The sequence below is a fragment of the Gymnoscopelus braueri genome (assembly GCF_963280865.1).
Source record: "Gymnoscopelus braueri genome assembly, chromosome: 1".
Lineage (NCBI taxonomy): Eukaryota > Metazoa > Chordata > Actinopteri > Myctophiformes > Myctophidae > Gymnoscopelus > Gymnoscopelus braueri.
This window is the reverse complement of record NC_137603.1, coordinates 13,495,745-13,567,833: the sequence shown is the minus strand read 5'-3', so window position 1 is coordinate 13,567,833 and position 72,089 is coordinate 13,495,745. Positions and strand designations below refer to the sequence as shown.

The following is a 72,089-nucleotide window of genomic DNA, read 5'->3' as shown; positions in this document are numbered from 1 at the left end:
CCCGGCTGACTGTACCACTTTCTCCTCTGTCTCTTTCTTGTCAATATGTAGACACCAGTGTCTCCTTCTTGTCAATATGTAGACACCAGTGTCTCCTTCTTGTCAATATGTAGACACCAGTGTCTCTTTCTTGTCAATATGTAGACACCAGTGTCTCTTTCTTGTCAATATGTAGACACCAGTGTCTCTTTCTTGTCAATATGTAGACACCAGTGTCTCTTTCTTGTCAATATGTAGACACCAGTGTCTCTTTCTTGTCAATATGTAGACACCAGTGTCTCTTTCTTGTCAATATGTAGACACCAGTGTCTCTTTCTTGTCAATACATTCTCATCCCAACTCATCCCATGTAGTACATTAGAAACTGTACGTTCTTTATCTTTGAAGAACTGTAATTTTTATGTTTTTTTTATGAAATAATGTTGCTTTTAAGACTAAAAGCAAATACTGGGGCTCAAAACATGAGCTTCTGGCTACAAAGCCATATGCAAAACCTTATAGCCTAGTTGAAACACAGTGCTTTAAAGCTGTTTCTTAATTTAATTACTTTAATTTAATTTCTTTTTTAAAACTGAAAATTTCCTTCAGGCATGTTTATAGACATGAGAGTAACTAGTCGGATTCTATTACCTAACAAACAGAATGGACAACAAAACCAGTGTCATAAAAAAGACAAACACAAGAATAAGAATAATAAGATAAGAATATCCTATAGGTACTACTTTTAAGACATGTATTTCTATTTTTCATTTTGACTGAATACCCAAAGTCTATTGTTTGTTGCAATACACTACACATACATACAATTCTTTACATATATTAGTTTTATTAAACACTTGTTTTTAATGGTGACAGAAACCAGATAGGATTGACTCTAGTAAAGTAATATAAACTGGTTATTTACAAAGAAACACTTGTTGTATATTACCTCTCTTAGACAACGTAAAGACAAGTCTAACCAATGTGATTGACAGGAGAGATGATCAGAGGACCACTGTTTTTACCACCATAGATAGGACCAAAATCGATGAATGGATAGAGTTTCTCAGTGAAGGTGCAACCAATGAAAGAGTAGAGATGAACTCTGGTCTTCACATCATAAAAGGAGACCAGACCCTCCTCATAATCCACAAACACTCCCACTTTCTGGACCTTCTGTTTTACAGAGAGGAGGACAGCAGGGTCAGCAAGAGCCTGATACTCATTTCCATTCCTCAACCCTATAGTCCAGTAACCCTCGTCAGGGCCCAGTGTGCTACCTCCTTTCCTGTTGATGGACTCTCTGGCCACTCCTAAATCCCACTCAGTCTTCCCTTTAACCTGAACCTCATAGTAAAACCTCCCTGAGTAGCTTTGTTTTCCTAAGACAGAGTGATATTCAGAGAATCTCTTTCTGTTTTCTGGGAGATTCTTCTTTACATTTCCATGATTCACTTTTTTACCATTCTCAGAGAGGATGAGGTTGGGATGTGCTGTATCAGGGTCCAGAGTTACATCCACTGCATATATCTGGATCCTCCTCAGCTCAGCATCACACAGCTTCTCAATCTCTTTACTGAGTGTCTTCTCCATCTCTTTACTGAGTGTGTTCTCCATCTGAGACAGAGCTGTCCTCACAGTCCCCATATATGAAGACTGATGGACATTGATGTTTGTCCAGTCCTTGGTGGGTGGAGGGGTGTTGATGGATGGGAAGTTCTGGAGGAGGTGGAGGTGGTCTTCAGTGTGTGAGAGCTGCTTCAGTTCAGAGCTTTTCTTCTTTAACTCAGTGATTTCCTGTTGCAGATCTTTAATGAAGCCTTCAGCCTGTTTCTCTGTTGTTTTCAGCTTCTCTTCAATCACTTCAATGACCTCAGCCTGGCTTCTCTCAATACAGCTGATCAGAGCGGTGAAGACCTGCACACTGTCTGCTATCTCACTGTCTGCATCTTTCTTGCTGAGCTGTACTGAGTGTTTGACCTCCTGAATCTTCACTTGTCTCACCTGGATCATCTGCTGAACTTCAGCCTCGGTCTTTCCCAGCTCAGCCTTCTTCCCTTCACATGCCTCTTCCAGAGATACAATTTGATGTAACCTGTGGTCTGACTCGGTGCAGAACTGACAAACACACATGTGGTCAGTCTTACAGAACAGCTCCAGAGGTCTGTCATGTTTCTTACACAGAATGTCTTCCAGGTTCTTTACAGGGTCGATTAGTTTGTGTCGTTTTAACCCTGAGAGTCTGTGGTGAGGCTCCAGGTGAGTCTCACAGTAGGAGGTCAGACACACCAGGCAGGACTTCAGGGCTTTGAGCTTGGTCTCAGTACAGACGTCGCAGGAGACTTCATCTGGTTCAGCAGGTTCTTGGTTTGTGCTGGACGTTTTCTTCAGCTGTTTGGATTTTCTGAACTGATCAGCCATCTCAGAAATAAAAGTATTGACGAAGACGTCTGGTCTCTTACAGAAGATTGTTTTACATAGTGGACACTGACACACATCACTAGTGTCCCAGTAATGTGTGATACAGGTTTTGCAGTAGTTGTGTCCACACGGTGTGGCGATTGGATTGGTGAACACATCCAGACAGATAGAACACAGGAACTGGTCTTCAGACAGGAGACTGCTGGCAGACGCCATTTCTACCCTCTGAAAATTAATAAAAAGAATAATCACTTTTCACAGAATAATAGTAATAGATCTGGAACAGAGCCCAATGATGTTGACACAGATACATAGTATAGTAACCTATAGTCTATAGCACACATGGGCAACATATGGCCTGGGGGCCGGACCCGGCCCTTTGACCATCTCAAGTCCTCAAAGAAAACGAAATGACCCCCCCAAAAAAATCTATATTCTAAAAGGCTGCCATATGTTAATGGCATTTAACACGACTCCAATTGATAGTAATTATTATTTACCATTTGAGTACATACCTGCATTCTTCCATCCATAAACTCAAATGTTTTATGTTTATAATGTGAACAGTGAAACAGTCTGCCTTGAGTCCATATTTATAACATAATGCAATGTGTTTTATCAGTGACCTTTGGAGTGGCGCATGTGTCAGTTAAAGGTAGGGTAAGTGATATTTTTTGGTTAAAACAAAAAGTATTTAGTTAAAAAGTTAAAATACTATATTCTGATAGTAATCATTGCTATATAGAGTGTTTTTTCAGTAACAGATGTCTCCCCGTCTCTCCAGCTCTTTAATAAACAGAAAATACATTTTTCGGTAGGTGTCAAAATCTCAGCCAATCAGGAGAAAGTACCCATTTTTAAGCTTCATTTGTATAGTGTTGCAGTTCCAATTTTGTCTGCTCATTTCTTAGTGTCATCACTTCCAATTTCACTTGTTTAATCTATATCCTGATTGAGTTCTCTGTCCTGGTTGGATAAAATTGGAAATGAAACTGAAACTGAAACAAAAATGCATTTTCTGTTTAATAAAGAGGTGGAGAGACAAGGAGACTCCTTTTACTGAACAAACACTCTATAGCAATGAGTACTATCAGAATATAGAGCTATTTAACACTTATTTTAACCAAAGCAAATCACTTACCCTACCTTTAAGATAAGATACTGTCTACATTTATAGACTAATTTAAAAGTTGGTACGGCATTGTCGTGGATTGTTGTATAAGTAATCTTTTCATTGTAACCTCGTACAGAGTACAGAGTGATACAGTACAGTGCAGCTGTAAAAAAAAAAAAAAAAAAAAAAAAAAGATCATTTTGTAACTGAAAATTGTTGTTGTGAAAGCAAGGACCTTGTCTACCAAATGCATGCAGTTTTAACATAATTCAGCTCTATGTGTTATAATTTATGTAATTCAATCTATGTAATTCAATTGTACAATCTGTGGCCCTTCACTCACTTTATCGAAGTCAGTATGGCCCTCGGAAATAAATGCTGCCCACCCCTGGTATATAAGCCACTGTACTGTCGCAATTGGCTATCGCACGCCACGCACGCACGCACGCACGCGCACACACACACACACACACACACACACACACACACACACACAAACACACCACACTCACACACACTCAGGCACATGCACACGCACACGCACGCACACGCGCGCACACACACACACACACACACACACACACACACACACACACACACACACACACTCACTCACTCACTCACTCACTCACTCCTCACTCACTCACTCACTCACTCACACACACACACACACACACACACACACACACACACACACTCACTCACTCACTCACTCACTCACTCACTCACTCACTCACTCACTCACTCACTCACTCTCACACACACACACACACACACACACACACACACACACACACACACACAACAAACATTCACGCCCGTATAGGCTACTTCATAGAAACTGAAACATTAGATTGGAGAATTTGAGTCGATACAGTTTAATATAACTTAATATATCTATCTCTGTTACAGAATAATAAGTCCTTATCTGATGTAGGCCTACTCACCTTTCCACTGTGTTCTTAAAGGTTGTGTTGAATGAGTGTTTTGTAGAGCTTGTGTGCGCTGCCAGTGCCTCCTTCAAAGTAATTTCTGAGTGTTTATTAACTTTCATTTCACAAGATCAGCGTCACTGAGGAACTCCTATTTGTAGTTGTTAACCCTTCACATCCTCTACTTAGCGTTGCCAGGTCTGCTTATTATAAGTGACTTTGGGCTTATTTTCTGTAAAGTTGCTTGTAAATATTGGTAGTTGTGGGTTGCGTTTTTTTGGGCTTGTTTCTAAAGTGTAACTTTGCTTAGTTGCGCTTCCTTCACAATTTCTTAATCATGGTTTGGTTCTCAAATATTTTCATGTCATGGAGCCTCAAAATTAATATGTATTTGTCCCCTAATGGCCAATCTGATAATGTTTCCAAATATTCCACATTTTATTTCAAGATTTTTTAATACAATACAATGGTATAATTTGTATAATTTATTTGTATGTGATTTCTTTAGCTTTTCTATTCTGCTGAATGAATTAAATATCCTAATCCTGTCATATGTAGCTGCCTGTGGTGTAATCAATTAATTAGTGTTGTGTATCTTCATTTTGCAACTCATTTACTTTACTCATCCATCAGTAATAGTATAGTTGTGAAGTACTGCTTGAATATGGAAAAAAAGGATGGGCCAAGACTCAAAACCCTGATGTTTGAACATGACATTATGTCAGATCCCATTGATTCAATAGAATATTCTATTAGCTGCTTCATAAAGTAGGCTTCATAGATTAGACACACATTCCAAAATACTTAAAGTATGGCAATCTGAATCGGCCCATTACATTTTGAGATATTGTAGTGCAATTCAAAACTTTGGCCAGAAGGTGGCCCTATAGATGATATGCCATTGGGTCAGGAAAATCATTAGGGGAAGCATGATTGTACATGGCTAATTCCATGGCAATACAGCCAACCCTTTTCAAGATGCAGGGACGTGCACAGATAGACTCTAGGTGGTGCTAGAGCACCTGCCCTTGCCCTCTTGACCAGAAATGCCCTAAAAAAAAAAAAAAAAAATCTTTAATTATTTTTTTTACAGTATTTAGCCCATGGTGACATTGATCAATTCTGGATTAAAAGCTTTTAATATATTAACAATTCCCCAAAATGTGCATTGCAATTTTCTTCTATAAATCTCACACTACTAGGGCAGCCGGCGGTTCCGCGCGCCGCGCAAGGTGCCCTTATTTTTTTACTTGAGTTTTTTTCACTTGAGCACCTGCCCCGCAAAATGTCTGTGCACGCCACTGTCAAGATGTCTACTGTTACAGTATGTCTGTTTGAAGTGAATTGTGTGTGGAGGTTTTGGCATAATGGTGGAAAGGTCACTCACATGAGTAGAGGTCGATCCGGCAATCTGGCTATTCGATTATGAGACATTATCTTGTGTGAAAACAATGTCATTTTGGCCTGAGGGTTGTGCTAGAGAAAGGGTCATGGGGTTACTCTATTGGTAAGAGTTCATCCTGCTAATGGAGCACACTCGGTCGGGAGGCATGGCAAGATGGCAAAATCTGGTTTCAAACCATCCTGGCGTGTCTACAACAGAGATATTTATATATCAACCTTTACACCTCTTACCTTATGGCAGCTGTTTTCTATAAGGGCAGTGATGCTACCGAAACCCAGTGTTGGTCTGATTGATCTATCTGTCTGTGTGTTTGTCTGTGCGTCTGTATGGCCGGCAAACTTCTGGACCCATTAGTACCAAACATTGTATACACACTGCCAGTAAGCCAAAGAAGTACCAGTCCAGCACTAATTCTTTTTTTTTCTTCCCACATACAGTATGTTTTATATTTTACCATGAAAGTCACCGGAGCTCTGATGGGGCTGAAACCTGGCCCTGGAGTCCTACGTCGTAGATTATACCATAGATGACGTCATAGATTACTCATGCTACAAGCTGGCCACATGAAGTCTGAGATCCACATTGGAGCCATGCCATTCTCATGTGGATCTCAGGATCCACATAGATTTTCTTTGGATGGCAGTCAAGACAACTTGAGCTCATACGCCCTGCCATGTGTTTGGCTGAGCCAGCCGTAAGGGAGTGCTCGTTTTGTGTAACATAACATAAGCTATTTTGTCCTCCTCAGTTTGACGATACTTAGTAGGCAACCCGTCCGAGGTAAGCTCTATTCGGACGGCGTGCTTATCAATGTGCGAGGTCATGTACCCCCTCATATATCCAGGCGAGCCCAGGCGAACCTCACAAGTCTCAAGGCCTGGGCTTACCTACCTCATTTTGAATAGACATAAAAAGCAATGTGCATTTGTTGTAAAACCTTGCACATTAGCAGGGTTAGGGTTCTTCCAGGTGTACCGCAGCTCCTTCAATTATTTGAGACAAAAGTCAAATATTTTTTTGACATACTGTATATGATCACATACTGTATAATCAAGATCAACGTCACACATCTATAAAGTCTAACATCAGTTTATTTATTATAGAAGAGAATATGAGGAGAGGTTCAAGTATCTGCTTTACCAATATCAATCCAAACATCAACGAGTGAGTTTAATAACATAACATAACATAACATAACATAACATAACATAACATAACATAACATAACATAACATAACATAACATAACATAACATAACATAACATAACATAACATAACATAACATAACATAACATAACATTACATTATAAGCATCCTATAATACAATTCGCAAAACTGCGCATGTGTCGCGTGCCTCTGCATGCAGTTTGCTTGCAAGCAGGTCGTGTGTAATCGCAAAACTGCTTGCACGCAAAACTGCGCATGCGTGGACATTGTCTGTGCCGTTCATCCGTTTGCCGAGCGAAACCGAAACCAACACCACCGCAGCCGCTATTGAAATCTCCCCACAACAACAACACACGCGACGCGACCACTTCGCTTCAACCCCCGCTGTTGCTTTCACTTTGCTCATGTCTCTCTATCACACCACACTCAGGCTAATATGTCATGCACATCCCACACAAAACATTAAAACACGCCAGTGTCTCAATCCCACACAAAACATTAAAACATGCCAGTGTCTCAAAGCAGCCGCTAACAACAAGTGCGGCAGTCTGGGTTGCCACGTTGGGGGGGCAGACAAGCAGACAGGTTAGTGTTGCCAGATGTGTGCCAGAAACAAGCAATCACCTTCATGAAAGAAAAAAAACCCAGCCGAAGGGGTCCCCCATGTATTTTTTATTTTATTTTTATTTTTATTAAATCATTTTTTTAAACTTTCTTTTGGGAAATTTTAATCCCACGATTTTGCCCTGGGCCTTCTTGCCCTGGCATTTTGGCCTTTGGTGCCCTCAAAAAATGGACAACAGCAAAGGCCATGTGGCCTTACCCCTAAAAATTACCAAATTCCAGGCCTGCTTGTGGCAATTGTGCCCAGTGTAGTAACACGCAAAAGACCTCATGTTTTAATCATCTTCATACGGGCAAGAAGGTCAAGAAGAAGATTAACAGTATAATCACTTGTGTTTCCAACCACGTTGGGTATATGATTAGATGTCCATGAGGTTTGGCATACATTGGCAAAACCTCTGGACAGTTAAAACAGAGAATGAATGAACATAAGAGCTCTATTCATAGAAATGACCGTGACTATCCTGTTGCTATTCACTTTAATGACCTTAAACATGACATCGCCAATATCCGCTTTATTGGCATAAAACAAGTCAGCCTACCCAGAAGAGGTGGTAATCAATAATCATGACCGTCTACTAAAACAACGGGAAGCTTACTGGATCCATAAAAACCCTTTACCAAAAAGGGCCTAACGATGAACTACTACTCAACGTAATGCTATAATGACATTCCAAAATACTGATTGTCAATGGGCCACTTGTGCCCTTCCATTTTTCTCCTTGAACTTAAGCATATGATAATTAAACTAGAAAAAGTGCTCCTCGGAGCACAGGTCTCCGCCAGGTCAGGTACGTTATTGTGGCCTCCTGGTGGCGCTATAATAGACCAATGTGAAAAGGATGCCATTTATTCCTAGGCCTTTCACGGCAAGCGGACACTGCATTCATGATTTGGGGCATTTTGTTCCAAAAATGTGTTTTGCTACATTAGACCTGCTGGTGGCGCTATAACAGGCCATTGTGAAAAGGGTGGCATCTCTTCCTCTGCCTAGTGGGATTATGCGTGTGAAATTTCACGGAAATTGCAAGCTGCGTGCATAATTTGAGGCCTTTTGTTCAAAACGGACCAATCCTGCAAACTTTGGAAGCCAACCTTAGCCAATCAGGATGGAATATGGGAAATCGGAAAAAGCTGTGTTGATCACATGACTGTAGAGATGCTGTGAACCAATTTGTTTGGATAAAATCTGTAGGAGTAATATAAAAAAATGGACCATGGCCCATGTGAAAAATTTGGGGCAGAGGTTCTGAATTGGCATCCAGGGAGTGTGTGTGCACAGTTTCGCAGCGACCGGGCCAACGGTGCCGGAGATTAGCTGCTAAACGGACAGATGGACGGACGGACGGACGGACGGACGGACACACACACGGACGGACACACACACGGACACACACACGGACGGACGGACACACACACGGACGGACACACACACGGACGGACGGACGGACGGACGGACGGACGGACGGACGGACGGACGGACAGACGGACAGGGGTAAAACATACTCTCTCGCCATGCCTTTCGGCCTGGCGGAGACAAAAATGTGTATTCACTGGTTTTCATTTTATTTTCCACTCTGACATTATGTTGGGAATAGGACATAGTGACGCTGTCTCTTAAAGGTTCTATGACATTCATTTTCACTCTTTTTATTTTTTATGTTTTTTGGGGGGTTTTATGACCTCAATTACACCCAGAAAATCTGAACTTTGAACATTCAGTGGATTTTCTGTGGTCTGGGGTTTTCTGAATAATTAGGCTGAAAAGTAATCTGAGCTTGGCCCTTCGGCAGTGAAGTCACAGCCCATTAATCCCGCCCACTCTCCTCCTAGCCCCTCCCCTCCCCTATCCTTTCCTTTGGGGGGGGGCGGAGCAGAGGCGATGATTGACAGGCAAAATTCCTCAACAGCGACACCCGCAGGCAAAGATTATTTTTTTCATTGCAGTTGAAAAGGCTTTAGAAATGTGAGAGAAAAACACCTGCCATGGATCAATGGAGTGGATTTTTTTTTGTTAAAACTTTTTATACACGTTTGAAGGACCATGACAAAGACTTTTAATGTGTGGTAAAACTGAACGTCATGAAACCTTTAACAAAAGTATTTTTATTGTTTTATTGTTTTATTGTTTAGTGTTGTACTGCTAATGATAAATTAGGATATTCAGAGGCGCTCGTGTTCTGTACCTTTAAGGTCATGTGACCATTGTCGGCACAACAAGCTGTTTCCTGTTTTGATGATCACACATTGGTTCTAATTGGTTGTCTGTACCTGCCCGTAACATATTAAGTGTTGTCAGCCTGTTTGAATCAAACCTGAAACGTTGTTTCTGTAATAAACTTCTCTTAAACAGGCAGATTCACCTCACTTACTGTTTTTGTCGCCTACGCACCTGCTTGTAAAGGAACTGGGTTTGCGGAAGTCGTCTTTTTGATGATACTATGATAGTTTACGTCCAACATCTCTTGGAAGGCCATAATATCAAGAATTATAATTCAGTCTACTGACCAAAAGCTCTAAAGTCTAAATGACCAGGATCCACCATATTTAGCAGACGTTTTACATAGTGTACATCCCATTAAGCAACGGTTCCAGAGCCACATCGACTGTACAGTATATAAACATTCAGTTCTCTACACCTATCTGAGACGTCCTCTCAACTGTGGGTGTTCCTGGCCCATCATTATGGTACACTCTTCCTCCCCTTTAACACCTACTGTACGACTGATGAGTTACTTTGTAGTCACTTTTCTATAAATGTTCATTTCTTTTGATTGCCATGTGTCCATACTTCATTGATCTAACATGATTTTATTATGGATGTTTCATTTGTAGGCAAGTGGTGTTTTATGTTTTTTTCATTTTGTTAATTATACCCTTGAGCTCTGAAAAGGCACTACACAAATCAAACTTACCTGATCTTAATAATCAAAACAATTCTGAGACATTCTAGAGATTATTACCGTACCTAAGTCTAATAGGTAGCTGAACATCCATCACTCCAGCTGAGTTTTGACTTCTACAGCTATTTCTGAAGCAAAAAAAGAGAGAGAAAGAAAAAAAGAAAAAGAAAAGGTAATAAATCAAAGTACACCCAAAAGGCTTTGTGGGGACATCACCTTGAGTGGCAATGGTTGATTGGGCCAACTCAGAAAATGCCCTCTGAAATGTTCTCTTCCTTGGCTAATATCCAGTAGCGACAATGACACTTTTATACTCAATTATGTTTATCAAGGACTTGTCTACAAAGTGCTAAGAACATCTGGGTGTTTTATACATTGCAGTGAAAAAGGATGTAAGCACCCTTTACTGCTTTAACATGTGTTAAAAGCAATATAGGGATGTTTCAGTCCAAGATTTTGGGGACACTCTTTTGGTAAACACAGAGATATATCTCTTTACCAAAAGTCCCCAAAATATTAGAAATATGGGCAATATATCAATATCAATATTATATTGATATTGTGTAATGAGTGCAGATCATCTCATATTTTGGATATCATAACATGATATGGCATCATAAATGTTGTCTTTTCCTGCTTTCAGAGGCTGCATTACAGTATAATAGTGATATCATTTTCTGAACTGACTGTGCCAGCTGTTTTATGATTCCTTTACCCCCTTATTATGTAGCCATTATTACTGGTGAGTATTTATCAAAATGTTCATTGTGTAACTATTGTAGAAGCACAATTAGTCATCCCCACAATATCACCTCAATATTCATATCAATGTATTATTTGTCAACAATATTTGTTTTTTTCCATATCACGAGCTCTAATTCAAACCAATGTTAGTCAATTGGTTCAAAAGACATCATAGCAAAGGCAACTGGCTACAGGTGGTGTAAAGTATGACTCACTACAGTATAGGATTCAAAATTATTACCTACCTATAGGTTCAGAAAACAGCACATTGTTATTTCCCTTGGAGAGGTTTTAGATATTCTTGTCCTGGCAAAGAAACACTCTATATCATTTTTGTCCCAGGTAACACTAAAAGTGATTCAACAGCCTACCAACTTCCCATGTAAGTAGTTGCTTTAGTAATTCCTTACTAGTCTAATTCTCACATTCATGTTGATGTTTTACAGTTTCCTTTTTATACCTGCATGTGCCACAAGGTTTTTGATTGATTGAATATTTTATTAGACAGAAATGCAGACAGCATGAGTATAGTCATACACATGGTCTAAAAGGATAACCCAAAAAAGGTACTGAGGACTTGTTTCCATTGAGGTCCTATGTATTCAATTCATCAACATAGCATAAAATAATCACACCCAGTGTGAAGTGGGCGGTGTGGTCATCACAGTGATGGAAGCCCACTTAAAAAAAAGTGTTTTTTTTAAAGTGCATAGTCCTATTTATGGGTTATTAATTTCATCATGTGTCTCGCTAGCCAATCACAGTGCTGAATAGAGTCAGCCAATAGAGTCAACCAATCACAGTATCAGGCTTGGGGTGTACTAATGCTAGGGGTGTACTAATTATGAGCCAATCACAGTACAGCGAAGGGTGTACTAATGAGTTGTCCCAACCCCACTTATAGGGGCGGCTACACCGCCCAAAAATAACACCAAAATACCACATCATCAACAAATATAAAACACCATAATGTACAGAGTAAAACGGGGGAAGAGGGGTGTGGAGGCAGTGAGTGTCATCAGTGCAGTGAGTGAGTGTCATCACCTTTCAGTAGGAGAAGAGATATTTACCTCCCCCTCTTGCCTCATTAAAGGTGGATTTTCAGGCCTGTTTTGAAGGAAGCCAGTGAACCACATTTTTAAGGGATGGTGTCAGGGCATTCCACACAGTGCTGTAGAAAGATCATTTATCCATGTCTGTTCTATAGGTGGGTGGTACCAGATCATTGTTGTCGCTCCCTGTAGTATTGTGGCTGTGGGTGTCGCTCACTTTTGTGAGGTGTTTTGTGAGGCTGTTTAACCCTTTGTGACATCTGTCCTGTTCTTTGCTCATTGATTGATTGATTGATTGATGCCCCTCACTTCTTGATCCCATTCACTTTGCAACTCGTTTTGCCCTTTTGGCGTGCTTTTGCTCTCTGCTTTAATCTCAATATTTATCCGATCCATTTGATTAGCTTATTTTTTGCAGTTATATCTGCCTATTTCTTCCTTGTAAATAATGTAATCCATCCCACAGCTCCTCCAGCTTTCTCCCCTCTGCTCTGTCCGTCTTCACTGCTTCTGCGTTTTTGTTTTCAAGTCTCCCCCCTCTGGACATCCACTAATTATCCATCCTCCACATGCTGCAGCATGATTACCTCCACAAACAATTATTCTTTCTTCTTTGCCACTGGCATTTAGAACACTTGAGAGGATTATAAGTCGTTTTTAATTTAAAAAAAAACCTGCAGATTTAATTTACTTTTGGATTTACTACAACCAGCACCTTTGATCTGTTTCATGTGTGCATTTAGAACACTGTAGGAAACAAGGAGATGCAGTTCATGTTGATGGCAGATTAAGCTTATAGCTGATGCAGAAGGGGCATGCTGTCTGTCTCCTCTAATGAGTCCTATACGTGACAGCATTCACTCTTTCCCACATTCACCTCACTCTACTTCTCCTCCTCCTCACAGCCTAGGCATGCTGCAATGACAGCGACACCCAACTGAGTTATACTTGAATAAAGCCAGCTATGTAGAGGATAAGCTTGTAAAGAAAACAATCCACCAAAAACAAATTCTATATCCTTGAAACAACTGTGAACAGCCTCACAGTAAAAAGAAAATCACTTTTTCTGTGCAGAGGTTGTCAACTAGAACCCAAAGCAGTGTTATTGCCTGGACATACTGGAAACTATATCACTTCCTTACTGGAAACTATAGCTGCTGTGTTTGGAATGTGAACCGACAAAGAATTCCTGTAAAGACCGGTTAGGGAGCGAGATCGAGGCAAGCGGGCGCGGTCCCGTGAAATCCTCGCCCTCGTGCATGCTCGTTTCATGCACACGCCCGCAGGGGCGACAAGAGCTGGACTGTGGTCAGCTTTCACTCCACGCTACGCGCTGGACAACATCAAGCGAGGACGCCCGTGTCAGTGGTCACCCGTCTGAAACGGCCTTTTCACTGACTGGGAGTGGTGGAAAAAGTACTCAAATTCTTTACTTAAGTAAAAGTACCAATACTGCAATATAGAAATACTCTGTTACAAGTTCAAGTCCAGAACCAAAAACTTACTTGAGTAAAAGTACAAAAGTGTTGGCATCAAAAATGTACTTAAAGTACCAAAAGTAAAAGTACTAAAATATTTGAAAATAGCAGATCTACAAGCTCACAACGCGTCGCGATGCGACACGTTGTGAGCTTGTAGATCGGCTGTTTTCAAATAGCCTAGGTATAAAATAGGGCTAAAGTGGTTAATGTGTGTTTCATAATATCATAATTTATATCTGAAAAGTAACTAGTAACTAAAGTTTTCAAATAATTGTAGTGGAGTAAAAGTACAATATTTGCCTCTGAGATGTAGTGGAGTAGAAGTAAAAGTGTTGGAAATTGGAAATACTCAAGTAAAGTACAAATACCTCAAAATAAATACCATGTACTTAAGTTCAGTACTTAAGTAAATGTACTTAGTTACTTTACACCACTGCTGAAAACCGAAGGCGGTTGTGTGTGTGTGTGTGTGTGTGTGTGTGTGTGTGTGTGATTTTGATTGTATTGCTGTATTGTTGTATTATGCTTTCTGCTTTGGCAATGTAAACGTATGTTTTCTCATGCCAATAAAGCCCTTTGAATTGAAAATTGAATTGTGTTTGTGTGTGTGTGTGTGTGTGTGTGTGTGTGTGTGTGTGTGCGTGCGTGCGTGCGTGCGTGCGTGTGTAAGAAATGCAGAATCAGTCGAGGCCTTTAATCCATTTAGGCCTAAGGCCAATTCTACAAATGCCCTCAAAAAAAAAAAAATGTATTTATATTTGTATAATTTATATATAAAAAAAAACAGTTTTCTGAAAAATCCTATGTTGTCGTTGCTGTCGTCGGGCAGAAACCGTCTTATGGTCCATATTCAAACTTTTTGTGTTCTTCGTAAATGAACGCCCAACTTGACCATACTACTACAAAACTACTATCAAAAGACTCTATTGTAATTGGCTCTGGACTAAGAGCGTCTGCTAAATGCCTGAATTGTAAAATGTCATTACGTAGTCAGTGTTGCATTGCTGAATTGGAACGTGGTTGCACTCTATTTTAATGAGGTGCCGCGCACGTCGCTCAACACCTACACTACAGGTCACACAATGGACAATTGTTATGCATCTATAGGCTCATTCATATAAAAAAAAATCGCCTGGTGTCAGTCGGGAGCCTTTGTAAACTTTGCTGAGGTGTGAACTTAAAGTTGTTTTAATGCATAGAGCTCCTGTTCAAAAAGGTTGTTGCGCGGCGTGTCAGGACGCCCCATGAGCAATGCAACCCTGTACGTAGTTCTACGCCACGACATCTCAGGCAAATAATTGTACTTTTTTATTCACTCCACTACAATTATTTGAAAACTTGAGTTACAAGTGACTTTGTGGATTTAGATCTGTATTAACAAAACACGCACGCACGCACGCACGCACGCACGCACGCACGCACGCACGCACGCACGCACGCACGCACGCACGCACGCACGCACGCACGCACGCACGCACGCACACACACACACACACACACACACACACACACACACACACACACACACACACACACACACACACACACACACACACACACACACACACACACACACACACACACACACACACACCAACCGCATCATTCCAAACATGCACTGCACAAGGTGCGGCCATAGTTGAATGATTAGAGAGCCCGCCTTGGAACCCAGAGGTCTCAGGTTCAATTCCAGGCCCCAGCAAGTGTCCCTGAGCAAGACACTTGACCCCCAACTACTCCCCGAGACACTGCCCCTTAGGGTTAAATGCAGATACTGTTTTCCAATATATACAGTGACACATACCACAAATGCGTGTGGACTGCATTATTACGGGGCCAGAGCTCAGCTCTGGACCTGTTTTAATATTGCCTGTATTCTGTTTCTTCTGCCACTTTTCGCAGTTCTGGCTGAACCGTGCTGTCGCTTTTTACGAAACTTGGCCATATGGTAGATGGTCATGAAAAACTATCAAGAAATAAATCTCACAATCTTTCGTCAAAAGGTGGCGCTATAGCACTCAATTGAAAATGCCAACTTTGAACAGGTACAACTCATGCCCTGTTTAACCTACAGCCATAAAACTTCAATACACACATGCGTCTACTCATGATGAACAACTTTAACCCTCTGACTTTTGACCTCTGACCTTTAGATCTCCCACCATTTTGAATTATATGAAAAACAGTTCTCCTCCTGGGATTTTTGAGTAATCTGCACGAAACGTTTTACACATGAACTTTGGACCTATGCCGACAAACAAGCAGCAAAGATTTTCCATAAGTGAAAAAATGAAGCTTTAATGAGCCAATGAATATTGCAGTTTTATGACAATTATTCATCTGCCCCTAACACATACATGCAGACTCACATTTCTTTGAAACTTTGCGTTAATGTTGAGGGTCATTCCAAATATTACTGAAACCAATCTTACTCCAATTGGTCAAAGGGGGGCGCTATAGCGATTTTTTGAAAGTGCAAACTTTAAACAGGCAAAAGTCATGCCTCGTTTGGCCGACAGCCATTAAACCTGCTTACACATGTGCCTTGACTCATGAGGAACACATGTATCACGTTGACCAGTAAGCTCCGCCCTTAGATTGTCCGCAATTTTGAGCAGTTTGCGTGAAACTGTATCATCTGTTTGATCTCCTTTTTCACAGGTTCTTGTCCGTTGGTCCAATGGCTTCTCCCTTAAACGTGTGCCTCACAACCTGAAGGTTGCCAGTTCAAGCCTCACTTGATGCGGACTTCATTAAAGTTGCATTGCACACAACATGATTGTGTCAATTAATACATGTGCAATTGTTAAACACTAGAAGTGTTACGCGGGCAGAACTTTTCTAGTACCCCCCCCCCCTACCCCCCCCAAAGAAAATGTCGTTTGGGGGTACAAAATCATGGGATAAAAAAAAAAAAAAAAAAAACCCAGAGGGTCTCCCCCCCCCCCCTTAGGGGTCCCTGGAGACCCTGGGGTCTCCAGGCCGTGACCTACAGACACTGCGAAGGAAAACTGTGAAGCCACAGCCACGCATGCAAGATGTTGCACATGAATTCTGCAGCCGCACTGAGGCGCTCCAACACAAACACTCTGACATTAAGCTTCACACAACAAACATCAGCAGCACACACAAACATTCACCACAATGACAAACAAATTACGTCCGCGCAAAAATGAGCAAGGGCTCGCTTATTTTGGGGTTCAAAAATCGTGGGCTAAAAATTTCCCCCAAAAAAGTTTTTAAATTTTTAACAGCGCATCGCCTCCTGCCGTCCTTTCTCTCTCTCCATCTCCGTGTCTCTCTCTCTCTCTCTCCCCTCTGGCCCTCTCTCTCTCCCTGTCTTCCTCTCTCTCCCTCCCTCGTTCCCTCTCTCTCTCTTTCCCTCCCTCCATCTCTTCCTCTCTCTCTCTCTCCCTCTATGTCTCTCTGTCTCTCTCTGTCCGTCAGCGAATAAATGAAGGCACTCGCACCCTGACTCGCACAAAACAATGGCTGCCGTTCGTTTTTTGTCGGCTGCACTCGGAGCCATTCGGGCTCACTCGAACTCGCCACCTGATTGGCCAGCTTTTGCTGTCAATCACAGAACGATGAGCGACGTTGCCATGTCCAGGTTTTGTAAGCGTGAAGTGGGTGTAAATTGGTTAGAGAAAGTGCGTCGACGCATGCGCAGTGGGCAGCTTTGTGTGTTAGGTTGCTTGTTGCTCGCTTAGGTTGCTTGTTGCTCGCGCACGATCTGGCAACAGCGGGTTTTTTGGTCGTGACTTTCAGCCAACAATCGGATTGTAAGGTAGATAACCTGAAATACTTATTTGAGAGGGTATGTTTTTGCTTCATTCTGAAAATAGCCGATCTACAATCTCAAAACTTTTCAGATAGCAACGTGTTTCTGAGCTTGTAGATCGGCTGCTTTCACTGGTTCACTTTTATCTTCAACAGACAACCTCAGCCTGGACAAAGCTATAGCACTATAGGTAATGTTGCAGCCCGTCAATCCGAAGGTTGAGGGTACGATTCCTGTTAATGGCAATAGGTTGACACGTCCAAGTCAATCCATTCTGCTTCCATCCTTCTCTCTCTTCAATCTATTGTTTCCATGTCTCTCTCTCTTCAATCTATTCCGTTTCCATGTCTCTCTCTCCGCCCTTAGATTGTCCGCAATTTTGAGCAGTTTGAAAAACACTTAAACCCAGGATTTTTCAGTTATTTGCGTGAAATTGTATCATCTGTCTGACCTCCGTTTTCACTGTATCAGGTCTGTTGTCCAATGGCTTCCCGCTTAAGTGAATGTTTCACAACATCAAGGTTGTCAGTTCAAGCCTCACTTGGTGGAGACTTCATTTAAAGTGCATTGCAAACAACAAGACTGTATTAATGAATACATATGCAATTGATAAAGATAACATGAAATGCTTATCTGAGAAGGTCAGTTTTTGCAATGTATGACATACTTCATTCTGAAAATAGCCGATCTACAATCTCAAAACTTTTCAGATAGCAACGTGTTTCTGAGCTTGTAGATCGGCTGCTTTCACTGGTTCAGTTTTATCTTCAACAGACAACCTCAGCCTGGTCAATGCTATAGCACTATAGGTAGTGTTGCAGCCTGTCAATCCAAAGGTTGAGGGTTCGATTTCTGTTAATGGCAATAGGTTCAGATGTCCAATCAATCCATTCTGCCTCTCTCTCTCTCTCTCTCTCTCTCTCTCTCTCTCTCTCTCTCTCTCTCTCTCTCTCTCTCTCTCTCTCTCTCTCTCTCTCTCTCTCTCTCTCTCTCTCTCTCTCTCTCTCTCTCTCTCTCTCTCTCTCTCTCTCTCTCTCTCTCTCTCTCTCTCTCATCTCTCCTCTCTCTCTCTCTCTCTCTCTCTCTCTCTCATTCACCAGGTCAGGTCTGTTGTTCCAATGGCTCCTCGCTTAAGTGTGTGCCTTAAAACCTCAAGGTTGCCAGTTCAAGCCTCACTTGATGCAGACTTCGTTTAAGTTGCATTGCACACAACATGATTGTTGCGAAAGCGGAAGGAGGCCTCCGACCAAGTGGAGCTTACTATATCACCGTGCTTGGGTTGTGTGTGTGTGTGTGTCTGTCCCTTATTTATGGTCTTTCCGTGTGTGTTCACACTCTCATTGGCTCGCGCCCCCATGTGACTCGAAACTCCGTGCTGAAATGCCAGCAGCTGCACTGCCTGTATACAGCGTGTGTTCACGCTCTCATTGGCTCGCGCCCCCATGTGACTCGAAACTCCGTGCTGAAATGCCAGCAGCTGCACTGCCTGTATACAGCCGGCAGAGTGCGGCAGAGTGCACTACTACAGTGTGGTTGAAATATAGCAGCCTCAGTCAATCTGCGTTCGCTTCCAGCGTTCGCGCGTCTTACTTGTGTCAATTAATGCAAGTGCAATTGTTAAAGATAACCTGAAATGCTTATTTGAGAGTATGTCTTTTCAATGTATGACATACTTCATTCTGAAAATAGCCGATCTACAATCTCAAAACTTTTCAGATAGCAACGTGTTTCTGAGCTTGTAGATCGGCTGCTTTCACTGGTTAAATTTTATCTTCAACAGACAACCTCAGCCTAGACAAAGCTATAGCACTATAGGTAGTGTTGCAGCTGTCAATCCGAAGGTTGAGGGATCGATTCCTGTTAATGGCAATAGGTTGAGACGTCCAATCAATCCATTCTGCTTCCATCTTTCTCTCTCTTCAATCTATTATGTTTCCATGTCTCTCTCTCTTCAATCTATTCCCTTTTCCATGTCTCTCTCTCCGCCCTTAGATTGTCCGCAATTTTGAGCAGTTTGAAAAACACTTAAAACCAGGATTCTTCAGTTATTTGCGTGAAATGGTATCATCTGTTTGACCTCCGTTTTCACTGGATCAGGTCTGTTGGTCCAATGGCTCCCCGCTTAAGTGAATGTTTCACAACATCAAGGTTGCCGGTTCAAGCCTCACTTGGTGGAGACTTCATTTAAAGTGCATTGCAAACAACAAGACTGTATTAATGAATACATATGCAATTGATAAAGATAACATGAAATGCTTATCTGAGAAGGTATGTTTTTGCAATGTATGACATACTTAATTCTGAAAATAGCCGATCTACAATCTCAAAACTTTTCAGATAGCAACGTGTTTCTGAACTTGTAGATCGGCTGCTTTCACTGGTTCACTTTTATCTTCAACAGACAACCTTAGCCTGGACAAAGCTATAGCACTATAGGTAGTGTTGCAGCCTGTCAATCCGAAGGTTGAGGGTTCGATTCCTGTTAATGGCAATAGGTTGAGATGTCCAATCAATCCATTCTGCTTCCATCTCTCTCTCTCTCTTCAATCTATTATGTTTCCATGTCTCTCTCTCTCTTCAATCTATTCTGTTTCCATGTCTCTCTCTCTCTCTCTCTTCAATCTATTCCGTTTCCAAGTCTCCCTCTTCAATCTATTCCGTTTCCATGTGTCTCTCTCTCTCTCTCTCTCTCTCTCTCTCTCTCTCTTGAGGGGCGGCCATAGCTGAGTGGTTACTGAGCCAGCCTAGGGAGCCAGAGGCCCTAGTTGCCCCAGGTACGATTCCAGGCCAGGCCAGCAAATGAAATTTGTCCCTGAGCAAAACTCTTAACCCCTAATTGCTCACAGGCCCTCATTGGAAACAAGACCGCAAGGACTTTCATGAACGGACCTGTTAAAGGAATTATCTTCAATCTATTCCGTTTCCATGTCTCTCTCTCTCTCTCTCCGACCTGGGTTTAGCCTGGACAAAGCTATAGCACTATAGGTAGTGTTGCAGCCTGTCAATCCGAAGGTTGAGGGTTCGATTCCTGTTAAAGGCAATAGGTTGAGATGTCCATTCAATCCGTTCTGCTTCCATCTCTCTCTCTCTTCAGTCTATTATGTTTCCATGTCTCTCTCTCTCTCTTCAATCTATTACGTTTCCATGTCTCTCTCGCTCTCTCTCTCTTCAATGTATTCCGTTTCCAAGTCTCTCTCTCTTCAATGTATTCCGTTTCCAAGTCTCTCGCTCTCTCTCTTCAATCTATTCCGTTTCCAAGTCTCTCTCTCTCTTTCTCTTCAATCTATTCAGTTTCTCTCTCTCTCTCTTTCTCTTCAATCTATTCCGTTTCTCTCTCTCTCTCTCTTTCTCTCTTTCTCTTCAATCTATTCCGTTTCTCTCTCTCTCTCTTTCTCTTCAATCTATTCCGTTTCTCTCTCTCTCTCTCTTTCTCTTCAATCTATTCCGTTTCTCTCTCTCTCTCTCTTTCTCTTCAATCTATTCCGTTTCTCTCTCTCTCTCTTTCTCTTCAATCTATTCCGTTTCTCTCTCTCTCTCTTTCTCTTCAATCTATTCCGCTTCTCTCTCTCTCTCTTTCTCTTCAATCTATTCCGTTTATCTCTCTTTCTCTTCAATCTATTCCGTTTATCTCTCTCTCTCTTCAATCTATTCCGTCTCTCTCTCTCTCTTCAATCTATTCCGTCTCTCTCTCTCTCTTCAATCTATTCCGTCTCTCTCTCTCTCTTCAATATATTCCGTCTCTCTCTCTCTCTCTCTTCAATCTATTCTGTCTCTCTCTCTCTCTCTCTCTCTCTCTCTCTCTTCTCTCTCTCTCTCTCTCTCTCTCTCTCTCTCTCCTCTCTCTCTCTCTCTCTCTCATAATTATGTTTTTTTAGAAAGTGAGCAACAGCAACAGTCCACCAGGCCTATTCCCATGGATTGGATCTACCCACCTCACCTGCTGTCATTCCCTCTCAATCCATAATCACACCTGCCCTCACTCACTCCTCATTAGTCTCTCTCTCTCTCTCTCTCTCTCTCTCTCTCTCTCTCTCTCTCTCTCTCTCTCTCTCTCTCTCTCTCTCTCTCTCTCTCTCTATTCCCTGGCCCCGCTTATCGCTGCTTGCAGCTATATTTATTATTATTATTGTAACCGTCCTTCCGTCCGTTTTTTCTTTATATTAACATGTTTCCACATCTTTCTGCTTAAAGTGTTATTTGACAATGCCATTGCATCGGTTGTCCTTTGGTAGTGCGTCGCTGCCCATCAATACCTTCTAGTAGCTGGACTAGGCACACACACTCCTGTGTGGTTGCGGCCAATGCCATGCACTCTGCCTCAGATGCGAATAATGCTACAGGTTGGTAATAGGTTGATTTTTGATTTCCCATTAAATCAAAGGACCACTTGTACACAATAGCCTGATGTATACTGTGTCTGTCCGTTATATCAGCGGACAGCGGCCCATCTGTATCACCGTATGCCTGTAGTCCCAGCATCCCACCATTGCATTTCCTTGTCAATTATTGAACCTTTAAAATATCTTAGTACATGTTTTACGGCAACCCACACACACACTGTTGGCTCAGTGAAATGCTGTGATATTTTAGTTACTACAACATTTGTAACTAATCTGCATGCAAACAGATAGATTAAACTTCCTTTCTGTACCTTCTGTAATTGTTAGCATCATCCATCACTTCTGCACTATATGGTATAATTGAACTCTAGTTCACAGGGTGTTTCCTATAGAGAACCGAAGTCTGACGTAATTTACACATCCTACCTGGGTCGCGTTTTCCCCCCCCCATTCTGAATTCCCATAGACATGTTTAATATCGCATCAAATAAGAACTGTGTTCCAAAAATAAACAAATGATCCCGGCGGTTTGACTCTTATGGATATGAAGCATCAACTGACGGTGAGAAAACGCTAACGTTACTTCCGCCGAATTAGTTAAATTTTCGCCAGAAACTGATCAAATATGAGTGACTGACTATCTTAAACGATACAGAGCCACCTCCCTGACAATATCGCAGAGACAGTTTGTTTATTTTTGGACCACAATTCTTATATGAGACGATTCTAAGATGACCCAATGTTATTCTCCATAGAGAAATTACTTCTACGACCCAGGGGACCCAGTGACGTCAGGACTTCTGTGCTCTATAGGTTTACATTCTTGTAAGTATCTTTTCCACATATGCAACCTCTGTTGTGGCATCTTAACCCATTTGTCCTCCTTATCAAAGTCAAGACCAAGGAAATGTTTCAGCTTTCCTTTTATTGCAGTTTTGACATCCATCCCACAGCATATGATGCCGTAGAATTTCTATATAAATGTATTGTACTACCGCAGACGTTTAAATATGACCCAGTGCCACTGGGACTTCTATACAAAGTATATTGGACCTTTGTCCCTGTATATTTTGACCCTTGTCATGACTTTCCTCACCAGAAACATATTCATTTACAGATCAGTTTTCCCCCTCCTCACTCTACTAATGTATCTTAAGGCACCATCAACGTCGGATGTCTCTCCACCTACAGTATTAGTCAGTTTTTGATTGATTGATTGAATACTTTATTAAAAGTTTGCAGATTGTACAGATGTACGGTTTACAAAGATTATTAAAAGGAACACAAAAAGCCCTAGGGGTTTGCTTCCATTGTGGTCGTGTATATTCAATTCATTAAGATGTAGAATTCGGTACCAAATATAATTTAACAACTTCTCTCATGGGGGTCCCAGGCACAAAATATTTTCAAATGTCCTAATACTATAAGTATCAATTTGGGGGGTCCTTGACATGAAAATGTTTGAAAACAACAATGTTAAACCATCTGTTCCTCACTACAGATATTCTCTCTCTCGATAACTCGCTCTCTATTAACACACACTTAGCCACGTCAAACAGGGTTCGCCAATTTCGTTTGCCAGCACCGTTCTGTTGATTGTTGTCTCCGCCAGGCCGAAAGGCATGGCGAGAGAGTATGTTTTCGCCCCTGTCCGTCCGTCCGTCCGTCCTGTCTGTGTGTTAGCAGCTAATCTCTGCCCCAATTTTTTCACATGGGCCTGTTATAATGCCACCAGGAGGCCGATTTGTGCAAAACCCTTTTTTTTTTACATTACTCCTACAGATTTTATCCAAACGTCATGCAAATCGGTACACAGTATCTCTATAGTCATGTGATCAACACAAATCTGTCCGATTTCCCATATTCCATCCTCATTGCCTATGGTTGGCTTCCAAAGTTTGCAGGATTGGTCCGTTTTGAACAAAAAGCCTCAAACTATGCACGCAGCTTGTGATTTCCGTGAATTTTCACACGAACATTCCCACTAGGCCGAGGAAAAAATGCCACCCTTTTCACATTGGCCTGTTATAGCGCCACCAGCAGGTCTAATTTAGCAAAACACATTTTTGGAACAAAATGCCTCAAATCATGAATGCAGTGTCTGATTGCCGTGAAAGACCTAACAATAAATGGCTCCCTTTTCACATTGGCCTATTATAGCGCCACCAGGAGGCCAGAATAACGTACCTGACCTGGCGGAGACATGTGCTCCGAGGAGCACTTTATCTAGTTTCCCATGAATTCTGCATCATTTTCAGACCTGATACAGTTAATCTTCCTGTATGGGGCAGTGTCAGTAGGAAACTTCTCAGTTTCTTTCACTGTGTCACTTGTTATTTTTTAGAAAGTGCACAGACACTGCACTGGCATAACCATCAGTGAATGATATAAACCTATACCTGCCTGTGAAATCTGGGTCTATTGGTCACACTAAATCTGTGTGTACTTATTCTAGAGCTGCTTTGGCTCTTACATCAGGCTTTCTGTTTCTAGTTTGGACTAACTTTCCTTGCGTTCACACATCAACAATATAGGGTAGATTTGTTTATTTTACTCTTGATTGTCATACAATCTACCACATTCTGTAATCTTTGAACATCATCATAATTACAGTGGCCTAGAATCTCATGCCATGTCTGGATATTGTAACATCCCTGTGGCAGTGGAGCAGAGTCTAGGTGCCGTCTGTCTGTGGGGGAGGCAAGGATCAGGATGGATACCATCTCACAAGCACACCTCAGCAGTTCAGGTAGGTCAAATTAACTAGCCACAGGCATTAGTGTGTATTTTGGTGATCTAATCCTCTTGCTCTTTCTGTTATAGTGATGATGTGGTTCCCATTAAAACAATCTGGCCTATAATAGAGACAAAAGGGTGGAATAAATGCACATTGTGATCTCTGCAGAATGATAAAAGCAGCCCAACGTCAGTACAGCAAGGATTTCGAGACACAGCTAAAATGAAATTACTCATGTAGTCTACCTAGTGATGTGTCAGTCCTGAGGACCAGCCATCAGCACACGAGGAAGCTGTGGGGGAAACTCATTGCATTTGTGGTGCCCCCAATGGGCAGAAGTGAAAGCACTTTCGGACATGCGCTCTATAGAGACCCCTGAACATGGTCCTTTGGTGAATACTTTTTCTCCCTTAATAGTGACTCCCTATAGACCGTATGCAGCCTTGTTACTGACTCCCAATTGCCTTATGCAGCCTTAATACTACCTTATTGCTGACTCCATGCTGCTTCATGCAGCCATATTACTGCCTTATTACTGACTCCATAATGCCTTATGCTGCCTTTTTACTGCCTTATAACTGACCCCCTATACTGCCTTAAGCAGCCTTATTACTGACTCCCTACTGCCTTATGCAGCCTTATTACTCCCTTATTACACCTGTTGCAGCCCTGTGGCCCAATGGATAAGGCACTGGCCTCCTAAGCCAGGGATTATGGGTTCGAGTCCCACCTGGGGTGATTGATAGCAGAGTGGCGCAGCGTAAGCGTGCTGGGCCCATAACCCAGAGGTCGATGGATAGAAACCATCCTCTGCTAACACAGTTTTAAACTAGAAAAGTACGCTCCTCGCTCCTCGCCCCGGCCGGGCTGTCCACCCAGTGATGTGTCAGTCGTGGGGTGCGGCAATCAAGACTAGAGGAAGCTGTGGCGGAAACTGTTTGCATTTGTGGTGCCTCCAATGGGCTGACTTGAAAGTAGTTTTGGACGTGCGCTCTATAGAGACCCTTGAACATGGTCCTTTGGTTAGTTTATTCTGCTCCCTTAATACTGACTCCCTACAAGACCTTATACAGCCTTATTACTGACTCCCTACTGGCTTATGCAGTCTCAATACTAACTTATTGCTGACCAGGGATTAGAGTCCTGCAGGCCCGCCAGAGCCCGCCCACGGCCCGGCCCGGCCCGCCAAAACGGGCCGGGCTTGGGCTGATTCTGTATTTGACACACGGGCCCAGGGCCGGGCTCGGGCTGAATACCACGGGCCAGGCCCGGGCTTGGACTGATTCTGTATTTGACAAACGGGCCCAGGGCCGGGCTCGGGCTCACAGAACATTTTGCGCAGATAATTGATCATTGAAGCCCGGCCCGGCCCGGCCCGGCCCGCCAAAACGGGCCGGGCTTGGGCTGATTCTGTATTTGACACACGGGCCCAGGGCCGGGCTCGGGCTGAATACCACGGGCCAGGGCCGGGCTCCGACTGTAAAATTGCGCCACCTATCGGGACAGGGGCCGGGCCGGGCTGAATACCATGGGCCAGGGCCGGGCTTGGGCCCACATTCTCGGCCCGTGCAGGGCTCTACCAGGGATGCATTGGTCTTGGGACGCAGTAACACGCCGTACAACCCCTTTTTTTTAGCAGGAGCATGCACACGCATTGATTTAAAACAACCCTTAATTCACACCTCAACAAAGTTTACAAAGGCTCCCGACTACCGGGTGTCACACCAGCATAAATGAACATAGGAATGAGCCTAGATAGATATCAATTGTCCATTGTTTGACCTGTAGTGTAGGTGTTAAGCGACGTGCGCGTGACGTCATTAAAATAGAGTCCCACCACTGACAAAATCACCAACACAACACTGTTGCTGACTCCATACTGCTTCATGCAGCCATATTACTGTGTTATTATTACTGCCTCCATACTGTCTTATGCAGCCTTATTACTGACCTGATACAGTTAATCTTCCTGTATGGGGCAGTGTCAGTAGGAAACTTCTCAGTTTCTTTCACTGTGTCACTTGTTATTTTTTAGAAAGTGCACAGACACTGCACTGGCATAACCATCAGTGAATGATATAAACCTATACCTGCCTGTGAAATCTGGGTCTATTGGTCACACTAAATCTGTGTGTACTTATTCTAGAGCTGCTTTGGCTCTTACATCAGGCTTTCTGTTTCTAGATTGGACAAACTTTCCTTGAGTTCACACTTCACAATATAGGGTAGATTTGTTTATTTTACTCTTAATTGTCATACAATCTACCACATTCTGTAATCTTTGAACATCATCATAATTACAGTGGCCTAGAATCTCATGCCATGTCTGGATATTGTAACATCCCTGTGGCAGTGGAGCAGAGTCTAGGTGCCGTCTGTCTGTGGGGGAGGCAAGGATCAGGATGGATACCATCTCACAAGCACACCTCAGCAGGTCAGGTAGGTCAAATTAACTAGCCACAGGCATTAGTGTGTATTTTGGTGATCTAATCCTCTTGCTCTTTCTGTTATAGTGATGATGTGGTTCCCATTAAAACAATCTGGCCTATAATAGAGACAAAAGGGTGGAATAAATGCACATTGTGATCTCTGCAGAATGATAAAAGCAGCCCAACGTCAGTACAGCAAGGATTTCGAGACACAGCTAAAATGAAATTACTCATGTAGTCTACCTAGTGATGTGTCAGTCCTGAGGACCAGCCATCAGCACACGAGGAAGCTGTGGGGGAAACTCATTGCATTTGTGGTGCCCCCAATGGGCAGAAGTGAAAGCACTTTCGGACATGCGCTCTATAGAGACCCCTGAACATGGTCCTTTGGTGAATACTTTTTCTCCCTTAATAGTGACTCCCTATAGACCGTATGCAGCCTTATTACTGACTCCCAATTGCCTTATGCAGCCTTAATACTACCTTATTGCTGACTCCATGCTGCTTCATGCAGCCATATTACTGCCTTATTACTGACTCCATAGTGCCTTATGCAGCCTTTTTACTGCCTTATTACTGACCCCCTATACTGCCTTAAGCAGCCTTATTACTGACTCCCTACTGCCTTATGCAGCCTTATTACTCCCTTATTACACCTGTTGCAGCCCCGGTGGCCCAATGGATAAGGCACTGGCCTCCTAAGCCAGGGATTGTGGGTTCGAGTCCCACCTGGGGTGATTGATAGCAGAGTGGCGCAGCGGAAGCGTGCTGGGCCCATAACCCAGAGGTCGATGAATCGAAACCATCCTCTGCTAACACAGTTTTAAACTAGAAAAGTACGCTCCTCGCTCCTCGCCCCGGCCGGGCTGTCCACCCAGTGATGTGTCAGTCGTGGGGTGCGGCAATCAAGACTAGAGGAAGCTGTGGCGGAAACTGTTTGCATTTGTGGTGCCTCCAATGGGCTGACTTGAAAGTAGTTTTGGACGTGCGCTCTATAGAGACCCTTGAACATGGTCCTTTGGTTAGTTTATTCTGCTCCCTTAATACTGACTCCCTACAAGACCTTATACAGCCTTATTACTGACTCCCTACTGGCTTATGCAGTCTCAATACTAACTTATTGCTGACCAGGGATGCATTGGTCTTGGGACGCAGTAACACGCCGTACAACCCCTTTTTTTTAGCAGGAGCATGCACACGCATTGATTTAAAACAACCCTTAATTCACACCTCAACAAAGTTTACAAAGGCTCCCGACTACCGGGTGTCACACCAGCATAAATGAACATAGGAATGAGCCTAGATAGATATCAATTGTCCATTGTTTGACCTGTAGTGTAGGTGTTAAGCGACGTGCGCGTGACGTCATTAAAATAGAGTCCCACCACTGACAAAATCACCAACACAACACTGTTGCTGACTCCATACTGCTTCATGCAGCCATATTACTGTGTTATTATTACTGCCTCCATACTGCCTTATGCAGCCTTATTACTGACCTGATACAGTTAATCTTCCTGTATGGGGCAGTGTCAGTAGGAAACTTCTCAGTTTCTTTCACTGTGTCACTTGTTATTTTTTAGAAAGTGCACAGACACTGCACTGGCATAACCATCAGTGAATGATATAAACCTATACCTGCCTGTGAAATCTGGGTCTATTGGTCACACTAAATCTGTGTGTACTTATTCTAGAGCTGCTTTGGCTCTTACATCAGGCTTTCTGTTTCTAGTTTGGACTAACTTTCCTTGCGTTCACACATCAACAATATAGGGTAGATTTGTTTATTTTACTCTTGATTGTCATACAATCTACCACATTCTGTAATCTTTGAACATCATCATAATTACAGTGGCCTAGAATCTCATGCCATGTCTGGATATTGTAACATCCCTGTGGCAGTGGAGCAGAGTCTAGGTGCCGTCTGTCTGTGGGGGAGGCAAGGATCAGGATGGATACCATCTCACAAGCACACCTCAGCAGGTCAGGTAGGTCAAATTAACTAGCCACAGGCATTAGTGTGTATTTTGGTGATCTAATCCTCTTGCTCTTTCTGTTATAGTGATGATGTGGTTCCCATTAAAACAATCTGGCCTATAATAGAGACAAAAGGGTGGAATAAATGCACATTGTGATCTCTGCAGAATGATAAAAGCAGCCCAACGTCAGTACAGCAAGGATTTCGAGACACAGCTAAAATGAAATTACTCATGTAGTCTACCTAGTGATGTGTCAGTCCTGAGGACCAGCCATCAGCACACGAGGAAGCTGTGGGGGAAACTCATTGCATTTGTGGTGCCCCCAATGGGCAGAAGTGAAAGCACTTTCGGACATGCGCTCTATAGAGACCCCTGAACATGGTCCTTTGGTGAATACTTTTTCTCCCTTAATAGTGACTCCCTATAGACCGTATGCAGCCTTATTACTGACTCCCAATTGCCTTATGCAGCCTTAATACTACCTTATTGCTGACTCCATGCTGCTTCATGCAGCCATATTACTGCCTTATTACTGACTCCATAATGCCTTATGCAGCCTTTTTACTGCCTTATTACTGACCCCCTATACTGCCTTAAGCAGCCTTATTACTGACTCCCTACTGCCTTATGCAGCCTTATTACTCCCTTATTACACCTGTTGCAGCCCCGGTGGCCCAATGGATAAGGCACTGGCCTCCTAAGCCAGGGATTGTGGGTTCGAGTCCCACCTGGGGTGATTGATAGCAGAGTGGCGCAGCGGAAGCGTGCTGGGCCCATAACCCAGAGGTCGATGAATCGAAAACATCCTCTGCTAACACAGTTTTAAACTAGAAAAGTACGCTCCTCGCTCCTCGCCCAGGCCGGGCTGTCCACCCAGTGTCGGGTGCGGCCATCAAGACTAGAGGAAGCTGTGGCGGAAACTGTTTGCATTTGTGGTGCCTCCAATGGGCTGACTTGAAAGTAGTTTTGGACGTGCGCTCTGTAGAGACCCTTGAACATGGTCCTTTGGTTAGTTTATTCTGCTCCCTTAATACTGACTCCCTACAAGACCTTATACAGCCTTATTACTGACTCCCTACAAGACCTTATGCAGCCTTATTACTGACTCCCTACTGGCTTATGCAGTCTCAATACTAACTTATTGCTGACCAGGGATGCATTGGTCTTGGGACGCGGTAACACGCCGTACAACCCCTTTTTTTTAGCAGGAGCACGCACACGCATTGATTTAAAACAACCCTTAATTCACACCTCAACAAAGTTTACAAAGGATCCCGACTACCGGGTGTCACACCAGCATAAATTAACATAGGAATGAGCCTAGATAGATATCAATTGTCCATTGTTTGACCTGTAGTGTAGGTGTTAAGCGACGTGCGCGTGACGTCATTAAAATAGAGTCCCACCACTAACAAAATCACCAACACAACACTGTTGCTGACTCCATACTGCTTCATGCAGCCATATTACTGTGTTATTATTACTACCTCCATACTGCCTTATGCAGCCTTATTACTGACTTCCTACTGCCTTACTTAGATACTTTCCACCACTGCCTCTTTCTCTCTCTCTTTCACTGACACCTATGCTTTAGTGGTTTGTCCACTTATGACTGAATGATCTCATTGTAGGAATGAACAAATGAGCAGTAAAATACAGTCCTGAGGAGCAGCCATCAGCACACGAGGAAGCTGTGGTAGTAGGGGGTACTAAGTGAAAAATCGTTACGCGGCGGATAAAAGCATGAAATTTGATACAGATGTCCCTTGGGTCATCCTAAAACATCCTAGAAGGGGTGCCCAAAAAAATCTTAAACAGGAAGTGAGTTATGGACAAAATCCAAAATGGCCACCTAAACTGTTGACCGTTGACTCAAAAGACACCAAAATAATCTCCAAAAAGCATAAAATGTGGCACACATGTCCTTTGGGTCATCCTAAGACATCCTAGAAGAGGAGCCCAAAAAAATCTGAAACAGGAAGTGAGTTATTGACCAAATTGAAAATGGCCGCCTAGTGTTGTCGATTGACTCAAAAGACAACTAAAGAATCTCCAAAAAGTATAACATGTGTCACACATGTCCCTTGGGTCATCCTAAGACATCCTAGAAGGGGTGCCCAAAAAAGTCTTCAACAGGAAGTGAGTTATTGACTAAATTGAAAATGGCCGCCTACAGTGTTGGCGATTGACTCAAAAAGCCTATAGAATCTCCAAAAAGTATACAATTTGGCACATATGTCCCTTGGGTCATCCTAACACATCCTAGAAGGGGTGCCAAAAATAATCTGAAACAGGAAGTGAGTTATTGACTAAATTGAAAATGGCCGCCTACAGTGTTGAAAGATGATGCAAGATACCTACAGAATCTCATAAAAGCATGAAATGTGGTACAAATGTCCCTTGGGTGATCTGAACGCATCCTACAAGGGGTGCCCAAAAAGGTTTTAAACAGGAAGTGACCGCCTAAAAGCAGTTGACACAAAAGAAAACATAAGGGGACGTCATAAAAGTGTATAATTTGGTACGTACATTGAGTGCTTCTTAATATATCCTAGAAGGGGTTATTTATTTGTTTGCTTGTTTATTAAACTTTTTAGGAAGGGACCATGTTGAAGAAATTCTAAATGGCTGTTTAAACAGTTGACCATGGCAGTCTGCATATTATGCAGACTCAATACGACAGGTTATGCAGTGCATAACTTGCCGTATTTTGTAGTCTACCTTCTGTTTTCATTTCTACATCACTTATTTATTTTACTTTCTGCATAATTTTTTTATTGTACTCTTTGAATCTTCTTTATTTATCTAACTCTCTGCATATTCTCATTTATTTTACTCTGCATCTTATCTTACTCTGCATATTCTTATTTTACTCTCTGCATCTTATTTATTTTGCACTCTACATCTTCTTGCTTGTTTTACACTCTATCTTCTCATGTATTTTCTTCTTGATCATTACTGTTTTTTTGTGATTAGTGTTTAGTAACTACATGTATTCATGTGTGCCATTTTGCAATTACCAGCACATTGGCATAATGCTCTGCAAGGTAACCCAGCATCCCGGCATCTACACTTTCTCGAACAGAAGGGCTCAGCTTTGCAGCCACACTTGAGTTCTCTACAAACTTAAGCAGCCTCTGGCAAGAGTGTCCATAAAGGTGTCCACGAATCAGCGACTTTAATTTATTTGTCAGGAGATGGTAGAGATTGCATAGCTTTCAGGCTTCTGGACCAAATGCTAGATTGGCTGCTCGATTTGAATATTGTAGCAGTGCAGCCCGTGTGGGAGGAGTGTTTTCCATTGAGAGACTATTAAAACTTTTTTTGGCACCCCTTAGGATGCATTCAGATCACCCAAGGGACATTTGTACCAAATTTTATGCTTTTATGAGATTATTTTTTATGAGTGTCTTTTGCATCATCTGTCAAGACTGTACACAGCCATTTTCAATTTAGTCAATAACTCACTTCCTGTTTCAGATAATTTCAGGCACCCCTTCTAGGATGTCTTAGGATGACCCAAGGGACATGTATGCCATTATGAGATTCTTTAGTTGTCTTTTGAGTCAATCGACAACACTGTAGGCGGTCATTTTCAATTTTGTCAATGACTCACTTCCTGTTTAAGATTTTTTTGGGCACCCCTTCTGGGATGTTTTGGGATGACCCAAGGGACATGTATGCCAAATTGTATGCTTTTATGAGATTCTTTAGTTGTCTTTTGAGTCAATAGATAACACTGTAGGCGGCCATTTTCAATTTTGTCAATAACTCAGTTCCTGCTTAAGATTTCTTTGGGCACCCCTTCTAGGATGTCTTAGGATGACCAAAAAGACATGTGTGCCAAATTGTATGCTTTTATGAGATTCTTTAGTTGTCTTTTGAGTCAATCGACAACACTAGGCGGCCATTTTCAATTTAGTCAATAACTCACTTCCTGTTTCAGATTCCTTTGGGCACCCCTTCTAGGATGTCTTAGGATGACCCAAGGGACATATGTGCCAAATGTTATGCTTTTTGGAGATTCTTTTGGTGTCTTTTGAGTCAACGGTCAACAGTTTAGGTGGCCATTTTGAATTTTGTCCATAAGTCACTTCCTGTTTAAGATTTTTTTGGGCACCCCTTCTAGGATGTTTTAGGATGACCCAAGGGACATCTGTATCAAATTTCATGCTTTTATCCGCCGCGTAACGATTTGGCCATTTTTTGTGCTTAGTACCCCCTACTATGGGGGAAACTCATTGCATTTGTGGTGCCCCCAATGGGCAGAAGTGAAAGCACTTACGGACATGCGCTCTATAGAGACCCCTGAACATGGTCCTTTGGTGAATACTTTTTCTCCCTTAATAGTGACTCCCTGTAGTATGTGACAATGTGGCAGGTATTACACACTAGACTAGACTCAACAAGTTCAAGGACCTATAAGACTCCACACCATGCCTGGTCGCCCCCAGGTGGTGAGGATGGGCTCCCCAACACCTCAGCCAAGAGCATCAGTAGATGTGAGATTCCCTCCAATCCATCCAGGATACTATACACTGATCATTGTGTCAGTAAAGCCTGTAGAATGATTGTCAAGGATGTCAACTGTTTCAACTGCTAACAAGGGAATCTCACAGTGTGCTATCGTTATAGTATATTATTTTATTCATTGATACAAATAGTTATGTATATATAACTATTGTTACTCCATTAAAGCAATTTTTATTTTTTGTCTTTGTGCTACAATGCAGAGTCAAAACCAAAGGATTTGACTTTGGAACCCATACATGAGATGTATTGAAGAAGTAAACAAATACAATCTTGAATCTTGAAACTTCAAGCTTTATTCTTCTTTTCTTTTCCATTTTTTCTTCTTTTTTTTTTTTACAAATAAAAAAATGCCTATAATGCCATCCACAAAATAAGGACACTAGGTTTGGAAGTCTTCACATATGACACACCATGAACGGAAGTTATCAGACACTCCCTGTGTGTGGGTGGACCCCCAGCCTAGTCAGTCCATAGCGCAGCACAGCAGACACAACAAGCAACTGGGACACTGGCCTGTTGCCAAATGAGCAAAACAACTGCATGAAACAACATTTACAACATTGCGGTGCAAAGAGGTGATGCTGGGCGTCGCTGGAATGACGGGCAAGTAAGTTACGTGTTTTTTAATTAAATAAACCTTATACTAAACCAACCTAGTTTTAGTACTTGTGGCGTTAGCTGCTAGAGTAGCTAACTTTACGGTAGTTTAGTCTCACGCTCCAGCAGGCTGTAAAAAAAGGGAACCACCATCAAACGGGCGTTTTTACTATTGACGATACACTTGTTAAAAGACCCAGCAGCTACTAGTCTGTCTAGCAGGCGTGTGGTTTCACTGCAAGCAGCTGGAGTTGACATCCATCCCTTGTAGACCTGCTTGTCTCCTCAGCTAACGTTAGCCTGCCTGCTAGCGAGCGTAGGGAGGTGAGTGGGCGATGGAATCCTAGCATACAGATGCAAATCGGTCCACTCATCTGTTGCAGTGGAGTCTCGAGTGGTGTGTTGTCATAATATCCGAATGAAAGCAGACATAATTGCCCCCCAGCGGCGTTGGCGATTCTTTGAATTATTCTGGCAGGATGGGGCATCTTTAGCCTTGGATCAAGACTCTAATCATAGATGTATTATTTTATCGAGTCTGACTTTTACATATCATTATCTATGAATGAACTACCAGAAACATGCTCACTGTATGGGGAAAGGAAAAGAGATGTTTAGGCTTTTATGCTTCTAAGATTGAATATAGTATGAAAAAGTATCCAAGTTGGTCAACAAAGATCCAGCGATTGTTTACTAGTACTACAGAATATGTATTATTCATCAGGACAGCGTTATAACTTTCTTATTGTATTTTTCATATTCAGTTTAGTTGTCTGATTCATAATTGATCTGAGCCTGTTATTGAAACTGGATTTTTCCCGATGAATTGAGTACAAGGGACCCCAATGGAAACAAGCCATAGGCTTTCTTGGGCCATAGGTTTTCTCTTAGCAGACCTTGTATTGAACTGTACTTTCCTGTGCTTTTTTTGCAAACTGCTAATAAAGTATTCAATCAATCAGTCAATCGATTAGATGGTGGGGGGCAGCATACAGTCTAATAATTTATACTGTGTAAATCAACCTTTTGAGACAGATCTTTTGACTCATTGATGTAAGTAATGTGGAACGTCTCACAGGCTGTGAACCATTAGTCTGAAACCTCCTGAAATGTCTAGCGGCTAATGTATTGACAAATATAAATGCCCAGAGCTATGAGTCATGTGCCAACTTGTCTTGCACACAATATAAACTTAGAATTTGTGCCCCTATTTGCGCTGGACTAACCCCCGGACCGCCCATCTCAAAATATTTTGTTCCAGGGACCCCCAGAAGCAAAGATATGAGTTACAAATGTTCGCTTTAAAAAATATATATGTTCAAAGATTTTCACAAAATGTTCACGATAAAAAAAAATAGCAGATCTACAAGCTCATAGTGCGGCACTCGGTGCCGCACTATGAGCTTGTATATCTGCTATTTTTCAATAGCCAAATAAATCTAAATGCGTTCCCGGTCTTAATGGGATAAAGTTTATCTTCTAACCTCATATGAATTAATTAATTAATTATTGAAGTTAGTACCACTTCGGTGAATGTCTGCTCAGAAGCGTCTGTTTTCTTGTCACTTCCAGCACCATGGCGAACGCCCTGGCCAACGCAGCCTGCGAGCGCTGTAAGAGTGGCTTTGGAGCGGCTGAAAAGATTGTCAATAGTAATGGGGAGCTCTACCACGAGCATTGCTTTGTGTGTGCCCAGTGCTTCCAGCAGTTCCCTGAAGGACTCTTCTATGAGGTAGCTCCTTAAAAAAAAAGGCTAATTATTAAATTAGGTAGCCTCTCTTTGGCTGTTTTAAAATATGGAATATCTTTTGTTTCGTTGCAGTTTGAAGGCAGGAAGTACTGTGAGCATGATTTCCAAATGCTCTTTGCTCCTTGCTGCCACCAGTGTGGTGAGTATTACACTACTGCACACACGCTCACACACACACACACACACACACACACACACACACACACACACACACACACACACACACACACACACACACACACACACTGAAAAAGTGCTCAGAACACTGACTCATACATCTTCCTATATTAAAATTGGCTTAAGGGAGGACCGGTGGGCGGGCGGACCACGTCGTCACACTCATGTCACTATTACTCAGCCATAACCACATAAGAAGTTCCCAATGCAGCTATGTCCAAATATGGAGTGTGTTGGCTTACGTCAACTTGTCGTCATGGCATCAGGCGCAAACAAATCACTCGGCTCCATATATGGCCACAAAAGGAGGCGTGCCCATAAATGGGTATATACTGATGACATCAGAGATCTCCATATATGGGCATAAAAGGGACATGAACTGACAGATACAGAGATCTCCATATATGGGCATATTGGTCGGATCGGCAGTGACGTAGGTAACTAGAGGTTCGTTTACATAATTAGGTCTTTTTGTCATTGTCCCAGGTGAGTTCATCATTGGTCGTGTGATTAAGGCCATGAACAATAGCTGGCACCCTGACTGCTTCTGCTGTGATATATGCCAGGCTGTGCTTGCTGATGTGGGATTTGTTAAGAATGCTGGCAGGTTGGTAGTTTTTATTTTTACTTTTTCTATACAGTAATGGCAACCCATAATGCATTACAATCACGATCACACCCTAAAAGCAGAGGCACAATACAAATGTTGGGATGTTATAAAGACTGGAATGTAAAGTAGTGATGCTGTAGATGTTAAATGAGTTAACCACTTAAGCCATATGTACTCCATCATGAAAATAGCCGATCTACAAGCTCTGCTATTTTTGTTATTTTTGAAAAAGTGTAAAAAAAATAGAAAAATAAAGGATGTAATTTTCTTGCCCATAATGATGCTCGCCAGGGTGAAAGTGGTTAAATTATCACTAAATTCTGTGGTCGCGGTCTTGGCCCTCCCCTTTAGGCACCTTTGCCGTCCGTGCCATAACCGAGAGAAGGCTAGAGGTCTGGGAAAGTACATCTGTCAGAAGTGCCACGCCATCATTGAGGAGCAGCCACTTATCTTCAAGAATGATCCCTATCATCCTGACCACTTTAACTGCAACAACTGTGGGTGAGTCTTACCAGGCTACTTCTCCACACAGAAAACCGACCATTCGGTTAAAGGACGACTTCACCCGTTTTCAACCTATCTTCATATGATATAATTTATCAATTGCTCATGATAAAATGGTACCATTTGTTACCAGCTCGCAGGGCTGATCATTGAAGAGACGCTACAACTAGTCATACATTTTTCCTCATTGGCTGGTCTAGGTATAAGGTTAGCTAATGAGGGCTCGCCAATGGCATCACATGTCCTCTCAGAATATGGCATCCAAACAACTACGCAGCATGTGGGGATCTAACTACGGATGCGTGTTCGGCCACTGTATCTTTATGGTAAATCTGTGGCGCTGTTCCTCACTCGCGCAGCCAATCAAAGGGCTAGCTCCGTAAGAATCACAGACTGACAAATATGGTTTTATTTAACGATAGAACGCAAGAGTACATTACTAAACACATGTATGACACAGTGTATTTAGTCAGAATGCTATGCTGGCCATGTTCGATGGAGGAAATGGTTATGGGACGTTTGTAATTTGCATATCCGGTCTAGAGCGGACACGGAAACAGCTGTTTGTGTTCATGTATGTGTGATTGGAAATGATCGGATACAGTAGGAGTTTACCGAGACCACCCCTCCCCCATTTGACGGCGTTGTCAGCGCTCTGTCTGATACAATAGCTTAGTTAAATTATCAGAAACTCTGCGCTCAGGCCAGGATTATATTGCATAAATGTTTTTATTTTAATAAGAATGACATTCGCTATGTCTCTGAAACATTGTATCTGACAGTACTTTTCAAGGGGTTTATTGCTACGAGCTGATCTATATGACTGTCATTTATTGTTTCTACTCGGGTCTGTGTGGAGGGCTGTGGACGCTTCAAAAACCTGCCTACCAGTGACATCGTCGTTTGGCAGATATTTGTTTCCAAACGAGATTTCAAATTCGATTTTTATTAACGCGAGAACACTGGCTTCCATTTATAGCATGCTAACTTTCCAGAAATAGAAAGCCTGCCGTTTCTATTAGCTTGGATTTCCCATCGATGATGTTGCTGGTAGGCGGGTTTCTGAACTATCCACAACCCTCCTCTGAGACATATAGACAAAAATGTTACCATATTATAATGAGCATTAGTGAGTACCAATTATTATATAAAGAGAGGTTGGAAATGGGTGAAGTCGTCCTTTAACTCTGGACATGTAAAAGAAGGACCCATAAGGTTCTGTTTATTTAACTGTAAGCTTTCTGAGTTACATGAACACTCTGGATTTTGCGGTTCATCCTTAACTTCATATCAGTTCTACACAAACGTTCAATTATGAGTCTTGAGTGAATTGCTGTAAGCCAGGTGTTCCCAAACAGTTTCAGCCAGAGAACCAAAAGAGAAATTTGGTATCTCCCCAGTCCCCACGACCCAAACGTACAAAAATACACTACGAATTATCCGCTTATACCCTATTTCAAAAGTAGTGAAAATAGCTGATATACAAGCTCACAAGCATTGTGAGCGTGTAGATCTTCTATTTTCAAAAAAATAAATAAATGTCTTTTAATTTCTGAAAATGTTTTCCTTTCCTTTTTTAAATTTATTTCTGAAAACTGTTTGAATCATAAAAATAAAATAAAAAAGAAGTAAAAAAAAATGCAGAAAAAAATATACATACAATATTCACTTAAGTTGTAACCCATAAAAACAGGTTCTGCAACCCAAAATGGGTCATGGCCCCATGTTTGGAAACCCCTGCTGTTAGCCATCTATCTCTGATCTTGTAAGAAAGAACATTTCTGTACAGAGAAGCCATCTTCTCTGCTGAAGAATGGAGTTAATCGTTTGTCCTTCTGCAGCAAGGAGCTGACATCTGATGCAAGGGAACTGAAGGGAGAGCTCTTCTGTTTGCCCTGCCATGACAAGATGGGTGTACCAATCTGTGGCGCCTGTAGGAGACCCATCGAGGGACGTGTTGTCAATGCCATGGGCAAACAATGGCATGTGGAGGTTTGTGAGAGAGAAGAATACTAGATCATTGGTCTTTCACATGTCTTAATTACAGTACTTTGATGGATGGAAAATAATTGATTCCAATATTTGCTTATTTCTTTGTCTCATGCAAGTATTGAGGATCAGCCTGATTTGAGTCAGTCAAAATTACTTGCTAAATTATCCCCAGCCAGTTTGAATGTCCGTGAGATTTCTTCAAGGCTTAAATCAACAATTTAGTTCTACAAAATTTAGGACAGAGTATCAGTTTCTCTGTTGCTATTTATAGGTATCATTTTAATAGCTTGTCTAACTAGGGCTATATTGTTTATAATAGAGCGTGAAATAACTGGAGATCTGTGCCTTGTGGCAGTGTGACATCTGCATGAGCGGTGGCATTCTTAGTGCCAGGTCAATGGTAAGTACCTGAATGCTTCCAGCCGTGCCTAATATAGGCTGCTGTGTGCTTGTGTGTGTGTTTACAGCATTTTGTGTGTGCTAAGTGTGAGAAGCCTTTCCTGGGTCACCGCCATTACGAGAGGAAGGGCTTGGCTTACTGTGAGACTCACTATAACCAGGTAAAAATATGTTTTTGGATGTCTTTAATCTTGGTAGAAGTAGTTTGTGTCATTTGATATAAGACAACTCTTGATAATTGACACTAAACTAACTGATCCGTGTGCACCTTGAATGACCTCATAGTATCATGTGATTTCTGCTTTATAAACATAATCTATAATAACCTGTGTTCAATTCTCACCTATAAAGCTCTTTGGCGATGTGTGCTATCACTGCAACCGTGTGATTGAAGGCGATGGTAAGGATGAACATGACAAAACTCTGCTTAGAATATTATTATTTGTGTGCAGTACTTGGGCTGAACAATTTAATAATTTTCAAACCAAAATCGCGATTTGAAACCACACGATTAGCAAATCCCCCGTTCCCCCGCACACATGTGAAGCATGGTTACATAAGGTGCATTTTTTTTTGCCTTGAGCATAATGAAAGTAAGTCAGCGATATAAGGTACATTTTCCTTGACAATAATGAAAGGCAGACAATACCAGAATGTGTCTGAATAGAAAAACTTTATTTCTAATAAGCAAAATAAAGGGAAAATGTTGGAAATATACTTTTTTAACTGTACCAAAACCGTGACCCAAAGACAGAGGTTTGAACCGAACCATGAGCTAACTGAACCGTTGCATGTCTAGTTAGTAACATTCCATTGCTTTTTAAATGTATTACAGAATGTGCAATGCCCTCTCCGACCACTTGAGAGCCCCACAGTCTTACATACGCTTTTAAAAATGGACTAAGAACACTCCTCTTAGTTCTTAGTTTTTTCCTTAGGTCTTTTTTCCTATGCCTTGAATTTAATTTAATTTAACTTAGTTTTTAATCAACTTTTTACTGCAAGTAGGGTCTTATGTTGACGTGTTTTTTTTTGCTTTTGCATTTTTATTATGCCATTGTTTTTAAACACTGTAGCACTTTGAGATTTGTAAAAATGTAATGTACATTACAAATAAAATGTATTATTATTATTATTACAACAAATATTTAACTGAAGCTTGCCTTTTTATAATCGCAAATCAAAATGCAATCGCAATATTGGTCAGAAAAATTCGCAATTTTATATTTTCTCAAAATCGTTCAGCCCTATGTAGCACCTAGGCATTGCAATACAGTTGTATAAAGCTCTCCTCCTAGATTATTATTCACTTGTAAATCATTCCACCTCAACTGTTATCGTTTCTTCTGTCAACCAGTGGTGTCGGCCCTGAACAAAGCCTGGTGTGTCAGTTGTTTCTCTTGCTCTACCTGCAACACAAAACTTACCCTCAAGTAAGTTAAAATGGCACGAATTACATCTCTCTCTCTCTCTCTCTGACTCATCCTGACCTGTATTTGGATGTTAATCCAGAGTATAATTGGTCCTCTCTGTTATCTGTAGACGTTTTGCTTTACTAGTCCTACTAACTTCTTCCTCCTGGCACTTAAATTCAATCTACTCTTCTCCTCCCCTCCCTTGTTTGACTTCCGCCCTTGTCTTTCTATTTTCCTGTCTCATTTCTCTTCCTCTGATACTCTTCCTTACCTCTGTGCCTCGAACCTACCCCAGAGAAAAGTTTGTGGAAATTGACCTGAAGCCAGTGTGTAAGCAATGCTATGAGCACATGCCTGAAGAGCTGAAACGCCGCTTGGCCCGACGTGAGCGTGACGCCAAAGGCGGCAAGAAAAAACCTACCATCTGTCTGTAGCTTTCTTTATTCTCTTTCCTCTCAGCACTCTTTCATTCCTTTTCCATCTGTTGGTTAGTGCCATCTCTACCTTGCATTGTCATTTATCATACTCTTGATTTTACATACAGTAGGAGTCATTTTACCATTTGAATCTTTAAATGTCATCATATAATGCCTGAGTTTCACCATGTGTGTACTTTTGCATTGATTCTTTAAAGGCGCTCATAAGTTATATTTATTTAGTTGAAATAAGTGTTAAATAGCTCGATATTCCCATAGCCTTCATTGCTATAGACTAGAGTATAGAGTGTTTGTTCAATAACAGGGGTCTTCCTGTCTCTCCAGTTATTTAGTAAACAGAAAAGACATTTTCAGTTTGAGATGCCGATTTGATCCAATCAGGACAGAGAACTCATACAGGATACAGAATAAACAAGTGCATTTGGAAGTGATTAAACACATAAATGAGCAGACAAAATTGGAGCTGGAACACAAGCTGATGAATTATGTTTGTGGGGTTCTCTCTCCTGATTGGATGAAATTTGTATCCCACCGATGTTTACTAAATAGCTGGAGAGACTGGGAGACCCCAGTTACTGAACAAACACTCTGTCGCAATGATTACTATCGGAATATAGAGCTTTCATTTTTCAACAACAAACAACGAAAATAAACCACTTATAGCACCTTTTGATCAGAGTGCCATTGTTTTGTCAAGACGTTGTGAGGATCATGACTGTACATGAGGAAATTGGTTTGTTTTGATGCACACAGTTTTGTTAACTGGTCACTGAAAGGATAGGCTTGCATGTTAAGACATAAAATGTCAATTCCCTTCATTTATAGTCTTGTGTAGCACAACGTATTATTATTATGAAGCTGCTGAATCTTTTCTGTGGGCTTAGGCACAGAACGACAGGGAATTTCTTTAGGCCTTCAAAAACATGATAAAGCTCCATTTCATGTTTTGAATAATAGCAAAATCGCATTTGATTTGGAACTTTTTTCAATTGCCAGAGTACATAGTACAACTATTTGGAAACGGAATTACATTTCCAGAGAACAGGAAGCTCATAGTTGTAGCCTGGCTGATGCATTTCTTGGCAGGGAGGCAAAACTCAGGACAACACTAGTGCAAATGCAGAAGTGCAAAACTTGAGTCAATAAAAGCTGATGGAAAGCATGATTTGTGAACTTTTTATGATAGATCATGCTGTATAAATAGCATATAAAGACATCTCTGACTATACTGTGAGTTTCCTGTTTTAAGATTTATCATGGTTTTTGAAGGCCAACATGTTGACTGTGTTTAAGGCCAGTGAGAAATGCTGCAGTTTCTCAACACTAAAAGCTATCGGGGAGGTTGTGCTATGCATGATTATACATAATGGGAATAAACATTTTAATATGGTCTGGGTTGAAAAAGAGCAAACCCTCTTACGTTATTATCAGAGGTTGAGTGTGTCTCTCGCCAATGTTGACCATAGTTTGGTGTGAGGGCAATGTGATCCAAGTTCTGCTGACATGGCCGATAAGCCACCCAATAATTTTAAACCACTTTAATATCACAGATCATGTATTGTCTTGTGGCTGTAATGTATGATGTTCATGGGTGAATGGGTGGTTGTTCCCTTGCTAAATGTTGGTTTAAAGTGGGCAAGATATAAGCTATTAGGTCAATTCAGGTATTGATATTGTCTTTCCTTTCTCTTTGTGTTTGCAGAAACAAGTTTGTGGAGTTTGACATGAAGCCTGTGTGTAAGAAATGTTATGAGAAGTTCCCTCTGGAGCTGAAGAAAAGGCTAAAGAAACTGGCTGAAGCTGTTGGACGCAAGTAAACCTCCGCTGTCTACACAAATTGGGGGTTTCGCTATACAGTAAATTCACTGTTCATTTTACTGATGTAAATTCACATTCAGAAATTTGCTGTGTATTAACAAAAAAACTCTCCCAAGTTGAAGGCGGTTGTGTGGACTCGTGAAATATAGCTAAGAAAATCCCCAGCATTTACAATCAAACATGTCAAAATGTATCATTACTAAAATGTCTTAATTATGTCACCCAGGTCATACATTTTAATGTTGGCAGATGATATGACAATGTCAGGTTCTTGGGGATAAAAGTAATGCCAAACAAATAGGTACTATATTCCTTCCATTGTAATTGGCCTCATTGAAAATTGTTTGACATGCACGTGCCTCTTAATTCAGATTTAATGTATTATTGTATTTTTTTATTTTATTTTTTACAATACAAAAGCTGATATATAATATGTTATGCATTCAGCAACCTTTTTGGTAACACTTCCTGTGAAGCCCATATCTATAAGCATTATAAACATATAATGCATTATAATCTCAGAACAGCACTGTCTAAATGTAGTTATAAGAACAATCATAACATATAATGCATGTTATAATGACTTATACGGTCATAAGGTGAAGTATAAATGGTAAATGCTGCATTTATATAGCACGTTTCTACAAAGCCCTTTTACAATGTATTGTAATTGGCTTATGTCACTGTATAATTATAGTTATAATAACTAATACAATCATAACACAAGCATTTTATAATGATGTAAGGTCAAGTATCATAACACTTCATAATTACTGGTCACTCACAGACATTTTCTTTTGACCAGGATCATAGTATTACTTCCATATAGTTCTAATATTTTATAAATTTACAATAATCACTGTTATGCATTATAGTATACTTATAAGTCACTATACATGGTGATTGGGTGCTGAACGTATCTGTGTCACTTTAGATTTCTTTGGCTATTAAAAAATAGCAGATATACAAGCTCATAGCCGAGTGCCGCGCTATGAGCTTGAGCTTGTAGATCTGCTATTTTTGAAAAATCTTGAAATATTTTTAGGATTTAGATTTAGATTTAGATTTTTTTAAAGAATCACCTAAGGTCTTAATGGGTTAAGGGAAGGCTTTAAGGCATTGCATTAAGTCTATGCAACACAAAGTTTCTGCCTACACCTTCAGGAATGTCTGTCTATGTTCCTACCTGTTTTTTCTTCTTCAAGCTTAGATGTGTATCTTTTTCCGTATTTCCTGTATTTCATACTGTGGTACTGATATGACAGCTGAATTTTCCTCGCGATCAATAAAGGACTATTTATCTATGGCCACTTAAAGTAACATATGATCACAATGTATTGTAGCAGTGATAATGATACATTGTATAATTATAATGTATTGCACACAAGAAGGAAATTATGAATTATGATTATTATGAAATATTATGCTTATTATATATTATTGTTATGAAGTATTCATGAGTACTAATAACGACAATGATACAGTGTTATTAGCAGATTATGTTCCATCATAATGTTTAATGCACTATAGACATGGGCTTCATAGGAAGTGTTACGACTTTTATTTTGAAAGAGATCGTATTTTGCTTGGAATATTTTTGAATGTCTTTTGTCTTGTGCCTTGAGTATATGAAATATGTATTTAAGGGCAAGTTCAGCGATTTTTAACCTGAATCCTACTGTTCTATTCTGAAAGTCTGACTTAACACTTCCCAATGTGTGTTGTTTGTCAAGAGCTCGCTTTCAGTGGTGCTAGAAAATCTCTGCCAGCCTCATGTAAAATGGCACTTTTTAGAGACTAGCAGGTATTTTCCTATGCCATTGAGAGCATTGGGAAGACCTTCACATCCAATTCTCAATAGAATTCAGGGGAAAAAATCAGCAAAACTGTCCCTTCAATATCAATTTGTTTTATAACATTTCTCTAGACATATATTTCAGATATACGCATACTGTTATGCTGTTTTATCCTAATCCTAATAATCTTCCATTTGCCTTAATCAACATGTAAAGAACATTCAAAAGTGGTATTTCACTTAACATTAATTAATAAACAGTCAACTACATGTATTTTCTTCTTGAGGGATTTTTTTTGAGAGTTGCTTCAAGTACTGTACATGAACATTTCTGAGCAATGGAATCAGAACTCTGCTTCTCTGTATTAAAATAATACAGGTACTCCTCTGTGAATTGTGACTGTTTGCTATTAGGTAGGACTTTGATTAGTCAGAGATGGCTACTACATAATGGCAATTTGCACTTGCAAGGGTAATGTATTGCAAGCATCTGTTTGATACACTCACAACTACTGTAAAATTGCACAGCTTAAACCTAAAAAGCATTGTTTAAAGTGGTTGAAGTCACTCTTTCTGTGATACAAGGGTTGGATTTCTGTTGAAAGGTTAGACATTTACTGATGCTGGAAGTTGATTAAACCCACGTAAATTAATGAAACACTACTTTTAAGATCTGATATACAAATAGTTTGTAAGGGATAATGATTAGACCCTGACGTGAAGCGGAGGGCTCTTACCCTCAAGTGGTTTATTTTTCAATAACGACTAGTTCACTGTTCATTGTCCCGCTTATTGCGTGGCTACATAACATCAATAATTGGATACAAAATACTAAAACAATTTTATTGATTTAAAAAGGATTTAATTGCTTAGTGGTTTGCAAACCTTTTAGGCAGTGCACCCCCTCTACACCCTGACTTAGTTGAATGATGTACTCCCAATCCTCAAAAAGAAATTCTGTCATATGTTCAGCCACATTGAAGAAAAAAAACATCATTCATTACAATTACTTAAATTACAGCTGAAGTGCATTTTAAGAACATTTATTTATTTTAGTTTTTAATTAAAAAAACTAATTAAAAGTTTACAGAGGAAATATTTTCTATTCTTTGTGAAAAATCCCTATTGAAAACATCACAGTGTAATGGTGTAATTATTACAACCATTAAACCAACATAAAATGTTTCCTCTCACACACCCCCTAGTGACAGCTCAATTACCCAAGGGGCACACTCACCCCACTTTGGGAATCCTTATGGTAAAGAAAATAATCCATTAAATTATGCCAGATCCATCCAGCGCAACACTGCCGGCTCGCGAAACTCTGGTAGGAAGTGTTGATCAAATAAACACGATTCTGTTACTGCATTGCCTTTTTCTCGCCTGAAGTGTTTTCAAAAACTTTTTTTTGTATATCATTGAGAATGACATGGTGTGTTTGTATCAGAATCAAGCATTCAACCAAGCTGAGTTGACTTCTTTCCTTGAATAAACAAAACATTTTAAGAGATGTATCGCACACAATACACTTGGAACGACGATCCCCTTATTTATACAAACAATGCTGAATCAGAACAAATACCATACTCTGTTTGTCTTTATGGCAGATTAATGTAAGACAGGCTGCTATGGCCATACAGTATATTTTATTTTCAGTAACACATATGTTATCAGAAACTTACTTGAAATCAATAAACATGTAGATCTTCATTAAGCCTACATTAGAGCTTCCCTAGCAGCTGCCTTTGTGTGTAATATTTTAGGAACCTTTACCATTACTTGACGCAATTACATGAACCCACATAAAAATATTTACAGTAATAAAACTCATATCAGTGCTTTAAATGCCACATACAATTGTAAGTCAATTGCTTAGTGAAGGAAACACAAAATAAAATGACTGTGTTTTGAGTTCATAAGTTTGTACGGTTTCCATACATCACATTCAACTGGTAACCAGACTGTGAGTAGATTGATGATGAGCAAGGTGAGTGGCTCTTAGCTGCTGTTTCCATGGATGATGATGGCTCACTTTTACATCCTTGCTTCGTGGCTGGCGGCTTGAGGGAAAGCCGAGGAAGTGCATTCTGAAAGAGGTCCACTCACCAAAGGTCATTTGAAGGAGCAATTTGAGGTCATCTGCATCTCCGAAAACCAATGCTAGGCCGTCAAGGTGATTGCTTTTCACAACATCAGCATATTTCTCTGGAAAATCGAGCTTCTTCAGCTAGATAGGGACAGAAATGATGATTATACTTAATTGCCAGATTGCTCTGACATTTGTTGTGCAGGATTCACCATTTGCAACACCGAAGACAAAACAAGCAAAACAAAAAACGAGAGAGAGAGAGAGAGAGAGAGAGAGAGAGAGAGAGAGAGAGAGAGAGAGAGAGAGTGTGAGTGAGTGAGTGAGTGAGTGAGTGAGTGAGTGAGAGAGAGAGATGATGTTTTCTTGACAACATAGTGGTCATACTAATGTATGGCTTGTTTGACAACAGTATCGATTCATAGTATGACAGTATGACATACTAGTATGCCAATAATGACATACTGTGTTTTTTGTTTAGTTTTTTAAATCTAATTCAATTACAAATATTTTTTAATACGTTCTTGGGGTGCAACGTTCTGCTTTAAGCATATAGGTTGGTTTAAGTACCTATTTCATTGCTGCTAACACATTGGTGATGTGGGTGAGACATTGGGCTGCTTGTCAAATAGTGCTGTATCTATTGTGTTTTATATCAATAGATCTTTTTGTAAAATAATTGTTATGTGAATGTCTTTTAGAATAAAATGTATATCTGCATTTTATTTTGTTTATTATTTTTATATGATCAATGCATAATGCGTAATATTTATGTGGTCTGATTGTTGCTGTGCAATTACAAGAAAATTATTGATTATTGAACGATTGATTTCAGAAAACATTTGTGCTGCCTTGGCAGAGGTCTGTGCCCTACTGAGTGCTTTTGTTTGTGATATTTGATAATCGATAAAAATTTGCATTGTATCCCCTGGATTCCATTAATGATGTACCCAGGGTCCAGGGAGCAGTTAGGGGTTAAGTGTCTTGCTCAGGGACACTTCGACACATACACTGGAAGAGCAGAGGGTCGAACCGGCACACTTCCAATTAGATCCGGCCATAATAATGAGTATATCTCCATATTTATGTGATACTGTGATATTTACGCAATTACACAAATAATTCTGACAATGCTGTATTTTCCTGCTATGATGACAAACAACATAAATGATGAATGAGATTGTGGTTGCACACAATGTAGCCCATATAAATAGAGATAAAGTGCAAAAGCTTCCTACCTCTTCACAGACATCTTCCACACTCATTTTGATTCTAGTTTTGATTGGCAGAGGGGCTATGGTCCTCATGACACAATCTTTCAGCCGGGATGCCCCTCTGATCTGACTCAACTCCTTTCTTATTGAGCTGTCCAGGTTGACCGTTGATAGTTTAAACGTCTCTAAATCATTTATGGTGAATGGGAAATCCACTCTGAGGAACATCTCAAACATCTCAGGATCTCCATCCTGATCCAGCAGGTCCTCAATCTGTTCCCTCATCAGAGAGAGTTCAGCTCTGGACTCGCTGAAGACCTGCCATAATGTCTTAGACTTGTCAGTGAGGGCCTGGTTCATAGCATCAATTTCGGCTCTTTGGACGTCATCTTCTACACACTGCAATATCCAGCTGAGGCGGCAGGGCCAGTGATTGGCCAAGACCACCCAAGCTGCAATATGCTCTGGTGGAGGAAGCTCTGCCTTCATGGCCTCCATGATTACTGCAGTCACACGGATGGAGTTGATGACCCTTCTCATAGACATGGTGTCATCTAAGACATAGTGGTCTAGGTTATTGTTGTGACTGCCCAGGATGCTCTCAAAAGCAGAGTTGATCAACCTCTCCACTTCATCCTCTCTCAGCTCCAAAGCAGCTGCAGTTTGTTTAATGTGTTTTTTATCTATCAATGGGATGTTTGACTCGATCGTTGTTTGCGCTTGCTCCATTGAATATTCATTTATGGAGGGGTGTGTTGTATCCCTAGTCATCTGTTTATTACCCCTCCTCTGGATGTCTCCAGTAATTTCAGAATGGCCTTGGGTGAGGCTGTAAAACACTTTGCGCCTTGAAATATCACAGAGTGGAGGTACCGTGAAGGACAGAGTAACGATGCGATTTAAGAACGCATATGCTCTGTCCTCTTTACCAAAGCAGCCATCTGCGAAGTTCACTTGCTGGATGAGCACTTCTGGGTTCACTGCCAGCATGGAAATAAAGGGGCTGTCTTCATCTGAGAGGAGGATGTTGATGGCATCCAGCACACCCACGATTTTCTTTGGGGAGCAGCGGTCCAAGTTAGTGATCTTCAGCACGACGCGGATCTTCCTCCTCTCAAACACCTCCATGAAGTGAACAAAGCAGCACAGCAACCACATTTCCTTTTTCACCTCGTTCATGAAGCCCAGCTGGTTGCTGATCCGCTCATTGTCCATCCCCCTCCTGATCTGGTTGTTGTTTAAGATCAGGTTCTTGCCCATCAGGAATATGAATCTCAGAACACCTACAGCGGGGACTCCCAATGCAGCAATGGCCAGGCCTTCCGCAACGTTAACCTGAGATTCAGCTGCTTCATCATCTCCACCCGTCTCAACCTCTACTTTGGGGAAGCCGAGCATCACAAGGAGCACAACCATGACCACAGCTATCAGAAGGATGGAAAGGAAGAGGAGCCACAGAGGGAGGCAGCAGAACTTCTTGGACCGCCATTCTTTCAGGCCATCTTCCACAATCTGATATGTTTTCAGTCATAAACAAAAAATAAACCAAAAAAAAAGAAGGAGAAAGAAAAGGAAGTTAAGCTGAATACAAATTCATATCTAGAGTGACACAATGGCACCAGCAAATTTTGAGACAAGGTAAATTTGCAACCTTTTCCTTGATCTCCTCCTCTTCATCATGCTGGGCCACACGGTATAGTACCAGTGGCAGTTTCCCAAAGCTTTCCTGCATGGCCTCGAGCAGGCGTATCACCAGGCCTGCCCACAGCATGTCGCTGCCTGCAAAATGCCAGGCACTGAAATGCACATAGATGAACCTGACATTCTGCCGCCCCTGGTTCTCTTCGGTCCAAACAGGCTTGTAGAAGAGCAGTCTGCCGATGACAGCTAGAAGACCACCAAGGGAGAGCTTGGCAGAGCGAGGTTTCGATCTTCCCTTATATTGCTGCTCTGTCCTCAAAGCTTCTTGCTCCATGTACACTAGAGAGAGTGATAATGTTTACATATACAGTATATAGGCCTACAGTACATATATATACCTACACTCACACTCACACTCTCACACACACACACACACACACACACACACACACACACACACACACACACACACACACACACACACACACACACACACACACACACACACACACACACACTCACACTCACACTCACACTCACACTCACACATGTATATTACAGATACTGTATATCTATCATATGCCCAGCCTTTATTCTCCTTCTGAGGGGGGTGATAAAAGAACTGAGAGGGTGATAAGCTTGACAGATTAAAATATGGATAGTTTCTCTGCCCACTTACCCTCTATATGTTTGAGGATCATGTTGATTCGACTTTGACATGTAGAGTAGAGTCCCACAGTTGCAGGCGATGAGACTTTTGTAAGGGTCTTGGACAGAGCATAAGCATAGACATCATCTACAGGCACGTTTTCAAAAAAGAAACAGAAAAAAAGACAGGTTACTCATTGACACTCTGTCACTTATTCAAAGAACCTTCACTTAAACATTTTGAACCACAGAAAAAACACAAGGAGTTACACTGAGAAACCGCATAGTAGAGCCACAGTATAGAACTCAGTAACATCTAAATTAATGTTTTCTTAACTCTGCTGTACTGTATAATTATTGTAGCCTCCTTGTGCTTCATCAGTCATGGATAACACAAACAGTTTTTGTTACAGTAAGTTACAGATAAATGCAAATTCAAGAGACAGAAAAAAAAACAATGAACATTTTGAACCATTAAAGAAGTGTGCACAAAGCTGTGCATTGTACTGCATAGCCTGATTTACAATTTGTCGTATGACTGAACGTAATGTTCTGGATGTCTTACCGTTTGTAGGCATGATGACTGAGTCTGAGCTGTCACAGCAAATGGAACGGTGTAATCTGAGTGTAGGGGAAAAACAAAGGTGGAAGTGTGAAAGAGAGAAGGGGAGGTGCTATGATAGTACACGTGCAATTGTATCTTACAATGTTACCCCCAGTAGGCTACAGTATGTATTACCTATATCATACACAGACTTACCTGATAGTGTTGATTTGTCCTGTAAATCCTGTAAATCCTTGTTGTTGGTGAGATTTAAAAAAGCCAGTTTCGCAGCATTAGCAAAGGCGTGGTGGACTTTATACCCTCAGGGCTTCAAATGCTGTAAAACTTTATGATACTGATAACAGTGAAGCAAAGGCTATTGGTCTCCAGTGGTTACAGTAGCCGGGTCCGGTACGTGTAGTCAGGACTCTTTTCAGGAAGTGAAACCTCAAATTTGCATCCCAGTCGTTTGCTGTCCAACTGTTAAGGCCCTCTGGGATGTAGTTAAATATAGCTACACTTAAAAAGATGTTGAACCGGAACAGCATAGGTTAAATGCAGCATCCAACCCAATTGCAGTCAGAGTACAAAGAATTCTAGCATTCACATGCCTTGCAAGAAAGCACATAATCCTTATGAACTGGAAAGTTATACATTTTGTTAAAAATAAATACATAGTTGTTGGACTTTCTGAACAGAGTCAGATCCCTGTCTATGGGCCTGTGTAGCCCAAGCCCAGGGACCCATGTCTGGGGAGTTCACTAGAAAATTGGGCCAGCCCACTGTAAAAATTACTACATTACTACATTTTGTTATTATTGACTAAAATAATGCAAACAGTAAGTCAATAGTCCATTTTGTCTTCCTGTAAATTATTGTTTATTTAACCTCTTTAAGCTCTACTTTATACTTTGTCATACGAAGGGGTCGCGAAACTAAAATAGCCAATCTACAAACTCACAAGACATCGCATCGCTAGGCGCTGTGAGCTTGTAGATCGGCTATTTTTGCTTAAAATGTCTTAACATGTTTTGAAAAATGTCTGTAATGACATTCCATGACATGAAATAGGGACGCCAGGGTATAAGTGGTTAAATAAATATAAATAAATGATTGACATACAAGTATATTTATTTGGAGCAAGGCATGTGTTTATGTAAGATCATGTACTGTGGGGCGTCCGCTGGCCAAGCGGTCCAGGCACATACCATATATGCTGGTAATCCAGTTTGACAGTATGTCGCGGGTTCGACCCCTGATCCCAACGACCTTTGCTGTATGTCACTCCCCCATCTCTCTCCCCATTTCCTGTCAGCCTACTATCCTATCAAGAAAGGCAGAAAACGCCCCCCCCCCCCCCCCCCAAAAAAAAATATATCTTTAAGATCATGTACTGAACTACAGTATGCATGTGTTCCTATTGACACACTACCCATATGTGTTAAATAGAAACACAGGTTAACACTGTCTTCCTCTATATATTTCCACTGGTTTGTCTCGTCTGTACAAGCCATGTTCTTGTATTATCATACTGTTTTTAATGTATCTATTATTGTAAGTATTAAAATGTGCATCCCTTTGTCTATAATCATGCACTGTACAATCTACAATGTTCCCATATCCCATCTCCAGTCCTTTACCTCCCATGTTTCCAAGGCACTCTATTGATCTGAGGAATCCAGCTGTGTAAAACAACAACAACAATAACAACAACAACAACAACAACAGCAGCGGAACAACATGGCAACATAAGAACTGATTCTGGGACCCAAAGGTTTCTACTCTGGGAGAATGCAACAAATAAGGGGTTTCATTGTAGAGCTGTGGGTCTACAAGCTGAATTCCTGGTTTGAATTTCCTGGAGGTAGAAAACACTGAACTGCTTAGACAGACATGTACGGACAAGCAGCGGCAGTTGCGCTGCCAAAGCAGAATATTCTATTTCAAGCAAAATGTGTTCACACAACAGGACTGATTATAATTCTGCTGCCTAACTATGTTAGTCACAGTGGGAAACCATTAAGACGCCTTGTGTGTAAATTGTTAAGATAGACAAAATGTTGTGCACACATCTTTATATGCAAAGTTTTAGATTTCTGTACAAACTTGATTTATGGACCTCTATGCATACTTGAGATAATGTGTGCATTTATTCTCAAGGTAATTTAAGTGATGTATACAGGGATAATCAACGACGAACCGGGTGGTTACCAAAAAAGAATGCATGATGCACAGGCTAATTAACTCTGGTTTCCTCTGCAGAGTACATTATGTTTTGACTGCACAGCTCTGAGTTAAGTTTTCTGCATATACAACCGTTTTTATTCATATTTTGTGTCAATACACTCTTTAAATAGCTGGTCCTATAGATGCCGTGCTGAACCTTAGGGTTCATCTTACCACCTACTGTACATATTGATTATGATAAATAATCTATCAATTAATCAATTAATCACTCAATCAATAAATCTTTATATATATTTCATATATCAGTTGCAACTCAAAGCACTTCACAGAAATTAAAGATGAAAAGGGATGTTTTGCAAAAATTGGCCTCCTAGTGGCGCTATAACAGGCCGCTGTTCGCAGACAGATGGATGGATGGACGGACGGACGGACACACAGACGGATGGACAGGGGCGAAAACATAGTCTTCGGCCTTCGGGTGTCCGGCCTGGCGCAGACAATAATTTTGAATAATGTCATCTGTAGTTAGTGCCCTCAGATGAAATGTGGGAGCCCTTATCACTCTGTCTGTCTGTCTGTTTGTCTGTCTGTCTCAAATGTCGTTCTTCTTTTTGTGACCACTATTGTAGAGTAGGCCCTTTCTGAGTTCTAATTTTGTAATACCCCCAATGAATAATTAACAAAAGTAATATAATTTGTATCAACCAGTATTGTTTGCATGTAAATGATTTACTATATGCCTTGAGCTGTGTCTCGGGGCTGTTTCATAAGCCACATGTTTGGCATAGCAATTCATTTAGTGCAAATATTTGATGTTCCTCTTAAAGGTAGGGTAAGTGATTTTCTCTGGTTAAAATAAGTGTTACATGGCTCTATATTCTGATAGTACTCACTATAGAGTGTTTGTTCAGTAACAGGAGTCTTCAAGTCTCTCCACCTCAGAACAGAATATGCATTTTCAGGTTGGGATACCAATTTTATCCAATCAGGATAAAATTGGTGCTCAGTCAGGATACAGATTAAACAAGTGAAATTGGAAGTGATGACAGCCCCTTTTCCAGAGGAAATGAGCAGACAAAATTGGAACTGGAACACTATAAAAAATTAAGCTGATAAATAGAGCACCGAAGTCTGACGTCACTGCCACTAGAGGGCGCTGTTTCACAGGTTCGTGGCTTAATTTTTTTGTGTTGAAATCCCCATTTGGGAATCTTAGATCACGTCATATAAGAACTGTGTTCCAAACATAAACACACCACCCTGGCGTTTTTGTCAGGGGGGTGGCTCTGCATCGTTTATGATATTCATTCATATTTGATACAGCCTGTTTCTGGCGAAAATTGAATTAATTCTGCCTTAAAAGTCTTAAGAACTACTACTTCCGGGTCTGAAAACGCTGTCCCTACAGCAGCCGCGTTCATGGGAAATGTAGTCTTTGGGTTGTTTGACTCGTTTCTAGTGTTTATATTGTGTTACTCTTTGGGTAAATGTGTACATTTACACCTTCAGACGATGCTTCATATCCATATGAGTAAAATCGCCGGGGTGGTGAGTTTATTTTTGGAACACAGTTCTTATATGAAGCGATCTAAGATTCCCCAATGAGGATATCAACACAAAAAGTAAAGCCACGAACCTGCGGAAAAGCGCCCTCTACTGGCAGTGACGTCAGGACTTCGGTGCTCTATGGGTACTTTCTCCTGATTGGCTGAGATTTTGTCACCTACCTGAAAATGTATTTTCTGTTTATTAAAGAGCTGGAGAGACGGGGACAAACACTCTATAGCAATGATTAATATCAAAATATAGTGCATAACCTTTTAACAAAAAACGTTTTGTTTTAACCAAAAAATATCACTTACCCTACCTTTAATAGTGATGTCCCTTTTGCCTTTAGATATCTCACAATTTGAACCGCGTGTAGACCTCTAAGTTACTTAACCTTCATGGAATGAATCCTTGCTTTATGTGGCAATACTGTGTGTGTGCATAATGACGCACAATGATTGATTGGACTCTGTTAGAAGACAATTATTTAAAGTGACTGCCAACAAGTGAACATAAGGGGGGGGGGGGGGGTGTCTTGCTTCAAGGACACAGAGATAACTGTTGCAGGACATACTGAATATTGCAGGGGTTGAACCTGTGATGATTCACAGTTACAGTATAGTAGGTCTGTTTTAGTAACAAGGCCATCCGCAGTTCTTCATGCACTGCAAAATCCTCAGTGTTAATTTAACTTTGAGAGTATACTTACATTATGTAACCGGTCCATTTGGTTACATTTGTACACTCCTTTCTTTGAGTTATAAATGGACACATTTGTTTAGAATGGCATGTGTTTAGATATCATGCAAATTTTAATCAATGACATGAGCTCTTGAAACTACCGTTGTCATCCTTGCTGGTTTGACATACCTTTTTCTTTTTTGCGTTAGACTATTTTTACCCTTCATCGCTGTCGCACTTTTATAGATCTTAAACATCATGTCCATGTCTTAATTGCATATTATGCAGAATTTATGCAGATTCTTTGAGAAAGCTCAGCTAATAGATATCTGAAGGACATGAGTTGTAGAACTGTATAGGCTATCTTTGGTAGTTATTTTTTTATTTGGGCATGGACACACGCACGCACGCACACGCACGCACGCACGCACGCACGCACGCACGCACGCACGCACGCACGCACGCACGCACGCACGCACGCACGCACGCACGCACGCACGCACGCACGCACGCACACACACACACACACACACACACACACACACACACACACACACACACACACACACACACACACTCACTCACACACACACTCACACACACACACACACACACACACACACACACACACACACACACACACACACACACACATTTGTGCCAGACAATTTAACCAACCCCATCCACAAACAATTGTGTATAAAGATACCTCTTTATTTTTAGGTCAGCTTTTGAGATGAAGTTTAATTAGAGTGTGTCTGATTAAAATCATATCAAGTGCTTGGCCTGGGGCGGCTAACCCTCTATTTACTTGGAATACCTGATTGTTCAACTACTTTAATTAACTTCACTATGGTGGAGAGCAAAAGTCTGTGTGTGTGTGTGTGTGTGTGTGTGTGTGGGAGTGTGTGTGTGTGTGTGTGTGTGTGTGTGTGTGTGTGTGTGTGTGTGTGTGTGTGTGTGTGTGTGTGTGTGTGTGTGTGTGTGTGTGTGTGTGTGTGTGTGTCTGTGTGTGTGTGTGTGTGTGTTGGGGGGGGGGTCACTCGTGGGGGGTGGAAGTGGGTGGGGGTCCTCACTTATTGCTTAGCCAGAGGTCTTTTGCAAATCAATGCAGAATTAATTGGATTGGATCCCACCCTTCTGTGAACCCTTTACCATATACCTACCCCTTTGTCACAATGAGCTTGCAATTAAGGTCAATAACATAATCTTCATGGTTAATTGAAGATAGGTATCAAATGCAAATGTGATTAACTATAGGAGATTGGCTCTAGATGTGAAAATCACTGCTAAAGGCAAGTTCAAATTAAACTGATATGATGATATGATGATAATTTCACAGGAGAAGCCTCCTGTTGTGTCTTGTTAAACATGTTAGACACCCATGGGTAAATAACCTTAGATCATCCGATCGTGTGTGGTGCAAAAATGAGACCATAATAAGCATACCAATAACAAATATGCCCCATGATGATGTGCTATGATTTAAATCCATACTGCACCAAAACCAAAACCAAACTAGAAAAAGTGCTCCTCGGAGCACAGGTCTCCGCCAGGTCAGGTACGTTATTGTGGCCTCCTGGTGGCGCTATAATATGCCAATGTGAAAAGGGTGCCATTTGTTCAAGCCAGGGCTTTTCACTGCAATCGGACACTGCATTCATGATTTGAGGCATTTTGTTCCAAAAATATGTTTTGCAAAGTTAGACCTGCTGGTGGCGCTATAACAGGCCAATGTGAAAAGGGTGGCATTTCTTCCTCGGCCTAATAGAAATGTGTGTGTGAAATTCACGGAAATTCACGGAAATTGCAAGCTGCATTCATGATTTGAGGCATTTTGTTCAAAACGAAGCAATCCTGCAAACTTTGGAAGCCAATCTTAGGCAATCAGGATGGAATATGGGAAATCGGATAAATCTGTGTTGATCACATGACTATAGAGATACTGTGTACCGATTTGTGTGATGTTTGGACAAAATCTGTAGGAGTAGTATCAATAAATGTGTTTTGCACATATCGGCCTCCTGGTGGCGCTATAACCAGATTGGCCGGTTCAGAACCAGAGGTTCTGAATTGCCATCCAGGGAGTGTGCGTGCACAGTTTCGCAGCGGCCGGGCCAACGGTGCCAGAGATTAGCTGCTAACGGACGGACAGGACGGACACACGGACGGACGGACACACGGACGGACGGACGGACGGACGGACACACGGACGGACGTACGGACGGACAGACAGGGGGTAAAACATACTCTCTTGCCATGCCTTTCGGCCTGGAGGAGACAATTAATGGACCCACAAGGGTCCATTTGGTTACATCTGTATTCTAATGCAGTGGTTCTCAACCAGTGGTCTGTGGACCACCAGTGGTCCTTGAGGGGGTTTCACGTGGTCCCCAGCTAAATGATGGAGAGCTGGTAACCAAATGGACCCTTATAGATCTTTAACTCTTGAGAGCGTAACATTTTCATTTTTCATTTTACGCTTCAAGAGTTACATTCTCTTAAGAGTTTATTATTGAATTATTGTCTGCATTACTTAATTTACAAGAAGTCTACACAATTAATGTGCATGATCAACGTTTGCCTGTTAGCTCTCCCATTGGTACCACATCAATACAGCATGTAATTGTGGACAAAATCTTATCCAATGATAACAAAATACTAAGTTTTGGGTCTGAGAGTCTAAATCACATCAAATGGCGAAATCAGTGGCTCAAATGCCGAATAAATAATGAACCTTGATTATGAAAAGGGTTGAAAACCACTGTTCTAATGGAACAGCAGAGGGCGCTGGAGCACTGCACATGAAAGCAGGCCAAAGACCAGAGCCACTGCACTCCGTCATACACTTTCCTGAGCTATTTGGTATGTGTGGGACCAAACGCAACAGTGGAGGAGGCGTTTATTGTGTCAGCGAAGGTGATACTCAGTGTAGCCAGTGTGGCGAGTGTACCAAAAAAAAGAAAGGGGGGGGGGGGTGTTAAAAAGGGTTTAGGGGTGGTAGTGGTTGCTGGGTTTGCTGATGAGCATTCCATGTAAAACAGTAACCGAGGGGACTGAATCCTGAGGGCTTGTCCTATTGGATTTCATGGTGGAGATAAGCAATTACACGCCCACAGATAGACACACATACCCCCCCCCACCCCCCCACAATATCATCTAATATATTTTCATTCTTCATCCATTGCTCCTGGGCTTCGATATTGACATGTCTTCTGACACCAACATGGCCCTGACCCAGCACACATGGCCTAATTGGCAGGAGACTTCTTGTTGGTCCTTCCTATTGATCAGTCACTTGGCTATAGGGCCAGGTCACAGGGAGAGGCTGCATGGGAAACTACCGTAACCACAGCTAGCTGCTATATCTATGAAAAACTCTGCTCCTTCCCTTGACTGGGGCCGGCCAGAGGGTAAAGATGTGATGATTACTGCTTCTCCACCCCTAAAGGTGAAGGGCCTCAGATCCTTGACATCTATCTGATTCACACATACTGATTGTCTGTTACACTCGCCAAGGATGAAGGCCCCATCGAATGGAGGTTGCTGAATGCTTTGACACCCCCCCCCCCCCCCCAAAAAAAAATTGAAAAAAGAAAAAAAGATTTTTGAGCACTGCCCACTTTAACCACATTTACCCTAGGCTGCACCAACGCTCCTGATTTCGTGTATAGAGGGGCGGGTGTATAGAGGGGCGGGTGTATACAGGCGCAGAGAGACTGTGCCTGATCCCATTGGTTCACCGATCTGTCCGTCAACCCCCGCCCCGTTAACACAACATTACGAGCGACGCCCACTGCACTCTGGTTGGTTGGGGAAATGAACACTTCCTCATACCGGGTACACCGACGCGCTGGTCCAGGCTTTTATTTTTTAGCAAAACTAAACAATAAAAGCCTGGAGATCGAGGCTACATTTACCCTGGCGTCACTATTTCATGCTTGACTTGTTCAACTTTTTGCTTCTTCAACTTCTTCAAAGTTAGAAATTTTTTTTTTTAAAAGATTGTAAAAATTGCCGATCTAAAATCTCACATAGCATTGCCATTACATAAACCACGGATGAAAACCATGGTTTATTTGACACTGCTGTGGCAGAATATTAGAGAAAACAGCAGACATGAGATTGCTGAGGAAGAGCCCTTCAGGGGCATGGTTGAGTCAAACAATGTGCATGCTAATCTTGTGTCCATCACGGCAAACAGCCCTATACCTTCCACTTTCATCCCCCGCATTTCACATTCATCCTCGATCACCATTCTTGTGCTTTTCTCTTCTCTCTAAGATCTTTTCACTTCACTGCTTAACTCCCCTTCCCTTCTTTCACATGCCTGTCTAGCCCTTTCAGTGCAATGCTTAATTTATGCTCCGTTGCATGGCAGGTTTACTCATGGAACATACCACATACACGCTCACAACGCATCGCGGATGAGATGCGTTGTGAGCTTGTAGATCTGCTGTTTTTGGCACGCGACACTGTTGTACGACGAAGTATCGGGCTTAAGTCAGTTTATATGGCAGTATTTAATCCTCTACTTTCATTCCATGCACCCCCCCAGATGCAGGCCAAACTCATGTGAGGAATGTGTGTGTTTATGAGGCCTGCCGCACAACATGCTCCCCCCTCCCCCTCTTATAAAAGGCTATCCATTTTTCCTTTATGGGGGAGCGCTGAATTCATATTCTCCAGTGCAAGGTACATTTCCATGGTATTACTTTTATGATGCATGACAAGATGCGCAATTTTCCATTCTCTCTGCAGCACGTTGCTGGCAGGCGTTGCTCACAACGCAGAATGAGCCCACCTGAAATGACGAGGTGGTACAAAGCCTGATACAGTGGTGTCCACGAGTTCGTCCACTGTTTGGCCTTGGACAGTCTCTCTGAGATTGTTGTGTTATGTCCACCCTTGGAAGGCCACGCACGCACGCGCACGCGCACGCACACACGCACACACACACACACACACACACACACACACACACACACACACACACACACCACACACACACACACACACACACACACACACACACACACACACGCACACACACACATACACTCAGCCTCCTGTTTTATTGTCAATATCAGCCAGCTGTGGGGTTGTAGGGGTTGACAGGGGCTGGATTGCAGGGGTAAAGATGATGACAGCTCTTGCAGAGATACTAGAGCGGTGTCTTGGGAGCCCCTGGAGGTTGTTATTAGGCTGCTATGAAATCTGCTCCCCATCAGACCTTCACTGGGGAAGAAGGGAGGAGATGAGATAGTCCCGATGCAATGCAAAATACGATTGCTGAATATTTCCCACCACTCTCTATCCCTCCCCCTCTCTCTCTTTTCTCTCTCTCTCTCTCTCTCTCTCTCTCTCTCTCTCTCTCTCTCTCTCTCTCTCTCTCTCTCTCTCTCTCTCTCTCCTCTCTCTCTCTCTCTCTCTCTCTCTCTCTCTCACACACACACACACACACACACACACACACACACACACACACACACACACACACACACACACACACACACACACACACACACACACACACACACACACACACACACACACACACACTTATCCCCTCAGAGTGGTACAAGCTATTTTCCAGTCACCACACAGCCTACAGTCTGCCTGTGTACTTGCAAGAAAGAATTGCTTTATCAGATCAGAAAGGAGTCTAATCTTGTTTTTTTTATGAACACAGACGTTTCAACTCAAGCATAAATGCCTCACATCCTGACACCAGAACCTCACAAACCCAATATACCACTGGACAGTAACCAATAATTTCAGGATAACCATGAAAACAGTGCAGTTAAATGTATTAAACTATACACTCACACACATGGACAGTGTGTGTCAACAATCAAACACACAAACAAACAAACAAACAAACAAGCATGGTAGGCAGCACTAAGTCAGTCAAATTTAAATTCAGTAAAGGGACACAAGGCAAAATTCTGTTTTATTAATAGAAACATGGCAGTGTTCTTGCATTTTAATTTCAGGGCAAGGGTTAAGTTTCTTGTGTTGATTTGATGACATACAAGAGTATATTGTGTATTAGACTGCCTTTACACCTGGAATTAATGTGTCTGGGGATTTGGGTTTTATTGTCACAGAGCATAATGCATGAAAATCCATGTTAATTCACCTGATACGCACACACGCACGCACACACGCGCACACACACACACACACACACACACACACACACACACACACACACACACACACACACACACACACACACACACACACACACACACACACACACGCACACACACACAATGTAGACATCTCTACTCATTTCAGAGGTGTCAGGATAAAAGAGAAATCACTTCTAATCCAATGTAATTTGTTTTTTCTTTTCTTTCTGGATACGGACTGATACAAAAGTACCTGCCAGGTTTGTTCGTCTGATGTTTTTCGATACACCAGCTATTGAAACCACCACCAGACTGGAGAAAGGCAGTGGGTGGACGTCGAGAGCTGGTGTGAATAGGAATCTGATTTTGCGAGGCATGAATCATTTAAAGTGACTCTCACAGCTCATTCTAAAGCCCTTCTGTCAGCTATGAGAGAAGCTCGCTTTAATCCATTGTCATTGGGCGGATTAATTTGCATAATTCCACTATTGTGGCATCCCATGATCTTCTCCAGTCTCCGCTTTTTGGCCGTCATCACGCGGCGAGGAAATCTCCCTGCTATACTCCCACTTGTTGCTGTGTGGAGAACGGCGGGGAAAGCAAGAGATGTAGGACACGGACGAGAGAGAAGAAAAGGGGGAAAAAAAGACTCAGTGATCTGAGGGAGTAAATCAGAGGGCGTCGGGATGTAGCCATGATGAAGAGAGAGAGAGAGAGAGAGAGAGAGAGAGAGAGAAGAGATAGAGAGGGCGGGAGAGTAGAAGACAAGGGGAGGACGAGGGAAAGATGGATGGAGGGAAGAGAGGAAGCTACACGTACAGCGGATTGAATACTGGGCAATTTTCTGTTATTTAAAAAGTCATTTATCTATGTGGACAGCCTATTAGTCATGTATTCAAGTGTGACCCCCCCACCACCCCCGCAACTTCCCCAGTGTCCACCACCCTTTGTATGTGAGTGCGTGTGTTAGTGTTTGAGTGTGTGAGTCTTGATGTTTTTTTTTTTTTTTATCCCACGATTTTGTGTCCCATTTTTTCACCCAGTGCCAATTGCCTAAGCTGTAATCCTGGGCGCAACTCTCCCTCTGCCAACCTGCGGAGAGCCCCGAACTGAGCTCATGCTTCCTTCAATGCATGAGGAGTGAGCAGGCCGCTTCTTATCACCTGACACGGGGGAGTTTCCCCGGTAGGACGTACCGCGTGGAAGGAACACGTTATTACAACCAGTTCCTTTCCCCTGCATCAGGCGCCCCGGCTGACCAGGGAGAGGCAGTATAGAGACCAGGATTACTGCATGTTTTTTTGTGAGGGTACCTACCATAGCGGACACGGGGAGAACATGCAAACTCCACACAGAAAGGCCCTTTCGCCAACCCCACCTAGTGAATGGGCACTGATGACACAGAGGAGAGGACACGCCCCCAGCGTCCCCGGCGGGAATCGAACCCAGGACCTTCTAGCTGTGACAGCGCTACCAACTGCGCCATCGTGCCCCTGTGAGTCTTAATGTTGGTCAGTGTTATTCTTATGCATTTGTAACTGTAAGAGAGTGTACAAATGGAACCAAATGCACCCTTATTATGGATCCATTTGATTCCATTTATACCCTCACTGAAGATTTGACTGTGTATGTATTGATGTGTGTGTCAGTGAGTATTTGGGCGGGATTGTGTGCATGCATGCCATGCGTGTGTGCATGTCTGTAAAAAAGCTGTATTCCAAATTCACCAGGGACAAGAGCTGAAGGGAATAGAGCCAATACTAAATTGCAAAGACAGAATCAATACATAGTTAAGGGTCGACGTGACACGTCTCAAAATAAACAGTCTATAATAACGCATTAGCTCTACACACTGTTAAGTACTCTGAACATGTGATCCAGATATATTACATATGTATGATAAGCTAACATGTATTATTGAAAATTCAGTTACTGCTTATTGATTACAGTTTAAATTACAGAAATATGAGAAATTAACTTTCTACCCAAAATGTTTGTTTAGAAAGTGATTCCATGTTGCATGGCCTAAGTGAACACATTATTATGTTACATTGAGCCAACTGGAGCCACATCTGTTCATATTGTACGGTAATGGTTCTCAACATGGGGACCCCCTGTGGTTCTTAAGGCGCTTCCAGGGGGTCCTCTGCTTGATTGATAGTAGGAACCAAAGGGACTCTTATGGGAATGTAAATCCGAGAGACCCTTACGGTTCCATTTGGTTCCATTTGTCTCTAATTGTACAGTGTAGATTTGAGTCCTGTAGATACAAAAAATATCAAATAGGGGTCCTAATGCATATCAAACTGGGGGGTTGTCCTTGGAATTTAAAAGGATGACAATCACTGCAATAGAGGCTTCTCTCCTGTACCTGCATGTCCCTCATCCTTCCTACTATCTCAATAGAGAAAGGATTACCATGGGACGGAGTAGAAAGATCACACATATACATCCAAACCCAGATACATAATTAAATATGAATAACAAATACTCTTGCCTATGACTTACAAATGCGGTGCCCTTTAGAGAGAAATTCTGAACACGCAAGGCAAAAACAAAAGAGCTGCTCTGGTAGTTTTTATTTAAGGAGACTGTTGATACAAGCAAGAAATTATATTAATGTCACGGAGATAAAGGAAGCAAATCCAACCATATTGTTCCTATTATATGGGTAATCATATACGGATTTAACTCCCTTACGAAGTGCCCAGTCTACTGGGCACTTCGTAAGTGCTATCGGTAAGTGCTATCGGTAGAGGAACAGAGGTGGTAATTACATTTGGGATTCTGTCATGCTTTAAGAGAGACCTTTTCTTAGCCATTATTTATCTGCCGAAGTTTTGCTTAGCATGCATACAATGCCTTGGTACACAAACAATTCAAATACTGTAGTTACAGATCTTCTCAGGCTGCCCTGTCAGGCCTATTCAACTAGCCAATGAGAAGCTCTGCTGTTGCAACAGGGGGTTAAGTGCCTTGCTTAAACGTTAGCTGATGAAGGCTAAGCGATTATATGTGCTTCGTTAATCGAACTTTTAGGAATTCATATTCATATTTTAATGAACGTTGCAAGAAATTGTAAAAAAACGAATCTGAGTTGGTTTATCAGAGGAACCTATGGAATACCTATGGAGACCTCTCTGAGTGCACAATATAGAAAAGTTACTCCCCATCGGCTCTTTTCTTTTTTAAGAGCCGATTTCTTTCTGCTTTTTCTTGGTATCTCCTTAAGGAGGTTGAATGAACAAAGTGTTTTAGAAGAAACAATAAATGTAAAAAAATCCATTCATATTTCATTAAACGATTAACTGCATCAAATCTTGTTGGTTGGTAGCTGACCGGATCACAACCCGGAGACCATATACGTCCCCTTCTATGCCTTTAGTTTCCTAATGCTCGGCTGAATTCCCATCTAAATAGCGCAGTATAATAATAAAAAAAGGATATACAAATAATCACACCATCTGTTATCTTTAGAACAAAACAAAATGTTTTATGTTCAGGTTAAAATTACTTTATTGTTTTTCATCTGGTTACATCATCGAAGGATTGCGTTTTAAGTTACAACCCAAAACACTGGCCCTCTATGTTTACTTATGAGCTCTGCATGGGACATCGATCCACTTGCTCCAGATGGAATTGCCTATAATTCAAGAGAATATCATCTCCGAACCATGTGCATTTGAGACTTTGCCACTGGTCAACATGTATCCCTTGCAGCAGAATGGAGCTTGTGGCATTTATATATATATATATACATACTGTACAGTAGCGTTGGAAAGCAATTGGTTTCCCATGCCTAATGTATTATGCGTTCATTTTCATAGTTTCCTCTGGACACTGATATGCTGTATAATGAGACAGGAGTTAGAGTCCTTGTTTTGATTGTAATTAACCCAGTGTATTATGATGGTGGGTAATTTACGACTAAGACAATATAATGCAGTCACTGCCTGGACTGCATTTTCACACATCCAGTCACTATTTTGTGCATTCAAGCACCATCAGACATCCACACCAAAACCCAGATACACAAATACACTTCAATGTTATGGTGTGCAATATAAATTCTCTTTGATGCTGTGGGTTCCCCCATATCCATAATACTCTGTGCACATCAAACAATTTATTTTAGGAGGAAAAGAGGATCATAACTGCGGTTCATTGGGCAGGGGTTATGTTTTCTATTTTGTCTGCTAACCAAAAAACTCATGAAAGTTTTCACAAAACTTTGTGTTATTGATCAGAAGGTTCAGTATCTAAAAGGGGTGTCACGATACACAAATTAAAGTTCTCAATGGGCCGGAAAATTAAAGCCCGGCCCGGCCAGAGACCGATCAGAACATACATTAATCAGCTCGAGTCCGATCCGACCCGAACAACTTGAGTAAATTGTTGGCCTGAACCCAGCCCGAACCTGCCGGGACAGGCCGGGTCCTGGCTGAAACTGAGAACTGTAACACTAATTTCACGATACAATACATGATATTGGGCTCACGATATCCATACAATATTATCATTTTTATTATTATTATTATTATTATTATTATTATAACAAAAACAAAACAAAACAAAACAAAACAAAAGGACCACAATGCATTAAGCTCTGAAGCTTTGTTTTTTGGGCGGTGAAACCGCCCCTATATGTGAGGTTTGGACATCGACCCCCATTGCACCCCCCCAACTCTGCGCTGTGATTGGCCACCAGTGTACCCCCCTAACCCTGCACCGTGATTGGCCAATCACAGTCTATTCAGGACTGTGATTGGCTAGTGAAACATGACACAGATGCATAGCCCTATAAATAGAACTATGCATTTAAAAAAAAAACACATTTATGTTTCTGGGCGGTGAAACCGCCCCTATAAGTGAGGTTTGGATATTTGTACAACTAATCCTGCGCTGTGATTGGCCAAAAATGTACAAAAAGGTTTGGATATTTGTACAACAAACCCTGCACCGTGATTGGCCAATCACAGTCTATTCAGGACTGTGATTGGCCAGTGTCACATGACACATGTGCATAGCCCTATATAAGAAACCATAACTTAAAAAAAACCATAAATTTGTTTTTTTTAAGTTATGGTTTCTTCCATCATAAAGAGTGTTTCAATAAATGTATTTATTTTTTGTACATGATTGGTTGACTCCATTCAGTATTGTGATTAGCTAGCAAGACACCGCCCACTTCACACAGTTAGGGGTGTACAATGGTTGGTCCACAATATTACTTTTCTTTAAGTGAACTTCCATCACTGTGATGACCACTGTGACCACACCGCCCACTTCACACTGGGTGTGTTTTTTATCCTTTTGACAGATATGTTCAAATACAACAAAAACGTCAATCAATGTCAATCAGTAGGTCGCTCCGAAGGGATTATTAACTGTTGGGTCAAAGAGGTCATAGGTCAAGATCACAATTAAGGTCAAGCTCAAACTTGAGACTGGATGGCGAGATTTTCATAAAACTTTGTATTAATGATCAGCAGGCTGCCCTGAAGAAATTATTACGTTTTGGGTCAAAAGGGTCAAAATCAAGAGCAAGGTGACATAATCACTCATACCACATCTGAGAAATGGCCTATCTTGACAGTTGCATGGTGTTAATGTTTCTAGTTTCCCTAGTGCTTTCTGCTTCACCTCTTCTTCTAATTTCTCATTTCCATCTACTCTCTCGCAGTTTCACCTGCAGTGTGTCACAGCATCTAGCTCATCAAAGTTGACCATGTCCAGACAATGTCAGCATGAGCCAGACTTCACAGATGATAATGCCCCTTCCAGCTGCTTTCCATCAGAGAAACACTTCACCATCCACAAGCCTTAGCTCACAATCCTGGCGAGCTTGCACATGTGTTGCTGTTTGTGTCTATATACACTGTAAAATCTGATACATGTGATGGCTGCAAAGTGCAAACAACTGTAATTTAAACACACATTTAAATATGTTATTAAATATTCTTGTTTCAGAAGCCTCACCCCAGAGTTTACGACATGAAAGTATGGAAACCCAATAAGAAAGCGCAAATTCTCCTACAAGGAAAGTTACTGCACCAATCATATCTGTGTCCTCACACACATTTATTTGCATGCACAGCACACACACAGAGAAGCCCACCTGACCTGACACAGACACAAATATAACAAAAATAGCTCTGGTCCATAGCGTTAGAAAGGAGTTCTCCTTAACGCTATGGGACTTTCGAGCCTTTGCCCTCACACCCCAGGCTGTGCAGCCTCTCGTCTTTAGTAAAAATGAAAAATACACTTTTTCTACTCGCCAAAACGGTTTTATGAAGTTGAAAGCCACCTTCACCTAGTGGAAACACTCTGAGCCCCCCACCTCATGTCTAAAATACACTTTTTGCCCAGAAAATAAAATATTTCACCGGAAGGAAAAATCTGGTCAATAGAAAAATTCCAGATATGTAGAAGGCACAGTGGAGTAACCCAAAAAATATTTTCCTTCCAGTGAAATATTTTTTTTTCTGGACAAAAAGTCAGAAGGAGCGAGTGCATTCTCCGGCAGCGGCAACAGCCGCGGAACGTCCGCGGAACTTCCGGTGGAGGAGCGGCAGCTCCCGGCAGTGACTGCCGGCGGTGGAGCGTCAGCTGCCGGCGGAGCAGCGGAACTGCCGCGGAAACTGCCGGTGGAGGAGCGGCAGTCGCGGAACTGCCGGTGGAGGAGCGGCAGTCAACTTCTTTTTCCGCCGATAAAGTATAGTTTTGGACCATGACGGAGCCGCGCCGAATCAGCAGACCATGAGGCCAAGGAGTCGCGCCCGAGCGCCTCCAGGCGCGAGTGCCCGCGACGACCGGCCGATGGTCTGCTATTCGACTAAGCGGCGTCCGAGTTATGTACCGATAGGCACAGAATCGTAAATAATATTAGTGGGGACTGCGTTACACAAACGCAGCACACTCCCAAAGCTGACGCCACCGGCAGCTCCAGCCGCCGCCGCCGCCGCCGCCAGCAGCCGCTGCCGGAAAATGCACTCGCTGTCCCTCCAAAAAGTGTATTTTAGATGTGAGGTGGGGGGCTCAGAGTGTTACCACTATAGGGAAAGTAGGCTTTGAACTCCATAAAACCGTCTTTGTTTTGGTGAGTAGCGAAAGTGTATTTTATTTTTTTATTAAAGACGAGAGGCTGCGCAGCCTGCGCTACCGTGGGTGTGAGGGGGGAGGATCGAAAGTACCATAGCATTAGTGTTAAGGAGAACTCCTATCGCTATGGACCAGAGCTAACAAAAGTACAACCACAGTAGTAACGGTGCAAGTCAAATGGAACAAACTTAAAACATCGTTCATGGTCTAAAACAAATCACTGTTGTGGTCAACAACAATCAATCAATAAAGATATCCTATTTAAACAAAAACCTGAAACATACATTACATAAATAAACAAGAAAGAATTACATACTGTAGATGTCATGGTGGACAGAGAGTTGGCAGTGGCTGCATATTTGTAGGATGCGGGTTTGTGAGGGCGTGTGATTTCTGCTATGTAGGTGATTGATGGTGTTGGGATTGGTAGTTATAACATAGTTTGGGAATGTATGTAAACTAGAAGTTCGGGCCGAACGTCTAGCGCCCACGCAGCGCCCACTTGGCAGCGCAGATCACTGGCGTAGCGTCATGAGGGCCAGTGGGGCCATGGCCCGGTTAGTGAAGCCCCTGCGTGCCACGTATAGCTGGCCAAACTCCTCTGCAGCCGCACTGAGGCGCTCCAACACAAACACTCTGACATTAAGCTTCACACAACAAACATCAGCACCACACACAACATTCACCACCACACTAACGTTCATTGTTGACAAAGTGTTTGCACAGCCGGTTCAGCCATGACAACCACGTTAGCGTTAGCTACATGCTAACGTTGAAAGTGCGTTAGCCGCATGCTAAAGGCTCATGTTGCTTTTGGGGCTCGTTTGCATAGACCACGGCAGTGCTTGTTTCTCGCCCGTTTCACGGATGTGGCAAGGAAGGCACACACACACACACACACACACACACACACACACACACACACGGTGCAAGGGGAAACACGGTCGCGCGCGCCCAGGGACAGAGATGGAAGTATTTTCATTAAGTGGCGTGTAACAACACACAGTGGATGAGTGCCTTCGTCTGGTTCCGATTAAGCTCGTCATTGTGGAGGAGTGGGTCAGCTCATCATTGTCGCAGTAGGTAGGTATTCTCCTCTGCGTGGGTTGGTGTGTTATTAGCTCTGTGTTTTTTCATGAAGCTGGTTGCTTGTTGCTCGCGCGCAATCTGGCAACAGTGATCTCTGGCAACACTGCTCTGCCGCAGGGTGAAAGACGATCCCTCGCAAATGGATGAACGGCACAGAGAAAGTGCGTCCACGCTTGCGCAGTGCACAGTTTTGGACAAACTTTAGACAAACTTTACAAGCAAATCACGTCCGCGCATGCGCCTTATTGTCTCCGCCAGGCCGAAAGGCATGGCGAGAGAGTATGTTTTCGACCCTGTCCGTCCGTCCGTCCGTCCCATATTCCCATATTCCATCCTCATTGGCTAAGGTTACCATCCAAAGTTTGCAGGATTGGTCCGTTTTGAACAAACTGCCTCAAACCATGAACGCAGCTTGCCATTTCCATAAAATTGCACACGCACATTCCCACTAGGCCGAGGAAGAAATGGCACTTAAAACTTTTCACATCAGCCTCATGGTGGCGCTATAACAGGCCGATTTGCATTTTTAACTATAACTGCACCGATCTGCGTGAAACTTTGCACGCCTACTCCCTAGAGGCCAAGGAAAAACATCTGCACTGCATTTTTCACATCTGCTTTTTACAGCGCCACCAGGAGGCCGACTTATGTCAAATACATTTTTGGATATTAATCCTTCAGATTTTATCCAAACATCACGCACATCGGTACACAGTATCTCTATAGTCATGTGATCAAGACGCATCTCTCCGATATTTCATATTCCATCCTGATTGGCTAAGGTTGACTTCCAAAGTTTGCAGGATTGGTCCGTTTTGAACAAAATGTCTGAAATCATGAACGTGGCGTGCGATTTCCGTGAAAATTTGCACGCACATTCCCACTAGGCCGAGGAAGAAATGCCACCCTTTTCACATTGGCCTATTATAGCGCCACCAGGAAGCCACAATAACTTACCTGACCTGGCGGAGACCTGTGCTCCGAGGAGCACTTTTTCTAGTTCCCAATTGTATTATAGGATGTGAGCAAATGATGGTAGTGCAGATGAGTGGATAGGAAATGGAAACGAGTCAAATGCGTGAAAGATATAGATGAGATTGTAGAAATGTTTATAATTTATATAAATAATATAAATATGGATATTATATGTGTGTGTGTGTATATATATGTGTGTATATATATATATATATATATCATATATCAAAGAAATCTGTCATTTATCTGTCTCCTAAATGTATTCAAATATGCTGTATTGGGCCCTAAATGTACTGTAATTGAGGGGGGGGGGGGTATTATATGTATTTAGCCCCTCATTTGTAATGGAAATGTATGCTGTTAGGGACTAACTTCGTTATTTAGTTACCAGGGGGGATGTAATGTATTGCTTTTTATTTCCTGAAGACCCCTGCTCTACAGTGAATTACTTGATATACATTCAGTTGGATATTAAACACACACACACACTCACTCACACTCACACGCACACACGCGCACACACACACACACACACACACACACACACACACACACACACACACACACACACACACACTCACACACACACACACACACACACACAGATAGACAGACAGACAGACAGACACACGACACACAAGACACAGCTGACATTAATTATAGTGCTGTTGATTGCTATGTGGTCAAACGTGCATACAGGCTCAACGAGCCATTGTTAACCTGCTAGCAATAATGTGTGCATTTGTGTTGAAAACGCATGCACCTGATCACTCTGATCTAATCCAAGGAAGTTGGAGCAACTCTCTAAAATCGTGAATTTTAGTTTGGCTGGTCAATTTGAGATGACAACAGCAGCAAAGGTTAGTAGTAGACCTATATTTGAGATGTAAGATGATCAGTTATTATTCCAGTCCTCTATTCAAGATGTTTTACAACGTTGACGACCAGTGCTACTCCTCCACTTGCGTCTGCCTCTGTGTCACCGTCACAGTGTGTGTGTGTGTGTGTGTGTGTGTGTGTGTGTGTGTGTGTGTGCGTGTGCGTGCGTGCGTGCATGTGAGTGAGTGTAGAGGGGGGAGAGGGGGAGGGGTGTGGATTTAGGCGCTGAAACAGCCAGCAC

The 72,089-nt window shown here is 41.9% G+C and overlaps 3 protein-coding genes across 4 annotated transcripts; 1 reads left to right on the top strand and 2 right to left on the bottom strand.

The window, feature by feature from the left end:
* Positions 1-927: 927 nt before the first annotated feature.
* On the bottom strand, positions 928-4,557 carry LOC308084868 (E3 ubiquitin-protein ligase TRIM39-like). Its single transcript, XM_080427821.1, has 2 exons — positions 4,462-4,557; positions 928-2,625 (listed from the first exon to the last, which is right to left on the bottom strand). Exon 2 carries the CDS (start codon positions 2,614-2,616, stop codon positions 955-957), a length of 1,662 nt encoding a protein of 553 aa, XP_080283947.1. The 5' UTR covers positions 2,617-2,625; positions 4,462-4,557; the 3' UTR covers positions 928-954.
* Positions 4,558-34,079: 29,522 nt separating this feature from the next.
* Positions 34,080-45,396, top strand: LOC308087733 (LIM and senescent cell antigen-like-containing domain protein 1). Of its 2 annotated transcripts, none has more exons than XM_080431856.1 (10): positions 34,080-34,228; positions 35,791-35,950; positions 36,041-36,107; positions 36,632-36,752; positions 37,107-37,256; positions 39,101-39,251; positions 39,719-39,811; positions 40,002-40,050; positions 41,008-41,083; positions 43,205-45,396. In XM_080431856.1, the coding sequence occupies exons 1-10, from the start codon at positions 34,200-34,202 to the stop codon at positions 43,317-43,319; spliced, it is 1,011 nt and encodes a 336-aa protein (XP_080287982.1). In that variant the 5' UTR covers positions 34,080-34,199; the 3' UTR covers positions 43,320-45,396. The 2 variants fall into 2 exon arrangements, with proteins under 2 accessions (XP_080287982.1, XP_080287983.1); XM_080431857.1 differs by lacking the exon at positions 43,205-45,396 and adding an exon at positions 41,361-41,728.
* Positions 45,397-46,557: 1,161 nt separating this feature from the next.
* nkpd1 (NTPase, KAP family P-loop domain containing 1) lies at positions 46,558-50,848 on the bottom strand. The gene is made up of 4 exons (XM_080425871.1): positions 50,736-50,848; positions 50,067-50,395; positions 48,440-49,927; positions 46,558-47,342 (listed from the first exon to the last, which is right to left on the bottom strand). The coding sequence occupies exons 1-4, from the start codon at positions 50,755-50,757 to the stop codon at positions 47,061-47,063; spliced, it is 2,121 nt and encodes a 706-aa protein (XP_080281997.1). The 5' UTR covers positions 50,758-50,848; the 3' UTR covers positions 46,558-47,060.
* Positions 50,849-72,089: the final 21,241 nt, after the last annotated feature.

What these genes read in the sequence shown, in the direction of transcription:
- LOC308084868 (XM_080427821.1), bottom strand. Translation starts at nt 2,616, where the DNA reads ATGGCGTCTGCCAGCAGTCTCCTGTCTGAAGACCAGTTCCTGTGTTCT.
- LOC308087733 (XM_080431857.1), top strand. Translation starts at nt 34,200, where the DNA reads ATGCTGGGCGTCGCTGGAATGACGGGCAA. An exon ending in GTCGCTGGAATGACGGGCAA is followed by an intron (nt 34,229 to 35,790) that starts GTAAGTTACGTG and finishes TGTCACTTCCAG; the next exon opens with CACCATGGCGAACGCCCTGG. An exon ending in GCAAACAATGGCATGTGGAG is followed by an intron (nt 39,252 to 39,718) that starts GTTTGTGAGAGA and finishes GTGTGTTTACAG; the next exon opens with CATTTTGTGTGTGCTAAGTG.
- nkpd1 (XM_080425871.1), bottom strand. Translation starts at nt 50,757, where the DNA reads ATGATCCTCAAACATATAGAGG. An exon ending in AGGAGGAGATCAAGGAAAAG is followed by an intron (nt 49,928 to 50,066) that starts GTTGCAAATTTA and finishes AAAACATATCAG; the next exon opens with ATTGTGGAAGATGGCCTGAA. An exon ending in TGGAAGATGTCTGTGAAGAG is followed by an intron (nt 47,343 to 48,439) that starts GTAGGAAGCTTT and finishes GTCCCTATCTAG; the next exon opens with CTGAAGAAGCTCGATTTTCC.